The following is a 72,089-nucleotide window of genomic DNA, read 5'->3' as shown; positions in this document are numbered from 1 at the left end:
ACACCCTGCCATGTACGGTCCACATCTGTCCTGTATTGGGCAGCCACATGGCAGAACTGCTTGCATCCATACACACACTCATCACCATCACAGCTAGGGCACCTCCATACTTACACACACCATCTCTGCATGTCCCATTTAATAAACAACCCCCTAACCCACACACATGATATCAACTAAATGGCTCAGCCTAGGCCTCTGGCAGACCCACACCACACCCTGTGCATATAATGGTACCTGTGCCACATCCCTGTCTTCTGTATACCATCAATGCAGGGACATGCTAATATGGTTCTGATGCACAGGGTTAATGTACTACAGTTCAGCAATGTAATGCTGGTTAAAGTGTTGTCAGCTGGCATGTTTAATGCTTACATGGTGCATTATTGCTTTTATTAACAGTGACCGAATGTGGTCTATATAATGTATACTCTGTGTTCTAGGTGTCTGTGTGTCAGGAGGGTGTTGGCCTGCTGTCCATTCTTACAAGGGGTGTGGCAGTGTGGGAACACCCTGACTGTGTCATATCCAAGGTACAGCTTAACACACGTAACATATTGCATGTGCCACATGGCTGATAAGTCTGAGGGGTGTATACAGGTAAGTACATGGTGGCTGATGTAAGTAGCTCTTGTACAATAGACAATGGTAAGTGTACTGAGTGGCACACACCAAACATTTGTGAATAGCACACACACAGAGGCTTTTGTATTGATGCAACACACAGAGAGTACTGTTCACATGGATGTACGTCACTTTGCAGAGAACTCATTTTTGCAAATGTAACGCCAAAACCTCAAATCACTAAATAATCAGTCCACCAAATTTTAGTTCACTGAAAATAGTAGTGGCAGGGTATATGTCCTTTTCCCCATTGCAGTGCAATCCTGGATTTGATATAAATAGTTGTGGTGTGGGGGGGTACAGCCTCCCCCCACATTGGAGGGTGTGGGGTGGCGTAGACCCATATCTAGTTAGATTAACAACTACTTACCATCTTAACATAGACTCAACAGTATAACAGCACCCTACGTGTGGGGATACTCACAACACTACTCCCAATGTGGGGGGCTGTGCCCCCATTGACCACTACCAACTATATATACTAACTCCAGTATCGCTGTACAACTGTACAGTGGGGAAAAGGACATTTACACTGCCACTACTAGTTTTGTTGAAATTAATTTCCACAAGATGATTCATTTGCAATTTTAGCTAAATGTTTTGTCTATAAACTGAACTAGATCCCTTCACATATACAAGTGCGCACACACACACACACACACACACACACACACACACACACACACACACACACACACACACACACACACACACACTTGTGAACACTGAGGTTACAACCCACAACTATGTAGTTAATGCTACTAATGTGTTCTGCCTTAATTGCACACACCACAGAGCTTGTAGGGTGAGGTGTGTTCCAAGGTTCCTGTAAAGTGAACATCACCAGGCCTTGTACAGTAAGGCAATGGGGGATGTACTGGGTGTGAATGGACACAACATAGTATAACATACTGATATATACACATTGACAAACACATACGGTCGTATGCACATTTGACACACCTGAGTTTAACAGCCCTGACTATCCGGTCAGTCAGGGCATACTGTTACGTAGTTCATGCACACAGCACAGGCCTTATTGGCCTGATGATTTTTGTCAGATAATTGTAAGGTTAATGGAGACAGCAGACCACATAGAGTAGACCTTGGGACATGTAGTGGGAGCGCCACTGTCTAAAATGTGAGAACCACCCTCCAAGTGGACATAGTACTCAAACACAGGATACTGTACTGAAAGACACATGTTCACAGATTTGGGCTTCTTCTGATTAGAACTTCTGGCTATGTAGTAGTTGTTACTACAGTGACACGCATTTACTGCACGCAACACAGACTGTGAGGTGATGACTGTTCCATGGCTTCTGTACTGTGGCCAACATCACCAGCCCTTGTACAGTATGACAATGTGCAGTGTGTGTGGAGAAGCCCTCAAAATGCTGTCTCATACAAATATGCTCACGTTCGCAGACCCACACACACATGCTCACATTTCCCAGGACTCAGGGTGGAACCCCTACCTATGTAGTCATTGTTAGTATTATGTAATGCAGTTACCACATGCTCCAGGAAGCCTATAGGGTGAAGGGTGTCACAAGGTACCCTTACAGTGAGTAACATCACCAGCATTGCAAAGTATGGCAATGGGAGGTGGAGTGGGTAGAAGAGCCACAAAGTAATGTCACCTACAGATTTACATGCTCACAAACACTTGCATACACAGTAATGCACACACACACATATTTGCCAGTACTGAGTGTCATGGATCCATGTGTTCATATGTGTGTACCACACTAATGGCCATGGGGTCATTACAAGCCTAGCCCATGGTAGTACCCTGGCATCATGCCACATGACATTTGTCAGCAGTGCATATATCAAATACTGCCACATGAGTGACCCCAGGGTGACAGTTATATTCACCATCCACTCATCTGAATTTTCCTTGAAGAGGGCCAGTGAGGTGCTTTGACATGTATGCAACATATATCACATAACATGGCCAGTATCTGGGCTGTGGACCTGTCCCCAAGCATATTCTGTTGAATGTGGTAATGCAGTTGAGGTATCCATGGCATGTAGTGCATACAGATTGGGGTTTCCTAACTGTGGCATGTGTAACACAGCTGGTCAGACATGGTATTGCCAGTCAAGCAGGGATTGCCTGTAAGTAGCCTAGATGTGATCGGGAACACTTGGAGGTTTTGGCCTTTTTCCATATCAGACAGTTGTTTCATGCCTCAGGTCCTACATATGAGGTACACTTGCAGCCTACCCAGTTGTTGAAGGTATCTAGTGAGTTACATGGCAAATGGGCCATTGTACCTGCTGATTGGCCTAAGGAGTGGGGAGTGGAGGGAGATATTGACCCCTTAATTTCTGGATGACACACCCTTAGTTATGCAATGTGCCACATGGAAGGACTTTCTGTCCACAGTGCCAATGTGGTGGTCAGAAGAGAGGTTTCTGTCAAGCTTTTTCACAGACCTCCTATTAGGGCATCTGTGTCCATTGGACTACCACCAATGTGGTCATTTGTAGACAACACATTGATTCAACAGGGGATTGTGAGACATTTCTTGCCATTGAGACTAAGGCCAGTAGTCTGACAACAGTTGGAGGTGTCAGATGTCATTACCCTGCTATTTTATCTGATTGGAACGTAATCAATGGTTACCAGGGCTGAGCTATGATTAGCAGGTTTCAGCATTGCTTAAATGTAAATGCTAAGCAGATTTGTGCACTAAGCAAAGCCTACATGGTGTAAGTGCCTATTTGTGTAACTGTACATAGCACTGCTTACTGTTGTGCATACCCACACAAACATGCTTAAAGCTGCTCAAAACTGCCTTAATCACTCTATAGTCAACACTCCTTATTCTGCCTTGCGACAAAATAAACAGCTCTTGCAGGTCTTAAACCCAGGACCCTGCACAACACAGTCACAACAATTTACCAGTAAGCTATCTCAGATGTGTAGTTTTAGGATGTTTTCTCAAACATATCCTACTTTACAGCTAGTTTGCAATAGGGAAGAGATACTGTGCAAGTAGGACGGAATGGTATCTACATATATATATATATATATATATATATATATATATATATATGAAAAGAAACATTTATATATAGAGAGAGGTAGATGTCTATGGAGATACATATATGTGTATAACAATATATAGATATATTACCAATAAATACTGAGGTGTGTGTGTGTGTGTGTGTGTGTGTGTGTGTATGTGTATATGTATATATATATATATATATATATATATATATATATATATATAATTTTTATTTTGCATTTGTTGTCCAGGATAGTCCGACTGAATACATGTCCATTTTCAGCGGAGACCCAGGGAGAAAAGCTCCAAGGTAGAACATACAGTAAAAATCACAAAATGATTAATAGTTTCCCACAGTTTACAGGCTCCAGTTGAGCAAGCAGGTGATATAATCATATATTTTTAAAACAGTATTGACAAATTGACTAGGCAGTGCAACATGATTGCAAACTATAGAGGAGGATCTAGTCGGGTTTTGAACAAGGACATAGCCAGTGAGATTTAAAGTATATCCTGAGGCTTTTTTTTTAACTGAGTGAGGGTTCAAAAGTAAGATCAGCTGGTAGGGAGTTCCAAGCTTTGCCAACAGAGTAAGCAAACAGAGTGTCCCCAGCAGAATTGTTAATTTGGATGTTTGAACCAGTATTTTATTATGAGTGAAATGACCTCAGGTTGCTATAAGGGTTGATGATAGTTTTAAGTGCAGACATATTATCAGGGTTGTTGAGAAATTTATGGGCAATTATAAGCTGGTTATACTGAAGTAGGCTAGACCTTTCTAGCCACCCCAAAATATTTAGGTTGTGACAGTGGTGGGTCCTATAGGTGTTGCCTGTTGCAAATCTAGCAATATGGTTATAACAGCTGGAGAGTTTGCTAAGAGCGGATTTGTTCAAATTAGTAAGTAGAGGGGAGGCATAGAGAAGAGTGGAGAGTAGATGGGATTGAGCAAAAGCAGTCCTAACAAATGGAGTAAGGAAAGGTTTGAACTTGTAGAGGGAGCCAAGTTTTTTGTTAATGATTTTGATAGTTTGATTGACATGGATATCAAATTTGAGGGTGTTGTCAATTTTGACACATAAGAGTTTGGTTTGCGCATTTGGGGAGATAATGGTACCATTATTAGATTTCATGGTAAAGAGTAGTGAGGAAGACTTACGAGCGGGGGAGAAAAGAAGCAACTTTGTTTTGTTAGGGTTTAATAGCAGCTGACGGTTAGAGAGCCAGTTTTATATATATATATATATATATATATATATATATATATATATATATATATATATATATATATATATATATGCTTACATGTCTCAAAATGCCCATAAAATCATATGCTGCTCATAGACCACTCATAATTGGGGCAGCATGCACAGCTGGATACAAAAGGATCCATGACACTCACATCTGCCCCTCCCCCACAGTCCATATAAATAACTGAACAGTACACTGCTACAAAATCATGATAGGCCATACACAATGGAGAGACATACAACAACCTCTTAGCAAAACAACTAAAATGACTGAACATAGCAAAGAGAAATACAACCAACCAGTAATTCACAAGCTGTCATGCAACTCTTCATATGCCTCATCCTTAGCCTTTGCCACATCTCTCTTTGCCATACACCTCATCTTCTCACACTCCTGTCTACTTTCTTCATCTCTCTGACAATCTCACTCCTTCCCCATTTTATTTCTCTGTGTACTGTCTTGTACTTCCTCAGTCTACCACCAGGTCTCTTTGTACTACTTCCTCCATCCATATGTCACACCAAGCACCTTTCTAGCCATCTCCCTTAGTATCTCTGCTGTACTTAACCAGATATGTGGTAAATTGACAGTGCCACCCAGTCTCTGTCTTAATCCTTTCTTGAACTCCACCTCACGATCATCCTTTTCCAATTCACACCATGTGATCCTTGCTGCTGAACTCACACTACTCCTCTTCTTGATCAGCAACATCATCCTGCAGACTAACATTCTATGCTGCCTAAATACACTTTTACCTTCACCACTTTACATTCTCCAATCTCCTTCAAACTGGCCTTCTTACATTGGATATATACCACCTGTGTACATCTTACTACAGTCTTGTAACTCACCCTATGCTCCTCCCTCATGTTATAGTACATATTCACCACAGTCATGTCCATCTGTTTTGCAAACCCCACCACAATCTCACCATCTGCATTCCTTTTAACACCATGCATACCTAGCATTTCCATAAATGCTCTGTTCCCTTCACCAACATGCCCATTGACATCTGTTGCAGTGACCACTCTGTCACCCTTGGGTACAGTCATCACAACATCATACATATAACTTCACATTTTTCTGTCATCCATCACACAACCAAGTTGTGTAGCATATGAGCCCCCGCCAACCTTGGGGCACACACCCCAGTACAACACCAGGGAATAGAGGCCAACATGCCTGAGGTGGGTGACACTCACACAATGGATGGACAGTGAGTGTGCAGGTTAAGATCGCAGTGGGGATTAGTACACTAATGTATCAGACATACATGTATCTGTATTGTATCTACATCCATGTGTCAGGTCTGATTGCAGTTGTGGATGGGGTTTTCTAATGCACAGATGTGCACATCTATGGGGAGGACAGAAAATTGTGTATTATTGGGGTTTGCACTGTAAATGTGCAGACATTCAGCATCCATCTTGTACCAAGGCCACATGTGAGTCTGCTGACAATACCTCCCACTCACAACTACCTAGGACCCTTTGGTCTGCATATGGGACAGCAGCCTGAAGCTGATGAGTATGACATTGTTCTGTTGTGGTCTGGCAATACCCCAGGCATGTGAAGGGCATGCAACTTACCATGCACAAAACTGTCAGTAATAGTTATATTGCTTTATGTAATAGCTATATTGCTTTATGTGCATGTTCACTTGTGGTGGGGTTAACTGCATTGCATCACAGTGGCCTCTCTGATGTGAATTCAACATTCCTGTAGCATACCTCACAACTTGTCAGTGCCAAGATGTCCGGACAAATGCCAGCAAAATGGGCTGGACAAATGGCCTATGGTAGGGACATGTGCAACACATCAGTGGTATACAGTGTATATAAATTGTGTATACACCCCTATTAAGATGCCAGGTGTTTCTGACACATACAAATTGAGACCACAATATGTCAGCCCACATCTCTTCCAACCTTTCATGTGACCCATAACATGAACAGTTCACTTGTAAAACCAAGCATCTGGACTCATGTATCGCACCTAAAGGCTGGACACCTGAGAGGGTGGCAGACATTGTAGCAGCATTATGTTTCAGCCAGGTATGATAACTAATGCTGCCATACGTGTCAGTACACTCATTGTGGCATATTTGGTTGCAATATTACATACATGGGCATTGTTAAGGCACACAGACCACTTCTGACCACATATAGGTTGCAAACATCTGGATATTCCAGACATATCTGTACAGAGGACTGTACAGTGGTTTAACTTGCTGCAAGTGGGGCAGATGCTGTTACCACACTATGTAAAGTAATGGCAGCGGGAGGTTGTCACCAGCCATGTTTGGTACACACATCAAAATGGTATAAGCCACACAAGATATGATCCTCACACATGCACACAGATTTGCCAGCATTGGGATTAGAACTCCTTATTATCTAGTTATTTCTACGATAGTGCTACACAGTTATCAGACATGCCACAGGTCTTATACATTTTCACCTACTCTAAATGTGCTTCTAAGGTGGATGACATCAACAGTACTACTAAACTGGAGTGAGGAGAAGTGGAAAGGGTAGGACACAGGTCAAAAATGTCATAACCCACACACTACATGATTCTCACACAAACATCCAAACAGTTGCCAGTAGTGAAGTTAGAACTCCTGTCTATCTTGTTATTTCTACTATAGTGCTATGTAGTTATCAGATGCACTGCAGAGCTTATCCATTTTCATCTAGTCCAAAGGTACTTCTAAGGTGGATGACATCAACAGGACTACTAAATTAGAGTTAGGAGAAGTGTAAAGGGTAGGACGCATGTCAAAAATGGTAAATCCCACACCCTACATGATTCTCACACGACCACACACACATATCTAAACAGCTACCAGTACTGAGATTAGAACACCTGCCTATCTAGTTATTTCTACCATTGTGCTACGCAGTTATCAGACGTGCCATATAGCTTATACATTTTCACCTAGTCCAAAGGTGCTTCTATAGTGGATGACATCAACAGGACTACTAGATTGGGGTGAAGGGAAGTGTGAAGGGTAGTACACAAGTCAAAACTGGTATAAACCAGACAGTATGTGATTCTCTCTATCTCTCTCTCTCTCTCTCTCTCTCTCTCTCACACACACACACACACACACACACACACACACACACACACACACACACACACACACACACACACACACACACACACACACTTGCCAGGATTGGGATTAGAACTCCTTCCTATCTAGTTATGTCTACTATAGTGTTACACAGTTACCAATCGAACACTGGCCAACGCTGCTGATAATTGAACAGCTGAGGTAAAGTATTACAGGTGGCAGAAAATCTGCTGTCAGTTTCACCCTTACATCATGCTAGTTCTTTCAAATAGCATTTTAGCTTTGCACTTATCCAGCTTATTGTATCAATAAGTGTGGCACACCTGGGAGCCGTCAGCAGTACTTGTTCATCACAGAAGTAGGCCCAGTACGTACTAGTTATGTTCACCCCTCGTGGCATGATTGAAGTGCAGTTTTCTGTGCTTTCACTCATAAACCTGGTGCAATTGTTCATTCTGAGGCACTGTTGCAACAGCCTTGTGTACACAGGCAACCCTCCCCTCTAAACTCCAAACATTCAGACCTGTGAAAGTTACCCATATATCATCCAATGTGGACATATGCACTCTCCAGCACAGACTGGACTAGCAAGTCAAGCGGATAAGATCAACACCTGCACCACACCATGTGGTGCACATAGCTCACCATGGCACCCACTTTGACAGCCATGACATACAGTGAAAAGCCACACACCCACCTTCACAGAGGCACTCAATGGACATTTAGCCAAACAGCACAGACCAGCAAGACAGATACCCACTCAGACACCACAACATGGCACATGCCAAGGGACACATATTTCACCTATATAGTGTGCACCTCAACCTAAGCTCCTAAGGCTAACCACCTTGCACAATGCAGTGATCATGGGTAATTCAATACTGAGGCACATACATATTCCACTCACTAAGTTGAATATGGAGCAGGTAACAGCTACATATCTATCACATGCCAGCATCCAACACATGACACGACCAGTCATGGCACTCCACAACAACTACGAGTATCACTCTGCATCCATGTAGGTGTGAATGACCTAGGACACATTTCCCTGGACTACATGGCAAGAGACATGGTTGAACTCTTTGATTATGTGGTCCAGGCAGGTGTGACAGTAGCCCTGAGCAGTATACTGCCGTCCCCCAGAATGATGCTACAGTACTATCAACAGATGATTGACTGCAACATTGACTTACATGTTTCGTGCATTATCTGAAGATCCTGCATCTCTCTGTTTGGGATAACATGATTGACAGACTTCAATGACTTGCCACAGATGTCCTACAGCTGTCATCTCTGGGTTACCAGGTACTGGTTAAGTGTCTTGCCACCCCTATAATGCCTTATTAGGCAGTGTTCCAAATGTAATTACCAGCATAACAGCTAGACATGTATGCAGTCTAAGGGTCATGCTGCTCAACAGTAGACATCTGTCAGGATGCAGTCACTCAAAGCACTTGGAGTGGAAGACATTAATATTTCTGCTGTAGTGGAGAGGTGGTTCACAGCAGCAGACAGCAGTCCTGCAGTATCAGGCTGTAATACAGTCCACAGCGGCCAGCCCCCCAAACATGGACCACACCACACCTCCACAGGTTGTGTTGTTTCCATATTCATTATAGATAGGAACATCTCCAGACTAGTATCCCAGCATAATGCATCAGAGATACTTCTGGTACAACTGCCTTGGGATAATAGTGCAATCCAGACCATAACCTGCTATGAGTCCACATCTATGTCCCTAGACTGTCAATGAACATGCCTCAACACCCTGCCATCTATTTAGGTCCAACACAACACTGACATAGTATGAGACTTCAACTACCCCTCCATCACCTGGGGAAAGTAGCCAAGTGCCAGTACAGTGGCCCAACACTTCCTGGAATTCATCATTTCCAATGCACTGGACCGGCTCATACTTACCCCCGGTAGAGGATGCAACAACCTTTACCTGTGTTGACTACTGAAAGTGGGACTGTTGCTCATCCACCATTGTCAATCCATACCTAGCGAGATCCACCCAGGCTGTAATCAACATGGAACTCAACATGTCAGCCACCCCCTCCACAAATGTAACCACCTTGCAAAACCTCTCCAAAGCTGACTTTGCAGTCATAAAAACATGGGTAGATGACTTCAATGCACCCATGGCAATGGGCTATAGCTGCATGACTGTCAATTCATACACATATGCACTGTACAAACAGGTACATGAATGCGTGGTACTAGCCATAGCCAACAGAACCCAGACACTGTCCTCCAAACACTGGGGGACAATGTGATGGTCCCCTGCCATTACTAACGTGTACAACAGAAGCAGGACACTGTTGCAGAAAATGGTTATGTCCCATGACTGTTGAATCCCCTTATTAGCCTCAAACACAACTTGGGATTTTTCATGGAATCCCCTACAGGCATCTATGAAGGCAGAAATGCAGCAGACACTGATTATAATCACAAAAGCCTTTGATAGTTACATCAACAACCTCCACAGCATTAAACACAAGTGCTGTGAGTTACTGCACAATGCTAATTCCTATCCTGAGACAACAGCTATTCACCACAGTCTTGGCAACATATTCAGTGCCACCTTTAACCCCCCCCCCCCACAAATGTACAATCACAATGGCAGATGAATGGCAGGCACCCAGCAGTACTAAAGGGTTGTCCCTCAAACATGGCACACTGCTACAGTCATCCCTCTCCATAAAGGGGTAGCATCTACAGACCCTGGGAATTATGGCCCCTTAGCCTGACAAGTCTACTGTGTAGGTGTATAGACTGCATCATCAGGGACCTGACTGACCAAGATATAGGTGATCTCCTAACTCTGGACCCTCACAGTTTGGCTTTGTGAATGTCAGATCATGCCTGCTTAAGTTGGATGACATCTTTGACTTAGTTACCAGGGCTGTGTATGACAGCAAGGCACTGCATGCAACCTACATCAATCTGTCCAAAGCTTGTGATACCATCCCTCAGTGAGGGATTATTGATAAACCCTACAAACTAGGCATCAACCCATATATCATTGTTTGTTTTGCAAATTGATTCACAGAACACACAAGCTGACTGACTTTAGTGTGGTCAAATGCTGCATCACAGGTTAGCGGCAGGCATCACCCTCCATATATCTGTTACTTTCGTAGTTATACTGCACTCCTTTTCCTCTATAGTCTAGAATGCACCTTTGCCTCTTCCTACCCATCCTGCCCACACTCGAGCTCCCTGAATTACACAACACATCTCTGATATACTGACTATTTTGTTTGAATTTAGTCTAAGGTTACTTAGCTGCCACATCCCTACCTTCCACCAATATAGGATGCATATTACAGTAATAGGCTCTCTTTCACATAACACTGATAGTCTCCCAACTCCAGTGTCTTGGACTACTGCCTCTGCCCCGCTCCGTTCACTACACTCACTCCGCTCCCCTACCCTACCCCCATTCCCACCTACCTCATATCAATTATATTTATAGTTATACACCACACCCTTTATCAGTTCCCTCCCACCCAATTAGAGTTTTACACCACACATATCACTTACAAACCAACAACCTTCGCACCCTTACTATCACTCATTATTAGTATATCAAGCCCACTTACTTTAAGTTACTACCCTTAAACACTCTTCACCAGACATGATGAACTATAAACAACAGTCCCACTTAATAAAAGCACTACTCTACCTATGTACTATCATCACCTTTCTCCTGCTCTCATACCTCTCCTCTTACCACACCCAACAACATATTTGCCCCCACAATGGCAAACCAAACCTCTATCCACTCCCCTGAAACTTTGTAACTTCCCTATCACATCACTAGACTTCACCTTCTCTAGAACAGTCTCTTATCCCCACTACAAACTGTCAGTCAGAACTAACCCTCACTCCTCATTAAGACATACTAAATTACTACACAAACTAACTAAATTGTATCTTCACCTACTCCACAAACTCATTTGCTGTGGTGACATTCACCCTAATCCAGGGCCCACCACAACACCCTTCACAGACTCTAATCAGCCAAACCCCCTATACCATAGACCTACCTCCTCTCTCCTCTTCATTAACATAAATGCAAGAAGTATACTTAACAAGATCCAGGACCTTCACTCCCTTCTAGCTGTATATAAACCAGAAATAACAGTGCTAACTGAAACATGGCTTAAACCAGAACACCATAATAATGAGATTATAGCCCCTGGCTATAACATAATACGTAGAGATAGAGTAGAGAAAAAGGGAGGTGGCATAGCGATATTTTTCCAAAGTCATCTCACCATTGAACAAATTGATTATAACACCCAAGAAATCAAAGATGTTGAACTAATCCTTGCCAAATTAAAACTAAACTCAAACAAACATATCATTATTGCAGGTGTCTACATTCCACCAGGCAATAACACTACTATAATGGAAAACCTGCTAAACTGGATCGCAAACTCCATGCCACAAGAAACTGTACTATTAGGTGATTTTAATATTGACTGGCTGAACTGCTCTAGCCACACTCCAACTACCCACATTAACCTCCATAGATTTACCCAAATTATATCCATCGCAACCAGAACAGACAAAACCTCAAAACACGAATCCATCTTAGACTGGATTCTGTTATCTGACCCCACTCTAGCATGGCACTCTGGCTGTCTACCTGACAGTCTAAGTGATCATCAAGCAACCTACCTAATTCGGAACAGACCCCATTACATAAGTCAACCCAACTTCAGAGTAATACGTAACAAAAAAAACTTTAAAACAACTGACTTCATCAATTCACTACAAAGCTGTAATTGGACCCCCCTAAAACTACTATTTCTAGATGACACCATACAGCACTTTGACTCTACTTTCCTGCAAATCCTAAACTGTCATGCCCCCTCCAGAACTATAAGACTAAAAGCTAACTATGCTCCATGTCTAACTAAAGATACTAAGACTACAATGAAAGAGAGGGATCTGGCCTGGAGTAAATATCAAAAGAACAAAACCAGTAATCTGTGGCAAACCTACCAAGAACTTCGAAACAAAGCCAAAAAACAAATCAAACTAGACAAAAGTAACTACTACAAAAACATGCAGGAAAAATATGCCAACAACCCTAAGAAATTTTGGGCTACAATAAATGGCATAATCCACCCAGGTAAAACCACCACCCCAACCCCAGTACTACCAGACCACCATGACAACATTCCTACTCAATTTAACTAATACTTTACCGAAACAGTCCAAACCCTTACCAATGCCCTCAATACCATTAGCAGCCCTATATCAGGTGCTAGCTAAACCCAGCCTACTACTCAAAACAATACCACCAACTTTTCCCTACACCCTGTACCCACTAAAATTATTTCAAAGCTCCTTAAGGAACTCAAACCAACCACACTAGCTGCTGACACCCTACCAGCCGAATTCCTTCAGATAGCAGCAGAAGCCATAGCCTATCCCGTGTCCATCCTCATAAACAGGTCACTTGCAGAATTCAAAGTCCCTGCCCTGTGGAAAACATCACACATTATTCCACTGCACAAAGGGAGCAACTCCTTAGAACTCACTAACTACTGCTCAATCTCAATACCCTCACCTCTATCCAAGATATTAGAGAGAGTTGTACATTCCCAACTACTTCAGTACCTCTTACAAAACAACTTAATCTCCAAAACTCAGCATGGCTATAGAACATCCCACAGCACCACTACAGCATTATTATAATTTATAGATATAGTTAACCACAATACAAACAAGGGACTATTTGTATCTTCCATTTTCTTAGACTTATCTTAAGCCTTGGACATGGTAGGCCATAGCATTCTTCTCCAAACTTTATCTACTCTAAGCCTCAGCCTCTTCACTATATCATGGTTTACTAGATATTTATCTGGTCATCAGCAAGCAGTCATATGGCATGACCAGCTGTCCCCCCTGCTACCAGTATCCATAGGTGTCCCTCAAGAATCCATCCTTGGCCCACTATTGTTCTCACTATTCACCAACCAAATCAATTCTTCCTCACTCACAGCATCAGTGTTACAATACGCAGATGACAACACCCTTATAAGTGCCTCCCCCACCTTAAAGGAACTGCATATCCTCACCCAAAACACTTTTACTCTAGCCAAAACATTGTTCACAAACATCAAACTTATTCTTAACCCCAAAAGAACTAAATAAATTATTTTTGGCCCAGGTCATGCTCCCCCCCCAACAACACATTCACCATTCACTCCAAAGATAACATTTAAATCACTCCAACTGCAGACACTAAACTCTTAGGTGTAGAAATAGACAATAACCTCAAATTTGACATCCATATAGCACAAACCATTAAGAAAGTTAATAAAAAACTAAGACTTCTCTATAGGAACAAACACTTTATATCTAAACAAACAAAAGCTACTGTTGCAAGAACTTGTCTCTTATCCATCCTTCTCTATGCCTCTCCCATCCTTACTAATCTCCGCCAAAGTGATCTGAACAAAATGGAATCTTGTTATAACAAAATAGCCAAGTTTGCTACTGAAACCTCATACAAATCCCACCACTGTCTTGCCCTTAACCAACTCATTTGGCTCAAGCTACCTCAAGTACTTATGTTTAATCAACTCACAATAGCGCATAATCTCTTTTACCTTCTAGAAAAAAACCCTGCACTTCAAAATATAGTTAACCCCACATCCCTACCAGAGCCTTACGATCTAGTTATCAGAACCTAATAAGCATTATCAGACACAAAAATTATGCTGGCAAATCTCCCTTTGCCTGCACTATTGCCAAAATCTGGAACTCATTACCTAGCCAAATAACCTCCACTACCTCCATTCAATTTAAGAAACTCCTGAGAACCCACTTCTCAAACAATTGGCTTTGTTCATGCTACTCCTCAGGTTAATTTGCAACAATACCATGTTTAAGGATTCTACTAAAGGTCCCCTAATTCCTTTCACTTTCAAGCTTAATAATCACTTGTTACTTCTGTAACAAAATATTGAGAGTACTCATAATTTAGAAAGACAAAAAAAAATTTTTTCTTGTGTTTATATTTTGTATTCTATATAAACCCTACTACTAGAAAGCTGTATGCTGACTTTAATAAAGGAATTGTTAATTTATACATAACTTATGTTTCTATGGAACCTATATCTCTGTATGATATTCTTGTGTAATTTCTTTATGACATGCTATTAGAGCTTTTCTCCCCGGGCTTCCGCTGAAAATGGTTATGTGTCCAGTCGGACTTTCCCAGTTAACAGATGTAAAATAAAATAATAAAATAAAAATAAGTATGACAGTGGTAAACACCAGGTCAGACTGGCAAGCAGTCACAAATGGAGTCCCACAGGGATCAGTACTGGGTAGTGTCCTGTCCAGCATCATCTTCTCAGGAGTCAAGCCCAGCACAGAGGAACTCTGGTTGACCAAGTTCACAGAGGACTCCAAGCTGGGAGATATCATTAATGCCACAAGTGATGTACACATCCCACAGAAAGGCCTCACTGAGACCACTGAGTGGTGTGGAAACCATGCCCAGACGCGTGACACCACAATATGCATTATCATTCCCCTTAGTAAAACACTCAGTTTCCAGTAAATACCACACCGATGTGAGCCCAGTGAACACTGTATGCATTATAATAGATCTGGGGACACAGGTTGGCAGCAACTTCTCCTTCAAGCACCACATTGCTACTGTGGTCAGGAAGTCCCCCTATATAGCACATTGCATTACCAAGGGTTTTGCATCCAGGTAGACAGAGGTAATGATCTCTGTCTACTATTCCCTCATTAGACCACTTCTCAAGTATTATGGCCCATTTTCCATGTACCTCACTAGACATCTACTGCAGCTGGGGAAGCCACAGAAGCACCTCACAAAGGGGTTCATAGGCATTAAACACACATCCTACACAGACAGACTCAGCAGACCCAAGCTATTCTCTGTGTCATATCACCTAATTAGCAGCTATCTGTGCTTGACTTACAAAGCCGTGTCTGACCCACCTGATTTAGAAATGCTACATATAAATCCATCCACACCACACACTGTAGAGACCTCTACCTCAGTACCACAATCACCACATCATGCTGGTGGGACAGGACCCTCACCAAGAGACTATGCATGTCCTGGAATACACTTCCCATACATGTCATGCAGAGTACCTAGCTGACCCGGTTCCAGAGGAACTTAATGAGTGGAAGGGTAATAGACAGCTCAACCCAAGGATCACTGCAGTGGCTATACTTGTTCCAGGCACTGGGACTTAACATCGGGTGGCACGATGGCAGGGCTCTTTTATGTGCTAGGCTTATTAAGGCTCCTGGGCCATTACCTACTACACACTTGTGAACCTATAAAGGGAATGACATCAGCAGGACTGATAAAGTAGTGCAGTGGTTGTTTAACCTATCAAAATACTTTGTCCTACAAACAGACACACACACTTGCCAGATGTGAGAGTAGAATCCCAACCTAACTAGGGATTTGTATCATAGTGTTATGCAGTTACCACATGCTACAGAGCTTATGGGGCTGAGAGTTGGCCAAAGGTGCTGATATGGGGAATGACATTGGCAGGACTGCTAAAGTAGGGCAGTGGGTGGGAAACATATCAAAATACTTCTACTTACAAGCATACATTCCCCCACACACACACATTTGCCAGAAGAGTAGAACCCCTACCAATCTAGTAATTTGTACTATAGTGTTAAGCATTTATCAGATGCACTACTGAGCTTACAGGGCTGACAGCTGGCCAAGGTTACTGATAAGGGACTGACATCATCTAGACTGATAAGGTAGAGAACTGTGAAGTGTCGTGGGTGAGAATGGCATAAAAGTGTTTCACCTACAAACAAACACACAACTCTCGCAGTCTTGCACACACAACTGTCTCACACACACACACACACACACACACACACACACACACTCACACACACACACACACACACACACACACACACACACACACACACACACACACACACACACACACACACACACACACACACACACACACACACACACACACACACACTTTAACATGTGCCAGGACTGTGATTAGAACTCCTACCTAATTAGTTGTTTGTACTATCTTGTTATGCAGTTATTGCACGTGCCACAGAACTTATGGGGAAGGCACTTCTAAGATGACTAATATCTGCAGGACTGCTAAAGTGAGAAAATGGGAGGTATACTGAGTTTGAAGGGACCCAAAAGCTTTTAGTTGTGAACACACACACACACACACACACACACACACACACACACATTACACACCACACACACACACACACACACACACACACACACACACACACACACACACACACACACACTTTTACATTTGCCAGGACTGAGATTAGAAATGCTACCTAACTAGTTATTTGTACTATCTTGTTATGCAGTTATCACATGTGCCACAGAGCTTATGGAGCTAGGCCTAACAAAAGTGACTTCTATGGTGACAGACATCTTCAGGACTGCTAAGGTGATGCAATGGAAAGTGCACTGTGTGGGTAAGGCCTGTTCATTCCTAGATCCTGCTGACATTTCTCTAAGTGTATGAGCATGCCCAGTGTGTCCTTTTATAGTACATGTGGGACTCCATTCCAGGGATTGTTGTACTCCAGTCCTGCTTGTTTTGTGCTATAGCCATACCTGTCAATCTGTTTGTGTGGGATATCTGGAGATAGATAGCTTATCAAAAATTTGGGGACAATAGCCATGCAATGATTGTGACAATTTCTCTCAGTAATGTATGGGTTTCAAGAGTTAAAGGGCTGGTTTTAGCAGACATCTGTCATATATGCCATTTGACACTGTCATGTACTGTTTCAGTACCTGGTGACATACCTCCTCAGATCATAACAGTGATTTACCAGAGGAATACAGGATGGACGATGCACACACAAGGTTCGTGGGCCAAAAGCTATGCATTCTTGCACTATCCAGCCTGTTGAGGGGTGTGCCTATAAGCAATTGACTGCTGATGCTGTTGAAATGGTCCAGCACCTTGGTGATATATTACAGTGGTGGAATCTCTGTGCATTTATGTTCTGGCCTGGTCTGATTTCCAGTCCACAGTTGGGTAATATAAATCAGACAGGATCAGGGTGACAGGCAGACTCCAGATATATTTGTAGGGGGATAGGATATGTGGGGTATGTGTGTCCTGGGCAGATATGTTTGGCTGGAGCTACCCGTACTTTGCATTGGGCTCTCCTCAATGGTTGACTGCACTTGGAGGGTCTTGTGTGTGTCAGACTGTTTGACCAGCCTGGAGGTGTGTGTTTGTCACACACATATGTATGGCTCACCTCATTTTGCTTGGATGGCCACATGTTGGGGTCAGGATGTTGCACAGGATGAGTGATCAGGAAGGGGTGTGTTACTCCCCATGGATGTGGGCCAGGATTCTGTGGGTGCAGACATTTCACCATCTTTCAGAGTTAGGCCTGCCTTCAGTGGGTGCATTCCCATGTTTAAACTCCTAGCCCTGCCTGTCGACTGTACAATGTATCACAGAATGTCCTCATCCATGACTCATATATCTTGTTGATTACCCAAACAAGTGTGGTTTTCCAGTAAAAGTGTTTTGCAAGTCACTCAGGGTTGAAGTCAGATATTACAGACAGTTGACATTGCAGTTTCAGACTTCGTACCCATCAGACACTCCATGCTACTACATATAATTCCATCAACTTTATAACATTATTAGAGGAGTATTTCAAAGGTGTCATTCTCTTTGGACCTTCATCATCCCATTATTCATGGCTTTGTCCTAATTTCTGGCTCCCTGAGACAGCCAGTTTTGCTCGTAGCAGTTGTCAGCATGGCCTTTCTTTGCATTTTGTGGACTGTGTTATGTTGGTGTTGTGGACCCCATGGCACTCCCTAAAGGGTACTGTGGGTGAGGCATAGGTATTTGCCAGAGGCCTGTAGTCCAGGTGTGACAGATGCAGACCATCTGTAGCAGAGCAGTGCATTCTGATGATCATATGTTCCCATGCTGCCAGCAGGAGACACCCCTGGGATGGCAGCAGTACATTGACTGTGGGTGTTACTGACAATTGCTATCTGTTACTATTGTGCCATCAGTCTGGGTGATAGCTAGATGCTGCTTAGGTCTAGGAACATGTTACTCCATTTCTATGAGACTATAGTGGGGTGACACTACTGTACACGTTACACATCTGCACATACTGTGCTGATATTTGCTTAACATTTTGGTCTCATGTAGCATGGTGGTGTGCCCTATCTTTCAGACTACAGGCATAACAGTATCAACCACAGTTCAGATTGTTCTGGCATAGACATTTGTAGTTTCAGACTTCTTACCTGTCAAAGCCATACTGCCAGTGCCACACCTGCTGTGATATCACTGTGTAAAAGTCTGTGGGTGGGGATTTCATGGATGTTGCCATGTGGGGGCCTTTGCCAGGGATTTCTGTATGGTTGTCTATAGCTGATCAGCTGTGTGGGGATGGTGGTGGGTATGGGACCCCCACTTTGACATCCATGCATGTGACCTATGAACCCCCAGCTGTTTGGCTCACCACATGTACTGTAGTAGTATTTGTTGACTAGGGTGGTACTACATGGTATGGATAGGACAGTAATGGGGTTACACATCCTGATATCCCACAGAGCTGTTAGCTGTCTGCTGCTGTTCCAGTTAGCCACCCCATTCCCTTACATGCTTGATCAATTCTATAGATATGCTATCAGAAAAGTCCACCCCATTATTTTAATTTGTTACAGAGACTAGCTTACCTTGTGTCTGTGGCTGTTGTGAGGGAGGTGCCTGAGGGCTGACTATGTCGGATGCACACAATACACTGCCTATACTTGGTCAGGTATAGGTGGTGTGATGTTTGGCATCCATTTTACTGTATGTGTGAGTCAGAGAGAGAGAGAGAGAGAGAGAGAGAGAGAGAGAGATCAGTCACTGAGGCCCTGCAGTATCAGTGTATGTGGTATGTGTTGCCTTTTTGCCAAGGCCAGGGCATACTGGGCACGCCTCCATCTGCCTACAGGGGCAGGCTCAGGATGTTCCTTCTCAGAGTCTCTCTGCACCTGTGGAGGCCTTGACAATGCTGGGGGTGTTTGTGGCCCTTCCCCATTTTGTTCCTGCTACAGCTGTTTCCACAGGATCATATTGTGCAACATGGCACATACTATGACCATGTGTGCACATATGGTTGGAGAGTACTTCAAGGCTCCACCAGATATGTCAAGGCAGTGGGATCATGACTTGAGCATCCCAAACACATGCTCTATAATGATCCTGGTTTGTGTGTATGCCTCATTATGTCGTTCTTGTGTGGGCATGTGTGCATTTCTGATGAGTGTCATCATCCAAGGCTCCAGTGCATAGCCAGCATCCCCCACTAAATGGCCATATGGGATGCCACCCCTGGCAAACCACTGATGCAGCTGTGAGGAATGCCATATTTGGGAGTTGTGATAGCTTCCAGGACAGCCAGCACACACATTCATGATAATGCCACGGGCATCACACACGACCTGGCAGTTGATGGAGTGGAACCTCTTGCGGTTTATGTAGACCCTACTTTGGTCACCAGGTGGTGCTTTGATATGGATATGTGTGCAGTCTATGGCACCCAGTACCTCTGGGTAGTCTGCTACATGGTGGAAGAGACGCATATTGCCAGTCAGCTCCTCACGAGTGCTGGGGAATTTAATGTGCTCTGCAGCATGTGTTTGCATGGCATCCAGGAACTGGGGGAATATCCTGGATGCAGATGCCTGTGAGACCCAGATGATATCCTCAGTTGCTCTTTGGAAAGTACCTGTAGCTAGTATTTTTAGAGCTTCACATACTTTGTTATCCACTGGGATCGGTTCCCCTCTGTTTGTTCTGGATGTGAGGTAAGGCTGGCACAGCTCCACAATTTGCTGCAGTATATCCATGCCCACCCTGTAGTGCTCTACTATATCCAGATCAGGTAGCCCCTGGTAGGTTACCCTGAGCCTGAACACTGTTCTCTTTCTCCTCAAAAGTCTGGTGCAGTTGTCAGCATTGTCTTCTTCACCACCCTCAGCCTCTTGCACATACTGATGTATGAGAGCGACAGCAGCCCCTAACATTTTGTTAGTATTGTCAGGTAAAATTTCCATCTGTGTGCACCAGTGGTGTAGAGTTTGTGGGAAAAAACAGACTAAAAGGTGCTTACATAGTTTATAGTGGTGTGTTGCAGATGCTGCCTGTGTGATTGACTGAGTATGATAAATTCCACCTGCCAGCTCCATTACTTGTATTTGAGTGCTTCTATTCTGCTATTTCCTTTCTTTTCTTCTTCCACTTGCCTTTTCCTGTATTTTTTTTATTTTTGTGGTTTAAATCCCAGTGCATGCAGAGTACACAATTTAGGCAAGGTAAACAAATCTATACAGCTTTGGACACACCCCCTTGCTTACATATACACAGTGATGCCATTTCCTGTGTTTTTTTTATTTTTCTGGTTTAAGTCCCAGTGTGTGTCACGCAAACCCATTCAGCGAGTGTGAACACTGCTGAAAAGGAAATGGCCTGCCTTGGCTGCAAACATGCTTAGCTAAGCACAGCTAAGCTAAGTAGAATACCCCCTTGCTTATCTGTGCTCAAACCCGGGCAACAGAGCTCCAATGTGCTTACAGCAAGCATGACACACCCCCTTTTGATGTCATTTACTTCTCCTGCTTATATGGCCATATTAGAACACCTACACGGTTAGGTGCAGTCTGGAACTTAGATAAAATATGTGATTCAATAAGATTCCCCTCATTTGCATACCCCACTGCCTTACTCCATAGTTACTGCCCTCACAATGAGCCTTTCTCCTTAGCAACCACTGTTCCCTGGTATTGTTTTCATCACTTTCAAGCTTGATTTGTATTGGATGCAACAGATTTAAATGTTGAGTGACTGCTGACATGCTCTATTATGGTCTGATGAAGCGGAGCTTTGGTCCGTGAAAGCGCTTACCCTCTATATCTTCTGTAGCTATTAAATATTTTGAGCTAAGCCGTGCTTGGAACTTTTGCTGTTTTTTTGATACTCACTACTTTTTCACAGTTGGTTCCTGTATTGAAAGTAAGGTTTGTTTGCAGTCACATTTTTGTTTTCATTCTGCATGACATTGACTATAATGGCAAAATGCAGATTTCCCTGAAAATTACTTTTTCACATTTATTTTTATTTTTGGCACAGTTCCATTTGCATGCCACTGTCCTCTGCTTGAACGGCCGAGATCGACCCAAAAAATTATTTTATAAAATTTAAGCTATTTTTCATGCCAATGGCCATATATTTGACCATTGGCATGCCTACTAGATGTAATACATGCTTTCTTTTGAGCTGTCATGCCTTTGTTTTGTAATTTGCAGAATTGTATTCAGTTAGTAACTGAATTCATTTCTGCAGGTTACACTATTCCTGCACTGACACCTACCTGCTTCCTGGATTGCTATTTCACCTCATTTGCATGGTTTTCACCAGCTTATGAGGTAATTAGCATATATCAGTGATGTCTGTGCTGAAATAGTGTAGGAGCGCTTGTGCATGTCATGGGAGCTCGATCCTGGAATGCTCTGCGGCCATATTGCATGCAGCAGCTCCTGCACTATTCTGACACTCTGTGTAGGGCTTCCTGAATCTGGCCGTTTGTCCTTTCCTTTTGTATTTTTATATATTTTTACATCTTCATTTTTTTTTATAATTTTAGGAAAGCTTGATATATTCTTTTTTATATAATTTCTTGTTTTTATATGGCATGTTTATATGGTATTTTACATGGTATTTTTGCATCCTATTTTTACCCTGCCTTTTTATCTTGTTTCATTATGTATTTATTTGGATGTTCCTTTAAGAGAGGAATTGTGATTTATTATGATAATTTTTAGCCAACAATAGTGTTGTTTTTTGTTTTATTTAAAAGTGATTGTTAGTGGATCTTGTTATTCTGATGAAGTCTCTGGTGCAGGAGAAAAAAGTGCTTAATCAATAAAGCAATTACACATTATATGTGAGTTTCTGGTCCTCTTGGTGTTTGCAGCCAGCCTTGTTGCTTTGGTGATTTGGTGCTGCTGTTTGCTTGGCTTGTCCATTTTTTGTGTTACTAGTGAAAGCTTATTGTACCTGTTCTTCTAAGTATCTTGTTATTGTTTAAGCACTTTCCATCCAAACCAGTTATTTTACATTAGAAAACTTTGTGGTGTAGACTCTTGTGGCAGGAGAGGACAGCCTACACCATTCTAAGCTGAGAATTGCTGGTTGAAGGTTTATTTTGTCTGTTATTCTGAAAGTGTCTTAGTTCTGATTTAAGTACTTTGGGTTCCAGACCACTTATTTCACACTAGGAAGATTTGTTGTCTGCACTCTTGTTGGAATATTCTGCTGAATTTCTGCTTTATTTAAACTGTTTTTTTTTGCTGTTGTGATTGCAATTTTCTGCACTTTGAATGTCTAGTACTTCTGCATTTTATAGCATAGGGAAGATTCAGCCCTCTTACTTTAAGAAGGCCCCCTGCACCCTTGTGGCAGAAGTCTGCAGCCAATGACCCATCTGAGGTGGGGATTGCTGGAATAAGGCTCAGTCTTGGCCTTTCCCTTTGTTTACTTTTTTAAAATCATTTAACTTCACTTATATTCCAGTATCATATTTGGCTGGGTTTGCACTCAGTTTACCAGAGCTGTTCAGAGCTTGCACTGTTCTTAGTCCCCTGATACACTTATCTATCACCTTTTCTTCTTTCCCCAAGGAATCCTGCCATCAGCGCCCTCTACCTTTACATCCTGCCTCTCTTCTTTCACACCTCTGAATATTGTCCACCTTTCTCCCACCATCAGACTTACCTGATGATTTGCTCTCTCTTTACTGATTGTCTCCCTCCACATTTTGCTCTCTTGTCTCTACCTGCTCCGTTCGCCCTGCGGGCTCACTCCGCTCCACTACCATTCCCCCCAATTCCCTCCCACCCTCACTACCTCTACCTTTATAGCCACTAAACCACACCTACTTCCTCCCAAACTATCAAACCCCTCCCTTTCCTCTTCCCATCCCCTCCCACCCCTCTCCATACTCACATGACAACTTCCCCTCATCCTTCTCAAGACAATTTCACACCTCACCAACACCACAACATGTCTCTAAAATATTCATCCCTCCCAATTCAACTGTTACTCCTTTTAAGCCTCACTTATTTTTACTTTCTTACACAACCTTCTCTCATCAACAACTCTACCCACTTACATACCACCTTTCATCTCCACACATCAAAATCTCACTACAATAACCAAATCTCTCCTAACCTTTGCCCCCTCAGCAACAACCTACGTTTTCGCTATAAAGTTATCCTTCCTCATAAAACCATCACACCCTCCCTATTCTCCATATCTCCCTCTAATCCTTCCACCCACTCCACCCAAACAAAACAGCCCAAATACCTCTTCTTCCTAACTCAACTTCTAACTGCAATACTTTTATCTGGTGATATACACCCTAACCCAGGTCCAAACCACTCCTCCTCAAATTCTAAATCCATCCTATTCACATCTCTTAATGCACAAAGCCTAGCAAACAAAATCCCTAACCTTCATGCATGGGTACTCCATAACAAACCTGACATCATAGCCATTTCTGAAACCTGGCTAAAACCCCACATTAAGGATGCCGAGATATTACCACCAAACTACTCAATCATTAGATCAGACAGATCCCACAAAAAGGGTGGTGGAGTAGCTCTACTATACGCATCCTCCCTATGCCTAACACCTTACAACAAAATAATTCCCCAGTTTTCTAATGCAGAACTAATACTAGCTCATCTCCAACTGAATACTCACAAATTTATTTGTATAGCCTCTCTCTACATTCCCCCTGGAGATAATATCCCAGTACTTGAAAACATCCTCTCCTGGCTATCAAGTAACATGCATAATGAAACTATAATCATGGGAGATACCAATATTAATTGGTCCTCCATACAGTCACCTATACACACCCTCAACATCAACCTTTTCAAATACTCTCAACTAATCAACTCAATAACTAGGCCATCCAAAGACTTCTCAAGTGGCAACATCTTAGACCAGATTCTAGTCTCCCATCCCCATAACTACTCTGACAGTGGAACCCTTCTTGACACCCTCAGTGATCATCTTCCCATTTCACTAGACGTCTTCCAACTCCCTTACAAGTTAATCACAACTATATAACTACCAGATTCCATAAAAACATCAACCCTGAAGCTTTTTCCAGCAACCTTAAATCTATTAACTGGACTCCCTTAAAAACCCTACCACTCAAAAATGCAGTAACCCACTTTAATACTATCTTCCTAAACATCCTAAATAATCATGCTCCCTTAATAACCAAAAGAATAAAAAGGAAAGCCACCCCCTGGTTAACAAAAAATACACTTACCTCCATGTGGCTCAGAGATAAAACATGGGCACAATACAAGAAAAACAAATCTACATCAAACCTCAATCAATACAAAACTATCCATAACTTAGTAAAAAAACTTATCTGAATAGACCGGAAAAACTACTTTATTCAATTTCAAAACAATCATAAAACTAACCCACAAAAATTCTGGGCAGGTATAAATTCACTCTTAAAACCTGGTACTATTGAAAACTCAAAACCCAACCCAGACTCACAAGACATAGATCTTGCTACCCAATTCAATTCTTTCTTCATAGACTCTATTTCCAAACTTACTTCTTCTTTTACACACAACAATTCACCTCCTACCCCCTCTACTCACAACCAACCTCCCCCTCCTACTCCTTTCTCTCATTCACCCCCCCCTCAACCTCACCCTTTTTCAATTAAACCTACTCCAACTTCTACCATAAGAAAACTCCTACAGAAATTAAAACCATGCACCAATGCCCCTGACAGCAGTCCCTTATATTATCTCAGTATAGCTGCTGATGCCATTGCCCTCCCTATCAGTATCCTCATCAATCGCTCTATCCAAGAAGGTCTTGTCCCCGAAACCTGGAAAAAAGCTTACATTATCCCTCTACACAAAGGTGGAACTAATACTAACATCTCCAATTTCCATCCCATAGCCATCATCTCTCCCATTTCTAAAGTCCTGGAGAAATGTATTCACCTTCAACTCCTTCCCCACCTCTTGGACAACAATCTACTAACCCCTATCCAACATGGATTCAGACCCCATTATAGTACTATGACAGCCCTCCTATCCTTCCTTGAAACTGTGAATAAAGCTAGAGATTCTGGACTCATTGTATCTACCACTCTTCTTGATCTTTCTAAGGCCTTTGATACTATCTCCCATAACCTACTTCTTACTAAACTATCTAATCTAAACCTTTCTCTCACTTCACTCAACTGGTTTAACAGCTATCTCTCCAATAGACAACAAGCAGTCAAGTGGAAAAAAGCTACTTCCTCCTTTCTAAATACCCCTACAGGTGTCCCACAAGGCTCCATTCTGAGCCCCTTTCTCTTTAATATTTTCATTAATGACTTTTACCATGCTATCCCTCAGGCTAATATTATTCAATATGCAGATGATTCCACAATCACCTGCGCTGCCTCATCCATACCAACTCTACTAAAGCTTACCCAGGATGCCTTCTCCACCACTGAAAATTGGATGAAAGACAACCATCTAGGTCTTAATGCTGCTAAAACCAAACTCATGATATTTACTCCTTCAAAAACTACTACCATCGATCGTAAATCATTCTCCATCTGCAGCCAAAATATCATCCCCCTTGAGCTTGTATCAGAAACCAAACTATTAGGAGTCCAAATTGATGACAAGCTAAAATTCCATTCCCATCTACTACAAAACATAAATAAAACCCACCAAAAACTTGGCATGCTCTACCGTCATAATCATTTCCTCAGCTCAGCTACCAAGATTACTCTCTCAACTACATTTCTCTTACCCTCCCTTCTCTATGGAGCACTCCTTTTTACTAACCTACAATCTTCCCTCAAAATCAAACTATCCTCTTGTTACAATAAAATTGCCAAATTTGCCACTTCTAACAAATCATCAACACACAACTGTGATCCAAAGATTAGAGACCTCCCAAGTGTAAACCTACTGCACACACTGCCTATTGCACACACTGCAGATCCAGCAGAATACTCTACACATAATAATATACACAACAGTGTTTCAGTAAGCCCCTACTGCAAAACACCTCAAAACCAAATGTCTTGGTCATAAGCAATTCCATAATGAGACACACAGATGTCCCCTTCACCAGGCTGGACAAGGAGAAGGTCACAGTAAGCTGCCTGTCAGGCGCCAGGATCTGTCACATTATGCACACACTCAAGTCTCTCAACAACAAGTACCGTTTTGACTCTATCATAGTCCATGTTGCAGTAAATGACTGGAGACATAACTCACTGTACTATATGAAGAGAGACATGACTGAGCTCTCAGATTATCTGTTCCAAGTATGAATGTCCATAGCCCTAAGCAGCATTCCACGTTCACTCAGGATGATGCCTCAATATAAACAAAACATGATAGACTTCAACAATTGTCTTAGCTTCTGTTGTCAATCCAGGGGGATTCAGTATCCGTCAGCCTGGAAGATATGGTCGACAGACCACTCTGCTTTGCCAGAGATGGCCTTCACCTGTTGCCTCTTGACTTTTGGTTACTGGCAAAGGTATTTGCTCTGCTCATAGTGGCCTTTTTAGGCAGTGTCAGAACAACTAAATTCCCAACATAAATAAATCCACTAGAGACAAAATGAAGGTTATTCTGCTTAATGCAAAGACTATAAATCAGAAATTGCATTCACTGGAAGCACTCCTTACCTTGGAAGATACCCATATCTGTGCAGTCACAGAGACATGGTTCAAGGCTGCAGAGAACCCCCCCAGACATGCAAAGCTACAATGTCTCTAACAAGTTAAAACCTCAAAACAAGCATGAAAGAACCAGAGGTGGAGGTGTATACATCTTCATTAAAGACAAATACACCTCAAGTCTGGTCAAACTGTATGACTTCTTAGCACCAGTATCCAACATAAACACTCTCAAACCATGAAAAAACAAGAAAAAAAACAAGAAAAAACACCACCAATGCTACAGTATGGTATTCAAAATCTATCTCTGGTGGTGTTTTTCTTTTTCATAGCACTACTCCAAGTCCAACTAACTGTAGATAAACCCCCCTTCCATATCATTGTTAGCTATAGGTCCCAAACCATGAACCATGAGAACCACTCTGCCTACTTGGACCTACTTGAGTCACTCACTATACAACCTGTGATGGTCCCTACTCTTGGCCAGTAATCAAGGAGCCTCAATTTTCATCAGTGACACTAGTGAGGGATGGTCACTAGGAGCAAAGATATTATGAACATATTTTCAGGTGCAACTCTCTGCACCAACACAATTTCCCATAAGAGCACACAGGAAGCACACTCCAGGCCTGGGGTTGGACTCTGTTTCTCTCTCTCCAGGCCCCAAACAAGACTCCACACTCACCACTTTGGAGATCTGTGTCCTTGTTTCCAGTAGCTGACACACACACTTGGATATCTGATTTACACACACGCACACACACACACACACACACACACACACACACACACACACACACGCACACACACACACACACACACACACACACACACACACACACACACACACCTGGGAAAAGCTGGCACAGATTTACCACCTGTGCTCCCCTTTGCCCAGACTGTGGGGTAATTACACTGCCACTAGTCAGCTACTCTAAGGCTCTTACAAGGGTACCCAATTATACTTCTTCTTCTTTTGGCTTTTCCCGGTTAGGGGTCACCACAGTGGATCATCTGTCCACTCATGATAGGCAGTGGAGTTTTATGGTGTCGAGTTGCCAGCCCAGTGCCCAACCTTCTACAGAAGGCACACACACACTCACACTCACACCTAGGGCCAATTTAGAGTGTCCAATCCACCTACTGCATGTCTTTGGGATGTGGGAGGAAACCCGAGCACCCGGAGGAAACCCACGTAACCACAGGGAGGGCATGCAGACTCCGCACAGAAGGCACCCCAGCCGAGAATTGAACCAGAGAACCTCTTGCTGTGAGGCAGCAATGCTAACTGCTGCACCACCATGGCCGCCACAAGGGTACTCAATTATACTAAGTAAAATTAATATTAATACAAATGGTAGAGTTTGACTAATGCAGCAATGCTTTCAGGAGTGGCCACATTGTCACTAAAATAAGCATAAGTACTCTTAAGATGTTAAACGTATTCTCTAAAAGACCAGCCACAATGAAGTTATAGATATATTTCATAATAAATAATAAAATAGAAAACACGAGAATACTGAATATCTAGTTACAATAAACACCAAGAGATATAAAATAGGGTACCTGTCAAATCTTCGAACTCTCAAAATTTTGAACATTACATGGTCGAGACCAAACGTTCGAAATTTTTAGTGCTCGAAGATAGACTTTCAATGGTGCCGTACAGTGCAGATAGGGAGAATTTTCGTTTCTGCACTGAATTGCAGTCTCGGAGTTGGTATATTTAAGTAGGGGGATGGGGGTGCTGTTAAACTGTTAAAGTGTTTTTTTCTGTTTTTTTTCTTTTCTTTTTTTTTTTTTGATGTTTGAACATCCAAATGGTTAACAGTTGGTCTTCATCATGTAATGTTCGACATTTTGGATGTTCAAACATTTAACATAGACCCTAAAAATAACACAATTGAATAGATTCACACAGATGCAGAAGAAAAACAATGCTTAAGGAATCTTGCTATATTTTCCTGATTGAGTAAAGAATTACTGTTCCCTAGTTAATTTACTTACTACAGCAAGGCAAGATGATGAGTGTTGAGTAGTTTGCTAAAGCAAGGCAACATTAGGTGTTTGGTTATATCTGTGAGATATCAAAACAAAACAAAAAAATAAAGTGCTGCTCCGAGAGTGCTGGAATATCTCTTACTAATATCGAAAAAAATAATTTCAGTGCTGGTTATAGAATGACATCACATATGGTCACCTGACTCTGATATATTGCACACGCAGAGCTTTGCTAAGATCTGTTGCAGCATCTGAAAGCTATAAAACAATTTCAAAAAACTTCTATCCTTCCACGGTAGCAATTAGTTTTCAAAACGACAAGGCAGGAACCCACTGTAAAAGGCAAGGAATTTATTATCTCTGGCACCTCAGCTGAGTCTGTCTTGTCATTTTGTACATTTGCTATTTTGTGGTGCTTTGTAGCAATTAGTTACACCTAAGGATAATACAGTAATATTTCTAGTCCTGGTTTTCCCAGACATTTTTGTCTCTGGCTGCAGTCAGACCTGAAAGATAAAATGTTATGGCCTAAATTAACCCATTTAAGTTTCAAACTATTTTTTCAAAATTAGCTGGACTGAGATTAACCTCTTCCCTTCCAGAATTTTCTGTGAAAACACATACATTTAATCAGTTATAATAATACTGTCCAACATACATATTGATCTATTTTATGTCTAGCAGGATCCACTGTTGATGCATCTTTTACACAGTCAAGTTAACAAATACATTTGTAACACAAGCATCTGGACAAATCAGTGTGACAGTCAAATGACATAAAATTCTTTACAAAAATCCAACTAGCTATGCTGGCATATGTTACCCATGCACTGCCATACTCTACCTGGCACATATGGCACAACTTATATCATCACACAGCCAAATACTTTGGTCATGTGTGATTTCAACTATCCTTCCATCATTTGGAAGTCATATTACACCACTGCCATTGCATATGTATGTGATAATCTTTGATAGTAGACTAATTTCTGGTTTATTTAGGATCAATGTGTCCAGCTGAGCAAGCTGTATGTAGTCACATGTTGCCACAGTGCAATCAACGCTTCTGAGCATTTTTTTCTGGCTATACTACTCAGAAACAACTCCTCGTGGTCCTGCAGAGTGGTCCTAGCAACATAGAACTGAGAAAAGTGACTACTTTCCTGATTTAAGTATTTTTTTGCTGTTTTTTACCTAAAATACCTTCTCTTGCTTACTTTGAACAAGCTTAAACTGTTTTTTAGCTGTTTGTTGCATTATATAATATCTGCACTTAAAGTTACATCTGGTTGAAAATTGGTCAAAAGTTTGTTTGTTTGTTAAATTTAACTGTTGAGGCTGCCCACTAAAGTGTGCTAGCCTGTTGTAGTAAGAATCTTTGTGTTCAACATCTTTGTATCATGCACAGTAAGGGTTAAAATGTGAAACTGCATTGCGTCCAAAGAAATAAGCTAAAATAGGTTGTTTTTCTTGTAAAGAATTTGCTGACCAAAGAGGAATGCACAGATGCTACCTTGGCCCAGGCACAAGCTTATCTTGTATCTGACCTCTGACCATCTAAGGCTCCAGTATGTGAATTTATAGCCTTGACTGAAATTCCTTGTCTAGTAACCAGCTGCTGTGTATGTGAAGAAGAGGGTATAAAAACCCATGTAAAGGGTACAGAAATTAGACTGCTGACATACCATGTACGTTGTAGCATGTCTCCATGCATGTAAAATAAACCTTTTTTGCTTACTTTTATCTGCGTGATTCTTCCAGTATATGTTAAGAGTATTAAAATCTTTTGACATTTCTGGCGCCCAAGACCATGGGGCCACCTCTTCACGGTGCGAATCGCATAAGAGGGACTGAAAAACCTGTACAGGAAAGGGAGAACGAATCTCAGACTCCCTTGAACGGAAAGACTTCTGACGAAGAAGTCGTAAGTAGAGGCCAGTCATTCTTAGATTCGATCTGTGGGATGGTGACGAACGAGGGCAGAAGATCCGCAGTAAGGTAAGCTTTTTTTCATTTATAAAAGTACTTTTTTTTAAGGGACTAGTCATAAAGGAATTTCTTTTGTTTAAATTTTACAAAAGACCGGTAGAGATCTCAGGAAAATAAAAATAGTTTTTCTTTTAAATAAGAAAAATGGGAATAGGAAGCAGTTGTTGTGCTAGTAAGGGCTGCTTAAATAAAAGGACTGAAGATGAGGAATATATGTTTAAATTACATCCAAAAAACTTAAAGTACATAAAAAAATGGAAGACAAATTATGGTTTTAGTGGTAACTTAAATAGATCAGAATGTCAAAATTTGGTGAGAGATCTGCGTAGGGACGCAGGAAGCAAAGTTAAAAATCAAGTAAAGAGGGAATTCCCTCAAGCGCAGAAATGGTTAGAAGAAGCTAATAAGAGACATAGGGAACAGTTTTCGAATAAGGGAAGTGGTGGCTCGAGTGCAAAAGATACATTTTTCATCCAAAAGGATGATAATGAAACATCTGCTGTCTGTCGTAAGGCGACGGCCCCACCCTTATATCCAGACCCGGAAACCCTTAAAACTAGTTCACCCCAGTATCAGGAAAGTGAAAAAGTCAGACAAAGCGAAACCATACCTCCCGTAGTTTTACAAAAGCAGGCAGATGACACTCTGGACCTACGAACCCGTAGAATAGACAAATCAGAATGGAAACAAAAGGAAGCCGAAGCCAATTCGGCGTCCACAGAGTATCCCCTCATAGAAGTTGCAAATCCGCAAGTGGGTACGTCCGGACAGGGTCCCACCATTTTAGTCTATCGACCCTGGACGCGGGAAGACATTTGAAAAGCCGTAGAAGGAATACCACACCCTGGGTTAGATATGACCAAGTTTTGTGATGATATTGCAGGCATGATAGAAAGTTATAAGCTAAATGCCGTAGAGATGGAACAAGTAGTTCGACAAATTTTGGGTCCCGACTGGCACTTAGTCTGTGGGGACTGGAATCCCATAACCAGAGAAGACGATAGACCACTTGCCTACAATTCAGACTCATACCAAACACAGGTCAAGAATTTACTAACCCATATTATGGATAAATGGAAGCCTTGGGCAGACTGGACCTGTATCAATAGATGTGTACAAGCAGACGATGAAAAAGTAGACAACTATTTGCAGAGACTTACCCAGTGCTTAGACAACCATAGTGGAATAAAAAGACCACCCGATCAAAAAGATGATTCACCTTATGAACAACAGTTAAAAAATGCCTTTTTAAAAGGCTGTAGAACTGCAATCAGTAACTTCATTCAAAAACATATGATAGATCATACGACGGCACGTCTGCAGCCCCTACTGGAGTATGCAAGGCATGCAGAAAAATATTTAGAAGAAAAGAAAAGGAAACAAGCTCAAACCTTTACGGTGAGTGAAGATGGGACACTTATGCTACTGCAAGGTCCGACTAGCAGGGGTAGAGGAAGGGGCAGAGGCAAGGGTAGAGGAAGAGGGAATGTGGGGCATTCCGAAGACTATGAAGGTAGGCAAAAAAGAGGGGGAATGTTTCAAATGTGGTAAAAAGGGACATTTTGCTAGGGATTGCCGGTCTTCTGAAAAAACTAAAACCACCCCGGATCATGAGTCAGCATGACTATATGATGGTGGTGGAGGTAAATCAGACCCGGACAAAGAGGCTGATTGGCCAGAATCAATAAGGCGGAGTAAAGAGGAAGATTTTGAGGACGTAAACGAAGAGGGTAAGGGAGAATGTGCAGGATGGGAGAATGAAATGACTAATTTTTCAGAAGAAGGTGAATATCAGGTTGTTAATTTAACAGCGCTGGCTGTAACTATGCAGCTAGAAGCACAACCGATAATCACACTTCAAGTAGAGGGTAAAGATGTAGAATTTTTGTGTGATTCAGGGGCCTCCAGGACCCTACTAAAAAACTCTGCAGTGCCATCTGATGTAACTTCTGATGACTAGGTATTAGTCAAGGCAGCAAATGGCCACATTTATAAGGAACCACTATCTAAACCCTTATGGTTCATGGACCCTGAAACTAACCAAACTGTCAGATTTCGAGTCATTATCTCCAAAATTTGCCCTGTAAACTTATTAGGAAGAGATTTAATGCACGTGTTTGGCATAGCAGCTGTGCTGACTGCATCAGGGATTCTAGCCAAACGAGTAGAAATTCAAGATGTTATGTTACAGGTGGGGCAGGGTGATTTACACTACTGGTACAGTAATGATCTTGTTGAAACTGGACCACAAAATGTAGTAAATGAGCTAACTAATTTGGCCTTAAGCAAATATGGCACACAACCACCAGTGGTAGCTAAACAACTACACTGTACAATGTATTACAGAAAGTATCTAGGACCAGACGACAAGTATGAAGAGCAATTCTTTAAACACAAGGTCACAAAAATCCTGTTACAAAATCTCTATTGGGATAAATCAGGAAATTCTGCAGTTACATGCAGTCTTACAAAAGATATGCAGTTACTTTTTCACAATAATTCTATTGCACATGTCTCTGTAACAAGGGAAGAACAAATGGCATGGTATCTGGTGGGGAGGAAAGTTACTGAATGGGCTAAAATGATGCCAGAACAATTGGCAGGTAAAGGAGTTCAGGTACAAAGACTAAATTGGGTCACCCAGGCTAGACCAACAGTGCACCTCCACAAAGACAGGCTAACGCCACCCAGGGGAGGGCCATTCTGACTATATCTCCTAACCCCGCAGGAAGAATTAAAGTTACAATCAGTACCAGACTCCTTATGGTCCCGCGGGCAACATGACATTGGGCTAATAAAAACAGCAGGACAGGTTAAAATAACTTCAAAATCCGATTTTAGACCTCACAAGCATCAGTATCCGTTAAGTAAAAAGGCAGAAGAAGGCATTCTACCAGTGATCACGGCTCTACTACGAGCTGGGGTTTTAATTCCATGCACAGATTCACCGTGTAACACACCCTTGTTCCCAGTAAGGAAACCAGACGGGACCTGGAGAATGGTACAGGATCTGCAGGCTGTGAATGCTGCTGTAGTGCCAAGGGCTCCTATGGTCCCAGATCCATCTGTTTTGTTAAATGATATCCTTCCCACAGATAAGAATTTTTCTGTCATTGATATTAGTAACGCATTCTTTTCCATTCCTCTACAGGAAGATAGTAGGTTTTGGTTCGCTTTTACATTTATGAGCAAGCGGTACACATATACACGAGTGCCGCAGGGATATTGTGAAAGTCCTACAATCTTTTCGCAAGAAATGTTGACAAACCTGGCACAGTTTCAACCAGAGCATGGCTGTCATCTACTACTGTACGTGGACGACATCTTACTGGCTGCACCCACGGAGGCTGTCTGTGAGTCCGAAACTATTCGGTTATTGCATTTCTTGGTGAAAGAGGGACATAAGGTAAATAAATCTAAATTACAATTTTGTAAAACTGAAGTACGGTATCTAGGCTATACCATTTCAAATGCTGGTAGACAACTAGATAGCTGTAGAAAAGAAGCTATTTTACAGGCACCAATGCCCAGTACGAAAAAAGAAATGATGTCATTTTTAGGAATAACAAATTTTTGTCGTAGTTGGATTCCCAACTATGCAGAGGAAGTAAGTTCACTTTCGGAACTTATTTTCGCACTTCCCATGGCAGCACATGACGCACTGAAATGGACGGATAAGGCAATACAGGCATTTACTAGGGTAAAACAATTGATAGCAGGATCTGCAACACTTGGCTTCCCTGACTATACAAAACCCTTTGTTCAGACAGTAGATTGTAAGCAGGGCTTTATGACATCGGTTCTGTTGCAAACTTATGGGGATAAGTTGAGACCATTAGCTTTTTATTCCAGTAAACTGGACACAGTGGCATGATCTTTGCCACACTGTGTACAAGCAGTAGTCGCAGCCGCACTGGCTGTGCAAGTGTCTGCAACCATAGTTTTGTTTCATGATCTTACCTTACGAGTACCGCACTCTGTCGCGGTAATACTATTACAGGATAACGTTACCTTTCTCTCTCCCAGCAGACACTTATCCTGCATGACAACGTTACTATCACAACCACACATGACTATTGAGCGATGCACCACTCTTAATCCAGCCACGCTGTTACCTACAGCTGACGATGGTGCTCCTCACATGTGTTTAGATTTAATACACTCTAATGTCTTACCCAGACCAGACGTTAAGGACCAACCTTTGGCAAATTCAGATTGGACCCTGTTTGTAGATGGGTCAGCACGTAAGAATGAGGCAGGTATTACACAAGTGGGTTATGCAGTCACAACTGAGACTAAGGTACTAGAGGCAAAACCCCTCCCCAGGAACCTGTCCGCACAGGCGGCTGAATTGATTGCTTTGTCCAGAGCATGCACCATTTCCAAGGATAAGGCAGTTACTATCTACACAGATAGTCAATATGCTTTTTCCACGGTCCATGTCTTTGCACAGCAATGGAAAAATAGGGGAATGGTTACGGCCTCAGGAAAGGAAATAACCCACAAGGATTTAATCCTTAGCCTCTTACAAGCTGTCCAACTGCCACGGGGACTGGCCATCTGTAAGTGCACAGCGCACACGAATGCCAAGGATCCAGTATCACTTGGAAATGCACTGGCTGACAAAACTGCTAAAAGTGTAGCCTTAACCTCTACCTTTGCACTCGAGTCCACACAGCAGGAACTTCACCCTACAGATAAATTTGATCTACAAACTTTACAGGTAATGCAGGAACTTAGTACAGTTCAGGAAAAACAGCGATGGATTAAATATGGGGCTATTCAAAAGCAGGGAGATTTTGTAGGTCCAAATGATAAGTATGTCTTGCCAACAAACCTTTTTAGGTATGCCTCATTAGTGACGCATGGCCCATCTCATCTGGGCTCTGCTGCTATGGTTCAGATAATCCAGCAAATTTTCTGGACCAAGGGCTTTATAGCGTATGCTAAACGATTTTGTTTATCGTGCCTGCTTTGCGCATGATACCATGGTGGTGGGGTGCGGATCACCCCAGCAGCTTTCCCGCTGCCTCCGTATCCATTTCACACAATCTGTATGGATTTTATTGAACTAACTCCTGTTCAACAGAAGTGATTTGTGTTAGTCAGTATTGATGCTTTTCCAAAATGGGTAGAAGCTTTTCCGGTAGCACACCCAGATGCACTGTCGGTAGCCAAGGCCCTTACAAATAACATTATCCCTCATTTTGGGCTACCTATACGCATCTATTCTGATAATGGTACACATTTCGTAAACCAAGTTATTCAAAAGCTGGCTGCCGTTTTCCAGATCGAGTTAAAACACCATTGTGCCTACCACCCACAGTCAGCAGGGTTGGTTGAACGCCATAATGGCATTCTCAAAGACAAGTTACGTAAACTCATGGCCGAGACACATCAGTCTTGGATAAACTGCTTACCTCTGGCACTCCTGTCCATGCATACCACTCCCACCTCAAAAGGGGTCACACCATTTGAACTATTATACGGGAGACCTTATTATGTCCCACAGTGGCAAAATCTTTTGCCTGCGGAACGTGAGGGGGGTGAAGAGATAGCAGATTACATGAGGAAAATGCTGACAAAAACTAACACTTCTCTAACGAATGATTATTTTTCAGATCAGAAGAACAACAGGATCCTGGAAGTGAAACCAGGGGAGTGGGTGTGGATTAAAATTGTCAAGAGGAAGACGTGGGCCTCACCAAAGTGGGAAGGTCCATACCAGGTTTTGATTTCAACACCTACAGCAGTTCGAATAAAGGAAAGAAGCTCGTGGATTCATCTGACACATTGAAAATTAGTAAAACAGTTTGAACTGCACAAAGATTTGGGTTCCCCTGAGGAACACTGATTAGTAGTAATCTTGTTTTGTATAAATATCTGACTATTGTAGCAATGCAAAAAAAATACCGGAAGGGAGCAGCCTTTCCCACCAAAGCATTCCAAAATACTTTTGTTGTTAATAAGTGTGATTATTTCTTTTCTGTTTTGGCCGTTTTTATTTTCAAACAAGACTAGCCAAGTAAAGAGAGATGAAAATACGGCCTGGCATCCACCTTTTAATACATACCAAGCTATTAAGTATGCATATGCTCTATCTTTTAATGTTTCAAATTGTTGGATATGCACAGCTATTCCTACTGTACATGGTGGTCTAATGTTAGGTACAGTCCCTTTGGGGGCAAATGATACATGGACTAGTTTACTATTTGAAACTTCAGAGGTAGCCTTAAAGGACAAAATAGCATTACCCCTCATGGGTCACCAGAATGGAACTGTATGTTTCCAAAGAGAGGGCAAGATTAAGGTTGGATGGGGTCAGTGTAATGTAACCATAATTCATAACTGTACAATAGATGGGCACTGTGCAACGAGTTTCAAGCCCATAAAAGTGCTCATTAATAGTACAGGGCTTATTAATGACACAAGTTTCTTTGAAAAAATGTTATCTGTGTATGATCTGTTGTTTAAAGGGCTGCAAGATAAAGGAAATCACTCTGTTCCAGTCAATATTACACTTAAAGTAAATGATTGTTATTTTATCTGTGGTAGAAAAGCATACAAATGGTTACCAAGGAATTGGTCAGGCAGTTGCTTTTTGGGTTATTTAGCACCAGCTATAAGACATACATTTTCTCTTCCCCAAGGTAAAATACGAAATGCACGTGCTGTTAATAAACCTGTTAATCCCGTAGGTAATGTTGATGCATCCTGGATCTATCACAATGATTTGGCCCATAGTAGCAGCAAGGGGCTGTCACACATGGACTTGGGCGATGATGTTATTTCCTGGGCTGGTATTCTTCCAGTGTATGGGACAGTAAAATCCATTTGGGAGCTCAGAAAACTGTCAAAACTGTTAGAAACTCTGAGCAATGCAACTTTTTCTGCGCTAGAATTGGTGACGGATGAGTTAACTGCAATGAGGACTGTAGTGTTGCAGAATCGTATGGCACTCGATTTCACCCTAGCGGCGAAAGGAGGTTCTTGTGCTCTTATCCAGGAGGAGTGTTGTTCGTTCATACCGGACAATGAGCATGACATCGACAGCCATCTAGAGATCCTACAACAAGTTTCTGAACTTACAAAACCAGGACAGAATCCATTAACTGACTTTTTCCAAAATTGGTTTGGAAATTGGGGAACAGTACTTATGAATGTCTTAATTGCTATATGTGTTGGTGCCATTATATTCCTACTGTTGGGTTGTTGCTGCATTCCTTGCATCCGAATGATAATATCAAATGTATTGTCTGCTAATGCAACTAAAGCTTATTATTCTGAATGTACAGAACATGAGTCATGTGAAAAACTGTATGAATAAAATATATTACTGATGATACAAAGTGTTGTTAGGGGGGAAATGTAGTAAGAATCTTTGTGTTCAACATCTTTGTATCATGCACAGTAAGGGTTAAAATATGAAACTGCATTGCGTGCAAAGAAATAAGCTAAAATAGGTTGTTTTTCTTGTAAAGAATTTGCTGACCAAAGAGGAATGCACATATGCTACCTTGGTCCAGGCACAAGCTTATCTTGTGTCTGACCTCTGACCATCTAAGGCTCCAGTATGTGAATGTATAGCCTTGACTGAAATTCCTTGTCTAGTAACCAGCTGCTGTGTATGTGAAGAAGAGGGTATAAAACCCATGTAAAGTGTACAGAAATTAGACTGCTGACATACCATGTACGTTGTAGCATGTCTCCATGCACGTAAAATAAACCTTTTTTGCTTACTTTTATCTGTGTGATTCTTTCAGTATATGTTAAGAGTATTAAAATCTTTTGACACCTGTGTAACTGATTTATTACTGTTTCCTGCATTTCTGTGTACTTTCTATCACAAAAACAAAAAAAACAAAAAAAATATCCTTGTTTTCCCGTATCTCCTCAACTAGTTTAGACCAGTATACAGGCTTTGCTGTATTCTGGACTGTGGTGTAGTTCCTGTGTTGTCCATTGCCTTACTTGGATAGAAGGAAGTTTCTTTGCTCACCAGTGGGAGTGGGGAGCCTTGAGCAGCCTATCTGTCCCTGAAGGAGTGACCTCAGCACAAGAGCTTGTAGTAATTGGTTGTTTTGGACCATTTCCAGCTCTTTTGAAGTTCGCTGTTTAAAATCCACTTCTGAGCGTTTTTTTCTGGCTATACTACTCAGAAACAGCTCCTCGTGGTCCTGCAGAATGGTCCTAGCAACAGAGAACTGAGAAAAGTGACTACTTTCCTGATTTAAGTATTTTTTGCTGTTTTTTACCTAAAATACCTTCTCTTGCTTACTTTCAACAAGCTTAAACTGTTTTTTAGCTGTTTGTTGCATTATGTATTATCTGCACTTAAAGTTACATCTGGTCGAAAATTGGTCGAAAGTTTGTTTGTTTGTTTGTTAAATTTAATTGTTGAGGCTGCCCACTAAAGTGTGCTAGCCTGTGTATCTGATTTATTACTGTTTCCTGCATTTCTGTGTACTTTCTATCACAAAAACAAAAAAAAATCCTTGTTTTCCCGCCTCTCCTCAACTAGTTTAGACCAGTATACAGGCTTTGCTGTATTCTGGGCTGTGGTGTAGTTCCTGTGTTGTCCATTGCCTTACTTGGATAGAAGGAAGTTTCTTTGCTCACCAGTGGGAGTGTGGAGCCTTGAGCAGCCTATCTGTCCCTGAAGGAGTGACCTCAGCACAAGAGCTTGTAGTAATTGGTTGTTTTGGACCATTTCCAGCTCTTTTGAAGTTCCCTGTTTCAAATCCACTTCTGAGCGTTTTTTCTGGCTATACTACTCAGAAACAGCTCCTCGTGGTCCTGCAGAGTGGTCCTAGCAACAGAGAACTGAGAAAAGTGACTACTTTCCTGATTTAAGTATTTTTTGCTGTTTTTTACCTAAAATACCTTGTCTTGCTTACTTTGAACAAGCTTAAACTGTTTTTTTAGCTGTTTGTTGCATTATATATTATCTGCACTTAAAGTTACATCTGGTCGAAAATTGGTCGAAAGATTGTTTGTTTGTTTGTTAAATTTAACTGTTGAGGCTGCCCACTAAAGTGTGCTAGCCTGTGTATCTGATTTATTACTGTTTCCTGCATTTCTGTGTACTTTCTATCACAAAAACAAAAAAACAAAAAAAATATCCTTGTTTTCCCGCCTCTTCTCGACTAGTTTAAACCAGTATACAGGCTTTGCTGTATTCTGGGCTGTGGTGTAGTTCCTGTGTTGTCCATTGCCTTACTTGGATAGAAGGAAGTTTCTTTGCTCACCAGTGGGAGTGGGGAGCCTTGAGCAGCCTATCTGTCCCTGAAGGAGTGACCTCAGCACAAGAGCTTGTAGTAATTGGTTGTTTTGGACCATTTCCAGCTCTTTTGAAGTTCCCTGTTTAAAATCCACTTCTGAGCATTTTTTCTGGCTATACTACTCAGAAACAGCTCCTCGTGGTCCTGCAGAGTGGTCCTAGCAACAGAGAACTGAGAAAAGCGACTACTTTCCTGATTTAAGTATTTTTTGCTGTTTTTTACCTAAAATACCTTCTCTTGCTTACTTTGAACAAGCTTAAACTGTTTTTTAGCTGTTTTTTGCATTATATATTATCTGCACTTAAAGTTACATCTGGTCGAAAATTGGTCGAAAGTTTGTTTGTTTGTTTGTTAAATTTAACTGTTGAGGCTGCCCACTAAAGTGTGCTAGCCTGTGTAACTGATTTATTACTGTTTCCTGCATTTCTGTGTACTTTCTATCACAAAAACAAAAAAAAACAAAAAAATATCCTTGTTTTCCCACCTCTCCTCGACTAGTTTAGACCAGTATACAGGCTTTGCTGTATTCTGGGCTGTGGTGTAGTTCCTGTGTTGTCCATTGCCTTACTTGGATAGAAGGAAGTTTCTTTGCTCACCAGTGGGAGTGGGGAGCCTTGAGCAGCCTATCTGTCCCTGAAGGAGTGACCTCAGCACAAGAGCTTGTAGTAATTGGTTGTTTTGGACCATTTCCAGCTCTTTTGAAGTTCCCTGTTTAAAATCCGCTTCTGAGCATTTTTTCTGGCTATACTACTCAGAAACAGCTCCTCGTGGTCCTGCAGAGTGGTCCTAGCAACAGAGAACTGAGAAAAGTGACTACTTTCCTGATTTAAGTATTTTTTGCTGTTTTTTACCTAAAATACCTTCTCTTGCTTACCTTGAACAAGCTTAAACTGTTTTTAGCTGTTTGTTGCATTATGTATTACCTGCACTTAAAGTTACATCTGGTCAAAAATTGGTCGAAAATTTGTATGTTTGTTTGTTAAATTTAACTGTTGAGGCTGCCCACTAAAGTGTGCTGGCCTTTGTAACTGATTTATTACTGTTTCCTGCATTTCTGTGTACTTTCTATCACAAAAAGAAAAAAAAACAAAAAAATATCCTTGTTTTCCCATCTCTCCTCAACTAGTTTAAACCAGTATACAGGCTTTGCTGTATTCTGGGCTGTGGTGTAGTTTCTGTGTTGTCCATTGCCTTACTTGGATAGAAGGAAGTTTCTTTGCTTACCAGTGGGAGGGGGAGCCTTGAGCAGCCTATCTGTCCCTGAAGGAGTGACCTTAGCACAAGGCCTTGTAGTAATTGGTTGTTTTGGACCATTTCCAGCTCTTTTGAAGTTTCCTGTTTAAAATCCACTTCTGAGCATTTTTTTCTGGCTATACTACTCAGAAACAGCTCCCCGTGGTCCTGCAGAATGGTCCTAGCAACAGAGAACTGAGAAAAGCGACTGCTTTCCTGATTTAAGTATTTTTTGCTGTTTTTTTTACCTAAAATACATTCTCTTGCTTACTTTGAACAAGCTTAAACTGTTTTTTAGCTGTTTGTTGCATTATGTATTATCTGCACTTAAAGTTACATCTGGTCAAAAATTGGTCGAAAGTTTGTTTGTTTGTTTGTTAAATTTAACTGTTGAGGCTGCCCACTAAAGTGTGCTAGCCTGTGTATCTGATTTATTACTGTTTCCTGCATTTCCTGCATTTCTGTGTACTTTCTATCACAAAAACAAAAAAACAAAAAAAAATCCTTGTTTTCCCGCCTCTTCTCGACTAGTTTAAAAAAGTATACAGGCTTTGCTGTATTCTGGGCTGTGGTGTAGTTCCTGTGTTGTCCATTGCCTTACTTGGATAGAAGGAAGTTCCTTTGCTCACCAGTGGGAGTGGGGAGCCTTGAGCAGCCTATCTGTCCCTGAAGGAGTGACCTCAGCACAAGAGCTTGTAGTAATTGGTTGTTTTGGACCATTTCCAGCTCTTTTGAAGTTCTCTGTTTAAAATCCACTTCTGAGCATTTCTTCTGGCTATACTACTCAGAAACAGCTCCTCGTGGTCCTGCAGAGTGGTCCTAGGAACAGAGAACTGAGAAAAGTGACTACTTTCCTGATTTAAGTATTTTTTGCTGTTTTTTACCTAAAATACCTTCTCTTGCTTATTTTGAACAAGCTTAAACTGTTTTTTTAGCTGTTTGTTGCATTATATTTTATCTGCACTTAAAGTTACATCTGGTCGAAAGTTTGTTTGTTTGTTAAATTTAACTGTTGAGGCTGCCCACTAAAGTGTGCTAGCCTGTGTAACTGATTTATTACTGTTTCCTGCATTTCTGTGTACTTTCTATCACAAAAACAAAAAAAAACCCCAAAAAAGTCCTTGTTTTCCCACCTCTCCTTGACTAGTTTAGACCAGTATACCGGCTTTGCTGTATTCTGGGCTGTGGTGTAGTTCCTGTGTTGTCCATTGCCTTACTTGGATAGAAGGAAGTTTCTTTTCTCACCAGTGGGAGTGTTCAGCCTTGAGCAGCCTATCTGTCCCTGAAGGAGTGACCTCAGCACAAGAGCTTGTAGTAATTGGTTGTTTTGGACCATTTCCAGCTCTTTTGAAGTTCTCTGTTTAAAATCCACTTCTGAGCATTTCTTCTGGCTATACTACTCAGAAACAGCTCCTCGTGGTATTGCAAAGTGGTCCTAGCAACAGAGAACTGAGAAAAGTGACTACTTTCCTGATTTAAGTATTTTTTGCTGTTTTTTACCTAAAATACCTTGTCTTGCTTACTTTGAACAAGCTTAAACTTTTTTTTAGCTGTTTGTTACATTATATATTATCTGCACTTAAAGTTACATCTGGTCGAAAATTGGTCGAAAGTTTGTTTGTTTGTTAAATTTAACTGTTGAGGCTGCCCACTAAAGTGTGCTAGCCTGTGTAACTGATTTATTAGTGTTTCCTGCATTTCTGAGTTCTTTCTATCACAAAAACAAAAAAAAAACCTAAAAAAAATCCTTGTTTTCCCGCCTCTCCTCGACTAGTTTAGACCAGTATACAGGCTTTGCTGTATTCTGGGCTGTGGTGTAGTTCCTGTGTTGTCCATTGCCTTACTTGGATAGAAGGAAGTTTCTTTGCTCACCAGTGGGAGTGGGGAGCCTTGAGCAGCCTATCTGTCCCTGAAGGAGTGACCTCAGCACAAGAGCTTGTAGTAATTGGTTGTTTTGGACCATTTCCAGCTCTTTTGAAGTTCCCTGTTTAAAATCCACTTCTGAGCATTTTTTCTGGCTATACTACTCAGAAACAGCTCCTCGTGGTCCTGCAGAGTGGTCCTAGCAACAGAGAACTGAGAAAAGCGACTACTTTCCTGATTTAAGTATTTTTTGCTGTTTTTTTACCAAAAATACATTCTCTTGCTTACTTTGAACAAGCTTAAACTGTTTTTTAGCTGTTTGTTGCATTGTATATTATCTGCACTTAAAGTTACATCTGGTCGAAAATTGGTCGAAAGTTTGTTTGTTTGTTAAATTTAACTGTTGAGGCTGCCCACTAAAGTGTGCTAGCCTGTGTAACTGATTTATTACTGTTTCCTGCATTTCTGTGTACTTTCTATCACAAAAACAAAAAAAAAAATATCCTTGTTTTCCCGTCTCTCCTCGACTAGTTTAGACCAGTATACAGGCTTTGCTGTATTCTGGGCTGTGGTGTAGTTCCAGTGTTGTCCATTGCCTTACTTGGATAGAAGGAAGTTTCTTTGCTCACCAGTGGGAGGGGGAGTCTTGAGCAGCCTATCTGTCCCTGAAGGAGTGACCTCAGCACAAGAGCTTGTAGTAATTGGTTGTTTTGGACCATTTCCAGCTCTTTTGAAGTTCCCTGTTTAAAATCCACTTCTGAGCATTTTTTCTGGCTATACTACTCAGAAACAGCTCCTCGTGGTCCTGCAGAATGGTCCTAGCAACAGAGAACTGAGAAAAGTGACTCCTTTCCTGATTTAAGTATTTTTTGCTGATTTTTACCTAAAATACATTCTCTTGCTTACTTTGAACAAGCTTAAACTGTTTTTTAGCTGTTTGTTGCATTATGTATTATCTGCACTTAAAGTTACATCTGGTTGAAAATTGTTCGAAAGTTTGTTTGTTTGTTTGTTAAATTTAACTGTTGAGGTTGCCCACTAAAGTGTGCTAGCCTGTGTATCTGATTTATTACTGTTTCCTGCTTTTCTTTTTTTTTAAAACAAGTTTATTGTTTTTAACATACAAGAGAAATATCATAACAATTTTATACAAGTAATTAAAATAGATATGATTATAATATTCAACAAAATAACCAAAGTATTTACAAAGACATCCACTACAATCAGATCAATTAATTAAACTAAAATACCATGGTATTGAAATTAAGATTTTTTTAACAAGGTTTATAAATTATCCCATAAAATATAATAAGATATTTTTCTAGTAGTTCTTGATTTTATTGTCATCAATTCCATATGGCACACTATAGTCATAACATTTTTAAATTCATTGAACGAAGGAGGTGTATCTGAAATCCAATTTCTGGTTATTATTTTTCTAGCCACTGCTAGAATAGACCATAACAAGGGAAGCTTAACCTTTTTAACACTTTGAGGTACAGGTGTGCTGAATAATATAAGAGATTTAGAAATAATGAAATTATCTGTAAAAAGAGCCTGCAAAAATTCATTAATTGACTTCCAATATTCTTTCAATTTTATACAGTCATAAAACATATGAGCCCAGTCAGCATTAATTTCTACATTACATCTTTTACATAGATTATCTTTATTATTTATTTTATTCATCATCAAAGGTGTATAAAAGGATCTATGCAAAAATTTCCATGTAAAAAGTCTCCAAACAATGGAAGACGTATTTTTATAGGCTGATTCCAATATATATTGTTTATCTTGTTGATTTGGTGGGTCACCATTAATGGAAGTGAAATAATTCCAGTAGGTATCTACACTGTAAAAAGTTTCTTGTCTGATAATTTTATGTATGAATGAAAGCTTACCTTTATCAGAAACTTTATGTTGTAAATTTAATATCAAGTAATCAATCAGCGTTGGGATAGATTCTTTAACTGTTATAGACATTAGATCAATTTTATCAATGAGATGTTGTCTAAAGGTCTGAACTTCTAACCAGCAAGTTTCTCTTAGATCAAATTCTTGTTTTAAGAAATCTAGATTTTTAACTTTATTATCAGATAACAACTGATACCAGTACTTTAGATCATTATCTGTAGCTAAATGAGTTCCTTCAGAAGTGGATGACAAAAGCATACCTCGAGTATACATTATAGGGAATATAATAAAATTCCATTCCTTATATTTAGGATGTATGAATATAAAATTACGATAACTAATAATAATGTTTAATGGGTAACTAACTATATATTTAGGTGTAATAGGTGAAGTACAAAATTCTTTAAGTAACCATAGCATGGAGTTATTTACAATCATATTTTTATGTGTTAAGGAGATTTTCATGAAGTGAATACTAATTAGCTCCCAGTAATCTTTCCATTTTGCAACATATGACTGATCTATTAATAAAGTAATAACTTTTACAATAGAAGAGCTAGTATATAAATTAAAGTCTGGAAAAGAAATACCCCCTTGAGACCAGCTATTAGTATGTTTCTTTAATGCAATCCTAGGTCTATTAGGTGCTCATAGGAAGTTTAACATTAGTGCATTTAATTTTTTGATTATTTTTGTAGGTGGGAGTATTATTGATTGTATTAAGTATAATATCTTGGGGAATATTATCATTTTAATAATTGTAAGTCTCTCTTCCATAGTAAAAAACATATTATTCCAGATATTGAAAAGAATTTGTATATTAAGAAGACAGGTATTATAATTATTATGTATAATAGATTTAATATCTTTAGCTAATATTATACCTAGATAAGTTATCTGACCTGAATTGGGTACATATTTAGTAAAATCACTAATAACAACATTTTTTCGTTTATATATAGGTAGTATTTTAGTTTTTTCTTCATTGAATATTAAACCAGAAATCCTTTTAAAATTCATCATTTTATCAAAAAGAGACTGCATAGAAGAATTAGATCCTGCTGATGTAATTAGAACATCATCTGCAAAGAGTTGAATTTTAGATGTTGTATTTTCATCTATTTCAAATCCCTCTATGTCAGTACTGTTTCTGATCAAATTAGCCCAAGGCTCCATTATTAAAGTGAATAATAGTGGAGAGAGTGGACACCCTTGTTTTGTACCTTTAAAAATGGGTATTTTTTTTGTGAGACATATGTTCCTATCTTAATATAAGCCAATGTTCCTTTGTATAGATGCTCAATTAGATTTACAAATGCATCTGAGAAGTTTGTGCACTTCAGTAAGGTAAACAAGTAGTCCCAACTTACTGAATCAAATGCTGAACTTATATTTAGACTAATAAGTGTGAAATCTTTCTTTTTCCTATTTGCAAAGTCAATTAATGTTAGCGTTCTCCTTATATTATCAAAAGTATTTCTATTTACAATGAAGCCTGTCTGATCTATATCTATAATGCCAGGGATGATTGTCTTCAATCTATCAGCAAAAATACTCATAAACATTTTATAATCAACATTAAGTAATGAGATGGGTCGATATGAAGTACATCTAGTTGGGTCTTTATTAGGTTTTAAAATTGGCGAAATAAATGTGTATTGCCAAGATGGGGGGGTTATTAGCTCATTTTGGGCCAAAATAAAACCTTATGTATTAATGAGTATGTACTATTAGAAAGAATTTTATATATCTCTGGTATAATACCATCATTACCTGGTGCTTTGTTTGATTTAAGCTTGTTTATTTGTGTAACAACCTCTGTATATGAAATATTTTTATCCAATAGTTTAATCTGTTGTTTATTAAGTTTTTTATTCATGTTTGTAGTTATAAATTCCTTTATTTTATCTTTAGGTTCCATGTTAATGTTATTATGATTAATTTTGTGAAAGTGATTTCTAAATTCATCTAGTATTTCTGGTAAACTAGAAACATTCTTCTTTTTCCTTAGAGAGAAAATTTCTTTGATATGATTTTGCTTATTCAACCTTTTTGTTTTATTTTTAAGTCTATTTAAGTATTTGGGGCTTATTGAGTAAGACAAAAACTTGTATTTCTCTAAAGTTATTTTAACTTTATGAGTTAAAATTTCTTTGTATTTCTCATTTAGTTTGTTTATTTCTTCAATGACTTTCTTATCCATAATATTTTCTTTATTATTATGTTAATAAGAGTCTAATTTACTTTGAATATCTAACAATTCCTTATCCCAAGATTTCCTTTTATTATTATACCATCTGATACTTTGTCCATATAGATATGATTTTAAACCATCCCAAACATAAACAATGGAGACTTCAGGAGTATTATTTATGTCTAGAAAATGTTGTACTTCTGAAAGTATATATTCTTTATAGACTTTTAGTTGAGTTAAGTATGCTGGTATCCTTTTGATCTGAACATTGTGTGTATTTTTTATCATAAACTCAAAAACAATTGAATTATGATCAGATATAGGACATGAAATGATTTTAGAGTTAATTAATTCTGTTACCATCTGGTTAGAAATAAAGACTCTATCTATTTTTGAATAAGTTTTGTATCTGTTAAAAAAAAGGTGTATGGTAATGATTTTGAGTCTATCTGATTATTAATATCATTTAAATAATAAAAATTAACAAAATCCTTTAAATGTTTTGCATTAGATGTAATTTTCCTTTTTCCTATAGTAGTAGTATCATTTTCATGTATTATACAATTAAAGTCACCAGCTAAAATAATATATCCTATAGAGAATGATATGATCTTATCAAGATGGTATTTCACTGTATTAATACCAATTCCAGGTATCCAATATACATTGATTAATGTATAAGTCTTCCCATTAATTTGTATTGTAACCATACAAAACATTCCTTTGTCATCCTGATAAGACTTAATAGTTTTAGGAATGGGCATACTTTTATTCCATAAAATAGCCACTCCTCATTTTTTCTGAGTGTGCTCTGAATTAACCAATACTGTATATTTGTTTGTGGCTAATTTATCAATGTCTTTTTTCAGGAGATGTGTTTCTTGAAGGAAGACTAAGTTGGCCTTATGTAAATTAATGTATCTTATTAGGCTTGCCCTTTTACATGGATTATTCAGTCCATTAATGTTTAAAGAAATTCCTTTTAGAGAAGTAATTTGGCATTTTTAAAACATATAAAACTTATGATCAAAATAACAATTAACAAAATAAGTAATGTTATACCTCCTCCTTTAGGTGTACCTTTAGATATAGCTGTATTTATTGAATCTCTTATGGGATTTTGTATAAGATTCAATTTTGTTTGTAGTGACAATGAGCTTACAAAATGTAATGTGGATGTCAGAACTATATACATACAACAGTGAACAAGAGAAAATAATGTAAGGATTAAACCTTGCACCCAGCCTGGAGTTAAAAACTCCAACTTAGAGTAGTACATACTACTCAAGTTAACCCCCTACCCTAAGCAGCAGTACCTCAGCTGCCACCTTATCAATTTAATACTTGTTATTATTAACTTAAATTAACAACTTTCAATTAGATTATCTGGTAAGACAAAACTACACATTTGATAAATCAGCATCATATACACTAAGAGAAACTTTTGAAAACTATTCATACTACTATATACATCTATTTAATATAATACATTTATATTCAAATAGCATTCAAATAAACTTGATATTAAGAACCAAGAAGAGAGAGAGAAATAAAAGACGTGAGAGAGGGAGAGAGAGAGTGAGAGAAAGAAAAAAAAAAAAAAGGAGAGGAAGGGCATATCCAGATATTAATTTATTCAAAGTTTGTAAAATAAGTTCTAATGTTCATTTAAATCAATAGCTTTGGCTATTATGGTTCAGACATTTCATATATTAAGATGTACCTATTTTCTGTCATATAAATGCATTTAACAGCTTCCAAAAGACTTTAAATTACTTGTATCAGAGCTTTTTTCTCATACTTATTATTGCCAGTAAAATAAAATATTATATTTATAGAAATTGTCATAAATCATAGTGCATAACTATGTAAATTCTCAGAAACACTTGCATTATTGTGAAGAAAGCCATCTGTATTTTGTATATCTAAACTGCTGCTTTAAAATATGTCACATGACAACTTCTTCCAAAATAGAGTCATAAAGATATTTATGCTTGTCAATCAGATAAATCAAATGAATTATAGCAATGTATATGTTTAAAACATAAGTTTTTTACATACATTAATATGCTGCAGTCAAGTAAACTTTCAAAAACACTTGTATAAATGTTTCACTTTCTATGCCTTCTAAAATATCACATTTGCTTACTATGAGAAACTGAATCATTTAAAATCATTATAACTTACATATTTTATAAATTATAACATAAATAAGTAAGTAATTATATAAAATAACTCACATTTAAATGTTAAAGAGTTCATTTTCCATCGCAGAGTCGCATTTGCAGCAGTTCTACTTCCTGGTAGAGTGTTCTTCATGAATCTGCGATGTGTCAGTGTGAATTCAGGGGTCAAAGTTCAAATTGACTGCTTTCAGCTTCTCTGCATGAATTCTGAGTGTTGAAGCTTTTAAAACAACTCGAGGACACTGTTCACGAGGTAACCCACATCCCAAATTGTCTCCCTTAACATTCTGGCGGGAATTTTGTCAAAAACAAGTGACTGACATTCATTTAGCAGTATACATGAAGCTAAACATAGCAAAACCTTCGCAAAGTATTTTACAAGTTATTACAGCCTCAATGAAAGTGAAACTAAGCCCACAGTTATTAATAAGTAATAAAACTAATTATTTATGCCCCTATTCAATTTTTATACAAATCTTATTATTTACTGTACCAGTATGATCAAAAGCATGTCAATATATTAATATGAAAGAGAATAAAGAGAGAGAACAGAGAGAAGAAAAAAAGAGAGTAGAAAATAAAAAGAGAATAAAAGAAAAGAGAAAAAAATGTAAAAGGAAGCTATAAAAATATTTACAGTGGAATATTACTTGCTGTATTATATTACTAAAGATGGACATGAAACATACTATTTACTATTATTTAGTTCTAATTATTATTAATTAAAGCATGACAAATTATTTGTAAACAAGCATAAGCAGTATAATCAAGGAAGTATAATTAGCAATAGCATTTAAACAACATATATACTTTTTTACAAGGAATAAATAAGTTATTATTCCATTTATCATATTTTCATTACACTTCACTCCCTGCCCTCCCCCACCCCTTACCCACTGCATAATCTAAATAGAATGTCATTATTTAAAATAAAGGAAAAGAAAAAAAAGAAAGAAAAAAAAAGAAGAAAAATGTATCAAGTTACTAACCTTAATTCTCTTTGTCAGAAATAGAAACATATTGAATGATAGCTTGTTATTAGTTCCTCAGATATTTTGACTGATTATGAAACAAAAACATTTCTTTGTACACAGAAAATAACTTTGATTAAATCTTTTTTAGAATATTTGTGGCTTTCTGAAAATGCAGTAACTATATTTAAAAAGATTAATAATGAAGAAAAATAGAGAGAGAAAAAAAACATAGAACAAGTCATTTGTTTTTTAGTCTCTTCTTCTTCTCTGAAGTCTTACATGAAGTTTCAGTTGCCAACCTCTTTAATGAAGGACTAGCCCATTCCATTTCCTCTGTTTTATCCAAAATCTTATTTTTTTTGATAAACAGCAATGCAGAGTCTAAGTCATCAAAAATTTTAGGACCATCAGGAAGGAAGATTTTTAGCTTGGCAGGAAACAGAAGGTAGGTTTTAAACTGTGCTTTCTTAAGCTCCCTTATTAATGGCAGAAAAACATTTCTTTTAGTTATTACCAAGGAAGAATAATCATTGTCAAAACGCACAGTTGTCTCATTAATTTTAACAGGAGCTTTAGCCCAAGCAGATTTAAGAACCATCTCTTTATCAAAAGATGATAGAAATCTAACTATAACTGATCTAGGATACTTTTTGTTAGAGTTAGTATTAGCTATAGATCTATGGGCTCTTTCGATACCAAAAGAAAATGCTTCTGGTAAGTTTAAAGATTTAGGGAGCCATGTTGTTAAAAAGAAGTAATGTTACCTTCAATATTTTCTGGCAGTCCAAAAATCCTAATGTTATTGCGCCTAGATCTGTTTTCCAGGTCATCAAGCTTTGTTTGTAGATGTGTATTTTGTTTTAGCAAAAACTCAATGTTGATTTCCTCTTCCTGGATTCTATTTTCCATGTCATTTACAGTCTCTTCTATACCTGTAATCTGGATCTTCTGTTGTTGCAAGTCTATATGTAACAAGTCTATTTGTTTTGTAGTTTTTTCTATGAAGGTATCAATTTTAGTATCCAGTTTATCCATCTTAGCAGTAAGTTGCTGGATTTTAGATATCAGAGACTGAAGTTCTTTCTTGATGCTGGTATCTTGAGAATTTGTCTTACTGGAACTCATTTCAGACAGAGAAACTGACAAGAAAATTTCCAAGGTGATTTCTGACAGGAATATTATTAAAATTTTCTTTCTTTTTTAGATATACTTCAAGAAATAGATAAAACAAACATATTTAGAAAGAAAATTACTTCATAAATTAATTTTTAAAATAATTATTTCCTGTCAGTGCAGTGAAATTGGTGGAGCTGAAGAGATCTGCTGCTATCCTGAGTTCATCCTTGGCCACGCCCCCTGTTTCCTGCATTTCTGTGTACTTTCTATCACAAAAACAAAAAAAAACAAAAAAAATATCCTTGTTTTCCCGCCTCTTCTCGACTAGTTTAAACCAGTATACAGGCTTTGCTGTATTCTGGGCTGTGGTGTAGTTCCTGTGTTGTCCATTGCCTTACTTGGATAGAAGGAAGTTTCTTTGCTCACCAGTGGGAGTGGGGAGCCTTGAGCAGCCTATCTGTCCCTGAAGGAGTGACATCAGCACAAGAGCTTGTAGTAATTGTTTGTTTTGGACCATTTCCAGCTCTTTTGAAGTTCCCTGTTTAAAATCCACTTCTGAGCATTTTTTCTGGCTATACTACTCAGAAACAGCTCCTCGTGGTCCTGCAGAGTGGTCCTAGCAACAGAGAAAGGAGAAAAGCAACTCCTTTCCTGATTTAAGCATTTTTTGCTATTTTTTTACCTAAAATACCTTCTCTTGATTACTTTGAACAAGCTTAAACTGTTTTTTTAGCTGTTTGTTGCATTATATATTATCTGCACTTAAAGTTACATCTGGTCGAAAATTGGTCGAAAGTTTGTTTGTTTGTTTGTTAAATTTAACTGTTGAGGCTGCCCACTAAAGTGTGCTAGCCTGTCTAACTGACTTATTACTGTTTCCTGCATTTCTGTGTACTTGCTATCACAAAAACAAAAAAAATATCCTTGTTTTCCCGCCTCTCCTCGACTAGTTTAGACCAGTATACAGGCTTTGATGTATTCTGGGCTGTGGTGTAGTTCCTGTGTTGTCCATTGCCTTACTTGGATAGAAGGAAGTTCCTTTGCTCACCAGTGGGAGTGGGGAGCCTTGAGCAGCCTATCTGTCCCTGAAGGAGTGACCTCAGCACAAGAGCTTGTAGTAATTGGTTGTTTTGGACCATTTCCAGCTCTTTTGAAGTTCTCTGTTTAAAATCCACTTCTGAGCATTTCTTCTGGCTATACTACTTAGAAACAGCTCCTCGTGGTACTGCAGAGTGGTCCTAGCAACAGAGAACTGAGAAAAGCGACTACTTTCCTGATTTAATTTTTTTTTTGCTGCTTTTACCTAAAATACCTTGTCTTGCTTACTTTGAACAAGCTTAAACTGTCTGTTTAGCTGTTTGTTGCATTATATATTATCTGCACTTAAAGTACCATCTGGTCGAAAATTGGTCGAAAGTTTGTTTGTTAAATTTAACTGTTGAGGCTGCCCACTAAAGTGTGCTAGCCTGTGTAACTGATTTATTAGTGTTTCCTGCATTTCTGAGTACTTTTTATCACAAAAACAAAAAAAAAAAACAAAAAAAATATCCTTGTTTCCACGCCTCTCCTCGACTAGTTTAGACCTGTATACAGGCTTTGCTGTATTCTGGGCTGTGGTGTAGTTCCTGTGTTGTCCATTGCCTTACTTGGACAGAAGGAAGTTTCTTTGCTCACCAGTGGGAGTGGGGAGCCTTGAGCAGCCTATCTGTCCTTGAAGGAGTGACCTCAGCACAAGAGCTTGTAGTAGTTGGTTGTTTTGGACCATTTCCATCTCTTTTGAATTCCCCTGTTTAAAATCCACTTCTGAGCATTTTTTTCTGGCTATACTACTCAGAAACAGCTCCTCGTGGTCCTGCAGAGTGGTCCTAGCAACAAAGACCTGAGAAAAGTGACTACTTTCCTGATTCAGGTATTTTTTGCTGTTTTTTACCTAAAATACCTTCTCTTGCTTACTTTGAACAAGCTTAAACTGCTTTTTAGCTGTTTGTTGCATTATGTATTATCTGCACTTAAAGTTACATCTGGTCAAAAATTGGTCGAAAGTTTGTTTGTTTGTTTGTTAAGTTTAACTGTTGAGGCTGCCCACTAAAGTGTGCTAGCCTGTATCTGATTTATTACTGTTTCCTGCATTTCTGTGAACTTTCTATCACAAAAACAAAAAAACAAAAAAAATATCCTTGTTTTCCCGCTTCTTCTCGACTAGTTTAAACCATTATACAGGCTTTGCTGTATTCTGGGCTGTGGTGTAGTTCCTGTGTTGTCCATTGCCTTACTTGGATAGAAGGAAGTTTCTTTGCTCACCAGTGGGAGTGTGGAGCTTGAGCAGCCTATCTGTCCCTGAAGGAGTGACCTCAGCACAAGAGCTTGTAGTAATTGGTTGTTTTGGACCATTTCCAGCTCTTTTGAAGTTCTCTGTTTAAAATCCACTTCTGAGCATTTTTTCTGGCTATACTACTCAGAAACAGCTCCTCGTGGTACTGCAGATTGGTCCTAGCAACAGAGAACTGAGAAAAGCGACTACTTTCCTGATTTAAGTATTTTTTGCTGTTTTTTACCTAAAATACCTTTTCTTGCTTACTTTGAACAAGCTTAAACTGTTTTTATAGCTGTTTGTTGCATTATATATTATCTGCACTTAAAGTTACATCTGGTCGAAAATTGGTCGAAAGTTTGTTTGTTTGTTAAATTTAACTGTTGAGGCTGCCCACTAAAGTGTGCTAGCCTGTGTAACTGATTTTTTACTGGTTCCTGCATTTTTGTGTACTTTCTATCACAAACACAAAAAAAAACAAAAAGAATATCCTTGTTTTCCCACCTCTCCTCGACTAGTTTAGACCAGTATACAGGCTTTGCTGTATTCTGGGCTGGGGTGTAGTTCCTGTGTTGTCCATTGCCTTACTTGGACAGAAGGAAGTTTCTTTGCTCACCAGTGGGAGTGGGGAGCCTTGAGCAGCCTATCTGTCCTTGAAGGAGTGACCTCAGCACAAGAGCTTGTAGTAGTTGGTTGTTTTGGACCATTTCCAGCTCTTTTGAAGTTCCCTGTTTAAAATACGCTTCTGAGCATTTTTTTCTGGCTATACTACTCAGAAACAGCTCCTCGTGGTCCTGCAGAGTGGTCCTAACAACAGAGAACTGAGAAAAGCAACTACTTTCCTGATTTAAGTATTTTTTGCTGTCTTTAACCTAAAATACCTTCTCTTGCTTACTTTGAACAAGCTTAAACTGTTTTTTAGCTGTTTGTTGCATTATGTATTATCTGCACTTAAAGTTACATCTGGTCGAAAATTGGTCGAAAGTTTGTTTGTTTGTTTGTTAAATTTAACTGTTGAGGCTGCCCACTAAAGTGTGCTAGCCTTTGTAACTGATTTATTACTGTTTCCTGCATTTCTGTGTAGTGTGTACTTTCTATCACAAAAACAAAAAAAAAAAAATATCCTTGTTTTCCCATCTCTCCTCAACTAGTTTAAACCAGTATACAGGCTTTGCTGTATTCTGGGCTGTGGTGTAGTTTCTGTGTTCTCCATTGCCTTACTTGGATAGAAGGATGTTTCTTTGCTTACCAGTGGGAGGGGGAGCCTTGAGCAGCCTATCTGTCCCTGAAGGAGTGACCTTAGCACAAGGCCTTGTAGTAATTGGTTGTTTTGGACCATTTCCAGCTCTTTTGAAGTTTCCTGTTTAAAATCCACTTCTGAGCATTTTTTTCTGGCTATACTACTCAAAAACAGCTCCTCGTGGTCCTGCAGAATGGTCCTAGCAACAGAGAACTGAGAAAAGTGACTACTTTCCTGATTTAAGTATTTTTTGCTGTTTTTTTACCTAAAATACATTCTCTTGCTTACTTTGAACAAGCTTAAACTGTTTTTTAGCTGTTTGTTGCATTATGTATTATCTGCACTTAAAGTTACATCTGGTCGAAAATTGGTCGAAAGTTTGTTTGTTTGTTTGTTAAATTTAACTGTTGAGGCTACCCACTAAAGTGTGCTAGCCTGTGTATCTGATTTATTACTGCTTCCTGCATTTCTGTGTACTTTCTATCACAAAAACAAAAAAAGAAAAAGAATATCCTTGTTTTCCCGCCTCTCCGCGACTAGTTTAAACCAGTATACAGGCTTTGCTGTATTCTGGGCTGTGGTGTAGTTCCTGTGTTGTCCATTGCCTTACTTGGATAGAAGGAAGTTTCTTTGCTCACCAGTGGGAGTTTGGAGCATTGAGCAGCCTATCTGTCCCTGAAGGAGTGACCTCAGCACAAGAGCTTGTAGTAATTGGTTGTTTTGGACCATATCAAGCTCTTTTGTAGTTCTCTGTTTAAAATCTGCTTCTGAGCATTTTTTCTGGCAATACTACTCAGAAACAGCTCCTTGTGGTACTGCAGATTGGTCCTAGCAACAGAGAACTGAGAAAAGCAACTACTTTCCTGATTTAAGTATTTTTTGCTGTTTTTTACCAAAAATACCTTGTCTTGCTTACTTTGAACACGCTTAAACTGTTTTTTTTAGCTGTTTGTTGCATTATATGTTATCTGCACTTAAAGTTACATCTGGTCGGAAAATGGTTGAAAGTTTGTTTGTTTGTTAAATTTAACTGTTGAGGCTGCCCACTAAAGTGTGCTAGCCTGTGTAACTGATTTTTTACTGTTTCCTGCATTTTTGTGTACTTTCTATCACAAAAACAAAACAAAAAAATATCCTTGTTTTCCCCCGAAATATGGTTTTGACTCGTGGGTTTTTTTTTTTACTTTGAGAATTTTTTGCTCACCAGGGGAGTGGGGACCCGAGGCCTACGCCCCGAAAGGACCCCAACCGATTTAGTAAATTTTGTTTTACCATTTTCCCTCTTTTGGTTTCCCTTTTTTAAACCTTTAAATTTTTTTTGGTTTCTAAAAACTCCTTGGGGTTCAATGGTCCAAAAGAAATGGGGTTTTTATTTAATTTTTTGCTTTTTCCTAAAAACCCCTTGTTACTTTAAAACTTCTGTTTTTTTCTTTTTTCAAAAATCTTTAAATTCTCTGGGAAAAAATTAAAATTTGTTTTTGGGGTTTTTTTAAAAAATTTTTTGGGCTGCCCACTAAAAGGGAGCCCTTTTAACTGAAAATTTTTTGCTTTCTGTTTTAAAAAACAAAAAAAAAAACCTTTTTTTTTGTGTTTGACCATTCAGGGTTTTGATTCGGGGGTTTTATTCCCGGTTTTTGCCCTTTCTTCAGAAAAGTTTTTTTTTTCCCAGTGGGGTGGGGAGTTTAGACCCACTTCCCTAAGGATTAAAAAACTTTTTTGGTTTTTTGGACCATTTACTTTTTAAATTTTTGTTTAAAATCCACTTTAGTTTTTTCTGGCAAATGAAAAGTTGTTTAATTTACCGAGCTGGAAAAAAAATCTTTCCTGTTTAATATTTTTCTTTTTTCCTAAAAAACCCTTTCTTCTTACAAAACAAACTTTTTTCTTTTTGCATTTAAATTCACTTGTTAATCTGGGTTTTTAAAATTTGTTTTTTGTTAAAAAAATGGAGGTCCCCTAAAGTGAGTGGGGAACTGAATTTCTGTTTTTTAGGTACTTTTTACAAAAAACAAAAAAAAAATTTTTTTTCCCCCTTTTCCCGCTTTTAACCGTTAACTTTGGATTTCTGGGTTATTCCCGGGCCCGCCTTCTTTGGTGGGGGGTTTCTTTTTTCCCCCAGGGGATGGGGGGGAGCGCCCACTTCCCCGAAAGTATGCCAAAAATTTAAATTTTTTTTTTTGGGCCCTTTACTTTTTGGTTTGTTTAAAATCCACTTTAGTTTTTCTGGCAATTCGAAAAGTTGTGGGTTTAATTCCTAGCCAAAAGGGAAAAACCCTTTTTTTTTATTTAAATTTTTCACCAAAATACCTTTTTGCTTCTTTTTAAAAAGTTAAACGTTTTTAGGTTTTTTTGATTTTTTTTGATTGTTCATTGGCAAAAAAGGTGAAAAGGGTTTTTTGTTTTAAAAAAAGTTTGGGGCCCCTTGGCAGCCTTGTCTGAAAGTTTCCTGCACTGTGTATTTTTAAAAAAAAAAAACCAAAAAAAACCCTTTTTTTACCCTCCCCGACTTTTGACCAGAACAGGGTTTTTGTTTCTGGGTGGGGTTTGCCGGTTTTAGCCTTTCTTTGAAAAGTTTTTTGCTAAATACCTTGGCGCCTACTTTGAAAGGCCCCAACGGTTTAGTGTTGGGTTTTTTTAATTTCCGCCTTTTTAAATTCTCTGTTTTTAAAACCATTTGGATTTTTTTTGGCTTCACTAAAAAGCTCCTGTGGGCCCGGAATGGTCCTGCAAAAGGAAATAAAAACAACCCAAATATTTTTGTTTTCCAAAAACCCTTCTTGCTTTTTTAACAAATTTAAAAGTTTTTTTCTGTTTTTGTTTTATTTCTGTTGTTCATTTTAAAAAAGGCGAAAAATTTTTTGTTTTTGGGAAAAAACTTTTAGGCTGCCCCTAAAGTGTGCAGCCTGTGTAATGTTTTTACTTTTTCCGCTTTTGGTCTTTTTAAAAACAAAAAAAAATACCTTTTTTCCCCCCCGCTATTTTAAACCCGAACAGGGTTTTTGTTTCTGGGGTGGTTAGCCGGTTTTAGCCTTCTTGGGGAAAAAAATTTCTTTTACCTATACCTTCGCCTATTGCCCCAAATGTAGCCGGCTTTAATTTTTTTTTTTACCCTTTCCCCCTTTTTTTAAATTTGTTTTTTTAATTTTTCTGGTAACTCCAAAAAGTTGTGGCCTGAGATTCCCGCCGAAACTGGAAAATCTATTTCCAAAATTTTTTTTTTTCCAAAATCCTTTTCCCGTTACGAACAAGCTTCTGTTTTTGCTGTTTTTTGATTTGTTTTCCATTTTACTTGGTAAAAGGGAAAATTTTTTGTTTTTGGGAAAAAACTTTTAGGCTGCCCCTAAAGTGTGCAGCCTTTTTAATGTTTTTACTTTTTCCGCTTTTTGATTTTTTAAAAAAAAAAAAAAAAAAATTTTTTCCCCCCCCCCTTACTATTTCCCGAACAGGGTTTTTGTTTCTGGGGTGGTTAGCCGGTTGATTTCCTTCTTGGGTAAAGGAATTTCTTTTACCATTGGGGACTTGACAGCCTACTGTTAAAAGGGGGTTTAAAAAGCTTTAGTAATTGGTTGGGAATTTAGTTTTTGGTTTTTGTTTTAAAAAAACTTCTGGCATTTTTTGGCTAACTTGAAAAATTCTGGTCTGCAATTTTGGGCCCCAACAAAACAAAAAAATTTCCTTTTGTTTTTTTTTTTACCTTCCTTTCCCGTTACGAACAAGCTTCTGTTTTTGCTGTTTTTTGTTTTTTTCCATTTTACTTGGTGAAAAGGGTTTTTTGTTAAATTTAATGGAGGCTGCCCCCTAAAGGTGCTAGCCGGAACTGATTTTTGTTTTGCATTTCGGTTCTTTTATCCCAAAAAAAAAAAAATTCCCGTTTTTTCCCCCCCGCTATTTTAAACCCGAACAGGGTTTTTGTTTCTGGGTGGTTAGCCGGTTGATTTCCTTTCTTCGAAAAGTTTTTTGCTAATTTTTCCTTAACCCTTTTTCCCTTTTAAAGGCCCCAACGGTTTAGTGTTGGGTTTTTTTAATTTCCGCCTTTTTAAATTCCCTGTTTTTAAAAATTTTTGAATTTTTTTTGGTAATACTGAAACGCCCTGTGGTCCTGGATGGTTAGCCGAAACTGGAAAACATACCCAAAATTTTTTTTTTTTCCAAAAACCTTTTCCCGTTACGAACAAGCTTCTGTTTTTTGCTGTTTTTTGATTTTTTTCCATTTTACTTGGAAAAAGGGAAATTTTTTGTTAAAAAACTTTTAGGCTGCCCCTAAAGGTGACCTTTGAAGATTTTTATGTTTTTTTTACTTTCATAAAAAAAAAAAAAAAAATCCTTTTTTTTTCCCCGCTATTTTAAACCCGAACAGGGTTTTTGTTTCTGGGGTGGTTAGCCGGTTTTAGCCTTTCTTGGGAAAAAAATTTTTTTTTACCTATACCTTCGCCTACTTTGAAAGTACCCCCCAAAAAAGGTTGTGAAATTTTTTTTGGACCATTTCCCCTCTTTTGAAGTTTTGTTTAAAATACTTTGAGCTTTTCCCCCTTTCTACTGAAAAATTCTGGTCTGCAATGGTCCCACAAAAAAACAAAAAAATTTCCTGTTTAATTTTTTGCTGTTTTTACCAAAATACCCTTTGCTTATTTGGCTTTGTTTTTCTGTTTGTTCATTTTATTATTGAAAAGTTCTTGTTTAAAATTGGGGTTTGGGTTTTTTTTGGAAATTTTCTGTTGAGGTGCCCACAAAGGGAGCCTGTGTAATGTTTTTACTTTTTCCGCTTTTGAATTTCTTAAAAAAAAAAAAACCTTTTTTCCCCCTCTCCCCGAAGTTTGCCGAAATTTTTTACTGGGGGGTGTTTCCTGTTTGTATTTTCTTTAAAAATTTTTTTGCTACCTGGGGGGGGGACCCTTAAACCCTTTGTCCCCCAAGGATACCCCACCAAAAGTTTAAATTGGTTGTTTTTGGGTTTGTTTTTGGGTTTGTTTTAAAAAAACTTTCTCCCAACTACTGAAAAATTCGTTCCTGCAATGGTCCCCAACAAAACAAAAAAATTTCCTGTTTTTTTTTGCTGTTTTTACCAAAATACCCTTTGCTTATTTGGCTTTGTTTTTCTGTTTGTTCATTTGTTTTTCTGATTAAAGTTCTTGGTCAAAATTTGGGAAAAATTTTTTTTGGTTTTTTTAATTTTCTGTTGAGGTGCCCACAAAGGCTTTTGTAATGTTTTTACTTTTTCCGCTTTTTGATTTCTTAAAAAAAAAAAAAAATTCCCGTTTTCCCCCTCGAAGTTTGCCGAAAGGCTTTTTTACTGGGGGGTGTATTCCTGTTTTTTGCCCTTTTTAAAAATTTTTTTGCTAATGGGGGGGAAACCCTTACGTTCTGTTGAAATTCGCACAAAGTTTAAAATTGGGTTTTTTAATTTCCAGTTTTTAATTTCCCCGTTTAAAATCCACTTCTGAGCATTTTTTTTGGCTATACTACTCAGAAACAGCTCCTCTGGTCCTGCAGAGTGGTCCTAGCAACAGAGAACTGAGAAAAGCACTACTTTCCTGATTTAAGTTTTTTTGCTGTTTTTTCCTAAAATACCCTCTTGCTTACTTTGAACAAGCTTAAACTTTTTTTTTGCTGTTTGTTGCATTATATCTTATCTGCTCTTATTGTTACATGTGGTCCGAAAATGGTTGAAAGTTTGTTTGCTTGTTTGTTAAATTTAACTGTTGAGGCTTCCCACTAAAGTGTGATAGCCTGTGTAACTGATTTATTACTGTTTTCTGCATTTCTGTGTACTTTCTATCACAAAAACAAAAAAAAAAAATATCCTTGTTTTCCCCCTCCCCGACTAGTTTAGAACAGTATACAGACTTTGCTGCATTCTGGGCTGTGGTGTAGTTCCTGCGTTGTCCATTGCCTTACTTGGATAAAAGGAAGTTTCTTTGCTCACCAGTGGGAGGGGGAGCCTTGAGCAGCCTATCTGTCCCTGAAGGAGTGCCTCAGCACAAGAGCTTGTAGTAATTGGTTGTTTTGGACCATTTCCAGCTCTTTTGAAGTTCCCTGTTTAAAATCCACTTCTGAGCATTTTTTTCTGGCTATACTACTCAGAAACAGCTCCTCGTGGTCCTGCAGCATGGTCCTAGCAACAGAGAACTGAGAAAAGTGACTTTTCCTGATTTAAATATTTTTTGCTGTTTTTTTCCCAAAAAACCCTCCCTTGCTTTCTTTTAACAAGCTTAAACTGTTTTTTTAGCTGTTTGTTGCATTATATATTATCTGCACTTAAAGTTACATCTGGTCAAAAATGGTGAAAGTTTGTTTGTTAAATTTAACTGTTGAGGCTGCCCACTAAAGTGTGCTAGCCTGTGTAACTGACTTATTACTGTTTACTTCATTTCTGTGTATTTCTATCTCAAAAAACAAAAAAACAAAAATCCTTGTTTTCCCCCCCCTTTCCGAAACTTTGCTTTTTCTGGGCTGTGGTGTAGTTCCTGTGTTGTCCATTGCCTTACTTGGATAGAAGGAAGTTTCCCTTTTCTCACCAGTGGGAGTGGGGGGAGCAGCCTATCTGTCCCTGAAGGAGTGACCTCAGCACAAGAGCTTGTAGTAATTGGTTGTTTTGGACCATTTCCAGCTCTTTTGAAGTTCCCTGTTTAAAATCCCTTCTGAGCTTTTTTCTGGCTATACTACTCAGAAACAGCTCCTCGTGGTCCTGCAGAGTGGTCCTAGCAACAGAGAACTGAGAAAAGCAACTACTTTCCTGATTTAAGTATTTTTTGCTGTTTTTTTCCTAAAATAACCCTTTTCTTGCTTACTTTTAACAAGCTTAAACTGTTTTTAGCTGTTTGTTGCATTATATATTATCTGCACTTAAAGTTACAGCTGGGTTTAAAAAATTTGGGGAAAGGGTTTTTTTGTTTGTTTGTTAAATTTAACTGTTGAGGCTGCCCACTAAAGTGTGCTAGCCTTTGTAACTGATTTATTACTGTTTCCTGCATTTCTGTGTAGTGTGTACTTTCTATCACAAAAACAAAAAAAAAAAAAAATCCTTGTTTTCCCGCCTCTCCTCGACTAGTTTAGACCAGTATACAGGCTTTGCTGTATTCTGGGCTGTGGTGTAGTTTCAGTGTTGTCCATTGCCTTACTTGGATAGAGGGAAGTTTTTTTGCTCACCAGTGGGATTGGGGGGCCTTGAGCAGCCTATCTGTCCCTGAAGGAGTGACCTCAGCACAAGAGCTTGTAGAAATGGGTTGTTTTGGACCATTTCCAGCTCTTTTGAAGTTTCCTGTTTAAAATCCACTTCTGAGCATTTTTTCTGGCTATACTACTCAGAAACAGCTCCTCGTGGTCCTGCAGAGTGGTCCTAGCAACAGAGAACTGAGAAAAGTGACTACTTTCCTGATTTAAGTATTTTTTGCTGTTTTTTACCTAAAATACCTTCTCTTGCTTACTTTGAACAAGCTTAAACTGTTTTTTAGCTGTTTGTTGCATTATGTATTATCTGCACTTAAAGTTACATCTGGTCGAAAATTGGTCGAAAGTTTCTTTGTTTGTTTGTTAAATTTAACTGTTGAGGCTGCCCACTAAAGTGTGCTAGCCTTTGTAACTGATTTATTACTGTTTCCTGCCTTTCTGTGTACTTTCTATCAAAAAAAAAAAAACAAAAAAAAATATCCTTGTTTTCCCGCCTCTCCTCGACTAGTTTAGACCAGTATACAGGCTTTGCTGTATTCTGGGCTGTGGTATAGTTCCTGTGTTGTCCATTGCCTTACTTGGATAGAAGGAAGTTTCTTTGCTCACCAGTCGGAGTGTGGAGCATTGAGCAGCCTATCTGTCCCTGAAGGAGTGACCTCAGCACAAGAGCTTGTAGTAATTGGTTGTTTTGGACCATTTCCAGCTCTTTTGAAGTTCCCTGTTTAAAATCCGCTTCTGAGCATTTTTTCTGGCTATACTACTCAGAAACAGCTCCTCGTGGTCCTGCAAAGTGGTCCTAGCAACAGAGAACTGAGAAAAGCGACTACTTTCCTGATTTAAGTATTTTTTGCTGTTTTTTTTTTACCAAAAATACCTTCTCTTGCTTACTTTGAACAAGCTTAAACTGTTTTTTTTAGCTGTTTGTTGCATTGTATATTATCTGCACTTAAAGTTACATCTGGTCGAAAATTGGTTGAAAGTTTGTTTGTTAAATTTAACTGTTGAGGCTGCCCACTAAAGTGTGCTAGCCTGTGTAACTGATTTATTACTGTTTCCTGCATTTCTGTGTACTTTCTATCACAAAAACAAAAAAAAAAAAATTCCTTGTTTTCCCATCTCTCCTCGACTAGTTTAGACCAGTATACAGGCTTTGCTGTATTCTGGGCTGTGGTGTAGTTCCGGTGTTGTCCATTGCCTTACTTGGATAGAAGAAAGTTTCTTTGCTCACCAGTGGGAGGGGGAGTCTTGAGCAGCCTATCTGTCCCTGAAGGAGTGACCTCAGCACAAGAGCTTGTAGTAATTGGTTTTTTTTGGACCATTTCCGGGCCTTTTGAATTCTCTGTTTAAAAATTTTTTCCACCTTTTTGGAAAAAAATTTTTTGGGCTAATATACCAAAAACAGCCCTTCGGGGCCCCTGGGGAAGGCCTAGAAACAAAAATTTGAAAAAAAGGTTGTTTTCCATTTAAGTTTTTTGGTTTTTTTAAAATCCATTCTTTTTTTGGCTTACTTTGAAAAGTTTCCTGTTTTTGCGGGGGTTGCAAAGAACTGAAAAATTTACTCTTTTAAAATTTAAAGTTTTTTGTTTTTTTTAAAAAATTTTTTTGTTATTTTGAAAAATTTAAATGTTTTACCCTGTTTTTGTTTTATTATTTTCCCTGCATTTTCTTTTTTAAAAAAGTTTTTTTTTTTTTTAAATTTTAAAGGGGGGAAAATTCAAAACCAATTTTTTTACGTTTTGTTTTTGTTAAAAATTTTTAAACAAAAAACCAAAAAAACAAAAAAAAATAATAATTAAATTTAAACAAAATCCGGGTTTTAAAAATTTAAAAGTTTTTTAACAAGTTTTGTTTTTTCCCTTACTTAAAAAGATTTTTTTTCTAAGTGGTTCTTGATTTTATTGTCATCAATTCCTTGGCACACTATAGTCTTTTTTAAATTCTTTGGGCGGGGGTTGTATCTGAAACCCAATTTCTGGTTATTTTTTTCTCCCACTGCTGTTTAAAAAAAAAGCTTCCTTTTTTTAAACTTTAAACATTTTTGGAATAATATAAGAGATTTAGAAATAATGAAATTATCTGTAAAAACCTGCAAAAATTCATTTTGACTTAATTTTCTTTCTTTTTACTTTAAAACATATGGGGTAGCTTAATTTTACATTACATCTTTTACATGTTATTTTTATTATTTATTTTATTCATCATAAAAGGTGTAAAAAGGATCTATGAAAATTTCCTTTTAAAATCTAAACAAGGGAAAGGCAGTTTTATTTGATTAATATTATTGTTTATCTTGTTGATTTGGTTTTCCCATTAAAATGAAAAACCAGTAAAATCTCCTTTTTTCCCTTGTCTGATAATTTTAGTATGAATAAAGCTTCCTTTATCAAAACTTTATTTTGAAAATTTTAATATCAAGTAATCAATCAGCGGGATAATTCTTTAACTTTATAGACATTAGATCAATTTTATCAATGAGATGTTTTTAAAGGTCTGAACTTCTAACCAGCAAGTTTCTCTTGATCAAATTCTTGTTTTAAGAAATCTAGTTTTTTAACTTTATTATCAGTAACAACTGATACCGCAGATCATTATCTGTAGCTAAAGGGTTTCCTTAGAAGTGGATGAAAAAGCATCCCCAGTATACATTATGGTTTAAAATTCCATTTTATTTTTAAAGGATGTATGAATTTTAAAATTCGATAACTAATAATAATTTTTAATGGGTAATAACTATATTTTTAAAATTTAATGGTAAAATTAAAAATTCTTTAAAAACCAAAATGGAGTTTTTAAATCATTTTTTATGTTTAAAATTTTCATGAAGTGTACTAATTAGCTGTAATCTTTTTTTTAACTTTCTGATCTATTAACGAAAACTTTTACAATAAAAACTGTATATAAATTAAAGTCTGGAAAAAAATAGGACCAGCTATTAGTATGTTTTTTTAATGCAACCTGGTCTATTGGGCCCATAGGAAGTTTAACATTAGTGCATTTAATTTTTGATAATTATTTTTGGGTTATTATTGATTGTATTAAGTATAATATCTTAATATTATCATTTTAATAATTGTAAGTCTCTTTCCATAGTCTTTATTCCAGATATTGAAAAGAATTTGTATAAAGAAGACAGGTATTATAATTATTATGTATAATAGATTTTTCTTTAGTTTTTAACCTGAAAAGTTATCTGCCCTTTGTTTTACATATTTGTAAAATCACTAATAACAACTTTTTTTGTGTATTATAAAAATTTTTTTATTTTTTCTTCATTGAAAAAAAAAAAAAAAATATTTTAAAAATTCATCATGTTAAAAAAAAGAGACTGCAAAAGAATTAGATCCTCTGATGTAATTAAAACATCATCTGCAAAGAGTTGAATTTTAGATGTTGTATTTTCATCTATTTCAAACCCCTCTATGTTTTATTTTCTGATCAAATTAAAGGGCTCCATTATTAAAGTGAATAATAGTGGAAAGTGGACCCCCTTGTTTTGTACCTTTAAAATGGGTATTTTTGTGAGACATATTTTCCCTATCTTAATATGCCAATGCTCCTTTGTATAGATGCTCAATTAGATTTTTGCATCTGAAAGTTTTTTGAAAGGTAAAAAAGTAGTCCCAACTTATAAATCAAATGCTGAATTTATATCAAGACTAAAAAATTTAAATCTTTTTTTTTCCTATTTGAAAAAGTCAATTAATGTTGGGTTCTTTATATTATCAAAAGTATTTCTATTTACAATGAAGCCTGTCTGATCTATATCTATAATCCCAGGGATGATTGTCTTCAATCTATCGAAAAATACTCATAAACATTTTATAATCAACATTAAGAAATTTGGGGGGTCTTAATCATCTATTTGGGGTCTTTATTAGGTTTTAAAATTGGGAAATAAATTTTGTATTGCCAAGATTTATTAGCTCATTTTGGGCCAAAAAAAAAACCTTATGTATTAATGAGTATGTACTATTGGAAAAATTTTTATATATCTCTGGTATAATACCATCATTACCTTCTTTGTTTGTTTTAAAGCTTTTTTATTTTTTAAAATCTGTTTTGTAACCCAATGTTTAATCTGTTGTTTATTAAGTTTTTATTCATGTTTGTAGTTATAAATTCCTTTTTTTATCTTTAGGTTCCATGTTAATGTTATTATGATTAATTTTGTGAAAGTGATTTCTAAATTCATCTAGTATTTCTTAAACTAGAAACATTCTTCTTTTCCTTAGAGAAAAATTTTTTTTATATGATTTTGCTTATTAAACCCTTTTTTGTTTTATTTTAAGTCTATGTGTATTTGGGGCTTATTAAAGAAAAAAACTTGTATTTCTCTAAAGTTATTTTAACTTTTAGTTAAAATTTTTTTGTATTTCTCATTTAGTTTGTTTATTTCTTCAATGACTTTCTTATCCATAATATTTTTTTTATTATTATGTTTATAAGAGTCTAATTTACTTTGAATATCTAAAAATTTCCCTTACCCCAAGATGCCCTTTTTATTATTATACCATCTGATACTTTGTCCATATAGATATGATTTTAAAGCATCCCAAACATAAACAATGGAGACTTAAATATTATTTATGTCTAAAAAAGTTGTATTTTGAAATATATTTCTTTATAGTCTTTTAGTTGAGTTAAGTATGCTGGTACCCTTTTTGATCTGAACATTTTTTATTTTTTATCATAAACCCAAAAAATTGAATTATGATCAGATATAGGACATGAAATGTTTTTTAGAGTTAATTCTGTTACCATCTGGTTAGAAATAAAGACTCTATCATTTTTGAATAAGTTTTGTATCTTTTAAAAAAAATGTAGGGTAATGATTTTGAGTCTATCTGATTATTAATATCATTTAAATGATAAAATTAACAAAACCCTTTTAAAATTTTTTGCATTAGATGTAATTTTCCTTTTTCCTATAGTAGTATTCATTTTCATGTAGTATACAATTAAAGTAAAGCTAAAATAATATCTCCTATAGAGTGATTTTCTTATCAAGATGGTATTTCACTGTTTAATCCCAAATTCCAGGTATCAATATACATTGATTAATGTATAAGTCTTCCCATTAATTTTTTTGTAACCATACAAAACATTCCTTTATCATCCTGATAAGACTTATATTTTTAGGAATGGGCATACTTTTTTTCCCAAAAAATAGCCACTCCTCTTTTTCTGAGGGGCTCTGAATATCCAATACTGTATTTTGTTTGTGGCTAATTTATCAATGTCTTTTTCAGGAGATGTGTTTCTTGAAGGAAGACTAAGTTGGTTATGAAAATTTTAAACTTATTGGCTTTTTACATTTTCAGCCTTGATTTTTAAAAAAATTCCTTTTAGAAAGTAATTTGGCTTTTTTAAAACATATAAAACTTTGATCAAAAAACAATTAAAAAATAAGTAATGTTATACCTCCTCCTTTAGGTGTACCTTTAGATATAGCTGTATTTATTGAATCTCTTATGGGATTTTTTTATAAGATTCAATTTTGTTTTAGTGACAATAGCTTACAAAATGTAATTTGGGTGTCAGAACTTTTACATACAACAGTGAACAAGAGAAAATAATGAAGGGTTAAACCTTGCCCCGCCTGGAGTTAAAAAATCCCAAATTGGAGTACATACTACTGTTAACCCCCCCCTAAGCAGCAGTACCTCAGCTTTACCCTTTTCAATTTAAAATTTTTTTTTTTAAATTAACAACTTTCAATTAGATTATCTGGTAAGACAAAACTACACATTTGATAAATCAGCATCATATACACTAAGAGAAACTTTTAAAAACTATTCATACTATATTACATCTTTTAATATAATACATTTATATTCAAATAGCATTCTAAACTTGATATTGAACCAAGAAAAGAGAAATAAAAGGTTAAAAGGGGGAGAGAGTGGGGAAAAAAAATAAATAAATAAATAAAAAGGAAGGGCATATCCCGATATTAATTTATTCAAAGTTTGTAAAATAAGTTCTAATGTTCATTTAAATCAATAGCTTTGGCTATTATGGTTCAGACATTTCATATATTAAGATGTACCTATTTTCTGTCATATAAATGCATTTAAAACTTCAAAAAACTTTAAATTACTTGTATCAGGCTTTTTTTCTCTTTTTTAGTAAAAAAAAATATTATATTTACAAAAATTTTCATAAATCATAGTGCATAACTATGTAAATTCTCAAAAAACTTGCATTATTGTGAAGAAAATTTTTGTTTTTTTATCTAAACTGCTGCTTTAAAATATGTCACATGACAACTTCTTAAAAAAAGAGTCATAAAGATATTTATGTTTCAATCAGATAAATCAAATGAATTATAGCTGTATATGTTTAAAACATAAGTTTTTACATACATTAATACTGCAGTCAAGTAAACTTTCAAAAACTTGTATAAATGTTTCACTTTCTATGCCTTTAAAAAATCACATTTGCTTACTATGAAAACTGAATCATTTAAAATCATTATAACTTAAAATTTTATAAATTATAACATAAATAAGTAAGTAATTATATAAAATAACTCATTTAAATGTTAAAGAGTTCATTTTCCATTGGGGTCGCATTTGCAGCAGTTCTACTTCCTGGTAGAGTGTTCTTCATGAATCTATGTGTCAGTGTAATTCATCAAAGTTCAAATTGACTGCTTTCAGCTTCTCTGCATGAATTCTGAGTGTTGAAGCTTTTAAAACAACCCAGGGCACTGTTCCTTTAAACCCCCATCCCAAATTGTTTTAACATTCTGGCAGGAATTTTTTTTCAAAAAAAAGTGACTGACATTCATTTAATATACATGAAGCTAAACATAGCAAAACCCTGAAAATATTTTACAAGGTTTTTACAGCCTCAATGAAAGTGAAACTAAAACAGTTTTTAAAAAGTAATAAACTAATTATTTATGCCCCATTCAGTTTTTTTACAAATCTTATTATTTACTGTACCCGTATGATCAAAAGCATGTCAATATATTAATATGAAAGAGAATAAAAAGAGAGAACAGAGAAGAAAAAGAGAGTAGAAAATGGGAAAAAAAGAAAAGATAAAAAATGTAAAGGAAGCTATAAAAATATTTACAGTGGAATATTACTTGCTGTATTATATTACTAAAGATGGACATGAAACATACTATTTACTATTATTTAGTTCTAATTATTATTAATTTGCAAATTATTTGTAAACAAGCATAAGCAGTATAATCAAGGAAGTATAATTGCAATAGCATTTAAAAATTATATACTTTTTACAAGGAATAAATAAGTTATTATTCCATTTATCATATTTTCATTACACTTCTCTCCCCGCCCCCCCCTCTTTAACCCTAATCTAAATAGAATGTCATTATTTAAAATAAAAGGGAAAAAGAAAAAAGAAAGAAAAAAAAAAAGAAAAATGTATCAAGTTTAACCTTAATTCTCTTTGTCAGAAAAGAAACATATTGAATGATAGCTTTTTTTAGTTCCTCAGATATTTTGACTGATTATGAAACAAAACATTTCTTTTTAAAAAAATAACTTTGATTAAATCTTTTCAGAATATTTGTGGCTTTTTGAAAATGCAGTAACTATATTTAAAAAAATTAATAATGAAGAAAAATGGGAAAAAAAAAATAGAACAAGTCATTTGTTTTTTGTCTCTTCTTCTTCTCTGAAGTCTTACAAGTTTCAGTTTAAACCCCTTTAATGAAGGACTATCCCCTTCCATTTCCTCTTTTTTTCCAAAATCTTATTTTTGATAAACAGCAATGCAGAGTCTAAGTCATCAAACATTTTAGGACCATCAGGAAGGAAGATTTTTAGCTTGGCAGGAAACAGAAGGTAGGTTTTAAACTGTGCTTTCTTAAGCTCTTTTTTTAATGGGGAAAAAAATTTCTTTTAGATATTACCAAAGGGAAAAATAATCATTGTCAAAATGCATAGTTGTCTCATTAATTTTAACAGGAGCTTTAGCCCAAGCAGATTTAAGAACCATCTCTTTATCAAAGATGATAGAAATCTAACTATAACTGATCTAGGATACTTTTGTTAGAGTTAGTATTAGCTTTGATCTATGGGCTCTTTGATACCAAAAGAAAATGCTTCTGGTAAGTCTAAAGATTTAGGGGGCCATGTTGTTAAAAAAAATAATATTGTTACCTTCAATATTTTCTGGCAGTCCAAAAATCCTAATGTTATTGGCCTAGATCTGTTTTCCAGGTCATCAAGCTTTGTTTGTAGATGTGTATTTTGTTTCAGCAAAAACTCAATGTTGATTTCCTCTTCTTTGGGTTCTATTTTCCATGTCATTTACAGTCTCTTCTATGCCTGTAATCTGGATCTTCTGTTGTTTAAGTCTATATGTAACAAGTCTATTTGTTTTGTAGTTTCTTCTATGAAGGTATCAATTTTAGTATCCAGTTTATCCATCTTAGCAGTAAGTTGCTGGATTGTAGATATCAGAGACTGAAGTTCTTTCTTGTTGCTGGTATCTTGAGAATTTGTCTTACTGGAACTCATTTTAAAAGAGAAACGGACAAGAAAATTTCCAAGGTGATTTCTGACAGGAATATTATTAAAATTTTCTTTCTTTTTTAGATATACTTCAAGAAATAGATAAAACAAACATATTTAGAAAGAAAATTACTTCATAAATTAATTTTTAAAATAATTATTTCCTGTCAGTGCAGTGAAATTGGTGGAGCTGAAGAGATCTGCTGCTATCCTGAGTTCATCCTTGGCCACGCCCCCTGTTTCCTGCATTTCTGTGTACTTTCTATCACAAAAACAAAAAAAAACAAAAAAAAATCCTTGTTTTCCCGCCTCTTCTCG

Source organism: Protopterus annectens, chromosome 5.part0 (genome assembly GCF_019279795.1).
Source record: "Protopterus annectens isolate FY-2018-M chromosome 5.part0, PAN1.0, whole genome shotgun sequence".
In the NCBI taxonomy this organism is placed as follows: Eukaryota; Metazoa; Chordata; order Ceratodontiformes; family Protopteridae; genus Protopterus; species Protopterus annectens.
This window is presented reverse-complemented; position numbering follows the sequence as displayed.